Genomic DNA, 72,089 nt, shown 5'->3' with positions numbered 1-72,089 from the left:
ATCTCCGCCATCGCTGCCATCACCCCAAGCTGCTGATATGCTTGAGGTAGGTCCAGTGCGCTAAAGATATTTCTACGTCGGAGCTTACTCAACACTTCCTCTGTTGTGGGAACGGGGTACGCTGTCGCCTTTGTGGCCTTGTTGACTATAGCCTCCGCATAGGCGCTGATCGACATTTTTTTTTGCGTACCCAAACAAGAGCGGTGCCAATTCAGCATTCGTGTTTGCTCTAGCATCCCTTGCTCTTCGTGGTGGTCAATCAGGTTTATATGTTGAGGGAATTGCCATGGGCACAATACGGGCTACCGTGACAGTGGGTGTCGCTTCATCTGTCAAGTTTAGTTCTACTGGTACACCAGCATGGCCAGGAATGTCTATCGCATATACTCTCTGATTCTCTTGTAGGAGCTCGGCACTGCGTGGGTGCTCAGCTGACTGATGAGTGACACCGATGTGAATGCCTAGCTTGTCGAACCAGTTGCGCCTCAACAAAGTGCAGCCTGAACTATTTATATCATCAGTGGGAGCTGGCAGATCTTCCTCCATGCGGTGGACATTTAGCGTTGGTGTTCCCATAAGCTCGAGTGATTGCACAGATTAAGTGCGGAGGAAAATATCATTTTGCTGCAGCTGTGACACTTTAGTAGGCGACAAGGTACAAAATGTCTCATCACTGACAATTTTAGAGGCTACACCTGAGTCCACCGCGAGTCCACCTCGGGGCACGCTATCGCTGCTAGCATGGCCTTCAAATTGTCGTTCTTCGTGCATCACCTGCGGTCATGGTGAGCTACCCTACCCTTCAACCACGTCAACAGCGAAGCATGCCCAGTCCGCCTCGTCGCAGAGCCGACGAGGCCCGTTTTTTACCCGTCCACAGGGAAAGCGAAGAGAACGACTTTCCTTGCCGTCTATTATAGACTCACCCCAATACGTGGTCTAGCAACCACACGCCACAATCAGCGCCGCGGATGTATCTGCTCCACTACAAAAGCCCTCCTCTCTCCCTAACCAATTGGGGCACGCTATCATTGCGAGCATGGCATTCAAATTGTCCTTCGTTGTGCACCTTGGTTACGTATCCCTTGCCTTTTGTACTTGTTATAGTGATCCTTTTTGGTGAGCTGTGTCGGGCCCCACTAAATTGCTTTACTACTGTGGCAAAACTGCGCAAGAATCCCTTTTTCACTACTGTGCAGCGATCCTTCTTATCGGTCTACTTTTAATTTTGTCGGGTAATGTTGAATTGAATCCGGGACCACCTGAAACTTTAAAAAGCCTTGCAGAAAAGGCATCCTGCCTAGAAATTTCATAATCTACGACTCGGAACGAAACTGCATCGATGGTATCAGTGAAAGGACTACACCAAATATTCCTTTCTACTTACTTCGACCGTTCATGGGGCTCTCCCGCTTTAACGATGGCAATTATGTCGTCGCCAAAGTCACGTCTAAATGTCGCCGCTCGAGGAGGACGCAGGTCGTGCATGTAGCTCGCATAAAACGCGGTCACTGTCGTACCCCTTAACTCGCTAGGTGTGCTTCGTCTGCCTCAGGGGAAAATGTTATGACGGAAAGTAAAAACACAAAACTAGGCGAGAAGACAACGAAAACGAGCTGACAGGCCGCGAGGGGTGGGAGAGAAAGAAGACGGTGCTGCGGGCTTCTCGCTGTCTGCTTACCGCTCCCCGCATACGAATTCTCTGCGCTCCGGCCGCCTCATCTTTAATAAAGCCTATCTCATCCCCTACGACCGTGTCAATATTGGTCGGACTTTGCATTAGAATAATCAGGGAATAATACATATTTCAAGCAAATTAAGGACATGGCCACGCAAACTTTGTTCATTGTTCTCTGAAATCACCGGGGGCGGATAATACGATTTTGCTGAATACTTGTTTTGAAAAAGCCTTGGACGAATTTAAAATATACATAAGGCCAACGTTAAAGTTCTATGCGACAGGCGAACCTTATGCTAGAAGCGAAACCGCAATACGCGCACAAATAAAAATATTCTATAGCATTCAGGTGATTCTGATATTTTGTGCGCAACAAAATTTGCGGATTGGTCGAGAGGGGGAGCGCTACGAAGCGAAACGTCCAAATAAAGTCTGTGCGACCCGCAAATTAATCTCAAACCGGCCCCCAAAATAATGAATTCCACATAATTGAGTACACCAGTCGCAATAATTCACATTAGCTCACCAAATCATCTCACTATTCGACCACAGATACCCGCTCAGGCGGATTAGTGTCTTTATTACATGCCGCCTTTTATTTTAAGGTTGGGTTAACTGAATATCATAGAAAGAACTGTCGCACCTACGTTAATACCAAAGTAGAGAAGGTGCCAAAGTCTTTTTTCAGTTTCCCACTCTCTTAGAGGAGTAAACAAGGGACACAACGTCCCGGTACAAGACGTCCCGGTAGCGTAGAGGACCATGAGTGTTTGTTTCTCATTGCTCTTTGTGTATAACTACAGAAGATATGGATTTATCGTTATTGACATATTTGAGGGCCTTAAGAAAGGGGCACGGAGGAATTAAACTGACAAACATAGGGAATAGTTTGCACAGTATTAAACACCATGTGCTTAGGAACGGCGGAGGGTAAGCCATGATACGTTGCCTCGGAATATACGTATAACTTAACCTATTCCAAATGCAAAAAAGGGGAAAGGGGGAGTATCCAATGCACACTTATAGTAAATACGCACAACTTTACAATAAATTCGTGGTAATAATAAGAAGAGAACCTGATGGGTTGTAGAAATGCAGAATGTGCATAATATTTGGTGGTACTGTCAGGCGAGTGGCAAAAATATATTCAGACACGAGTTAAAGCACCATAATCAAGAACTAGAAATTAAAGTTTTGAAGCGACGAAACCAGTTCGGGGTTAGTTTTCAGTTCCAAAATGACGTAAAAAATACGGGTTTGGTTCGATTCTGGTCCTGGGCGAAAATTCGGGTTGGGTTCCGATTTTCGGTTCCGTTCAGATTTTGTTGGACACCGTGGTTCAAGCGCGTGCTACCACGGTCCACTTTGGGAGAGGCGTAAAATCCTGGGGACTCAACGATCCGGGCCAGGCAGTTATGCAGAAATTTAAGTCAATTTCGGAAATCCGTGTGAGGCGAAACAGCAGAACCTCCGACGGTGGGAGAGATGCCGCTAGTTCTGCTGTTTCTCTAGCCTTGCACCACGAGATCAAGAGAGTTTGCTGCTGGGCTAGTCGGTGCATACTAATTTTAAAGAAAACCAGCTGAAAATTCAACCAAAAGACCAAGTGTAAGCACAAAAGTGACAGGGACACGACTGGCCTCTCGCTTCTCCTTTAACACTTAGTCCTGTGTTTGAATGTTAAGCTGGTTTCCCCAAAACTACTAGTTTGAATCTGGACATTTGTTATTAGCTGTGGTGAACATTCAACCGAAATTGTACTCTTAAAAGGGTGTTGGTGCTGCAGGTTATGTACCTGAGTTTGCTTCAGTATGCTCGACATTTATTTAGCCCTCAGTATTGTAAACACGCATGAGCGACGGCTGCAGTTCTGTTGCAATGAAACTACTAGATACACCACTGATTTTTTTGCCTGCCTCGAGTAGTTACATACAGCTACAGACCAAGAGGCATACAAAACTCTAGCTTGAGGTCACCGAAGTAAAACATAATGTTTGGTATCTGCTGCGGTTTTTCACCTAAGTTCCATTACAGCACACGCAACCCTGCGCCGTCGTCAGATGCAATAAACACGAGTGACCGAAAGTGTTATCTTGTCTTTGATACAACGAAGATATACTGTGCTCCTCTTCTCTTGCACTCGAAAAACAAATATAATAACGAAAAAAGAGACCCGTCGTAGGCAAATACCACATGCGTAGGCAAAATAACAATTTTAGAATTATTGAAATCGAAAACGTTTAAAACGTTTCTCAGGGGGGACACGATAGCTTCCCATGATACTAATAATATTTCATCTCCTCTCACTCACTGAGGATTTCACCCGATCGAGCATAGTGATTAGCGAGGTGTAATAACAAACGCAAACAAATATTACATTTTAACAACGATTTCTAAATAAGGCCTGTTTATGTCCACGTGGCTCAAGCTAAAATTATTTTTGGCACGGTTACTAAAACCACCAAATGTGACAACAGGGAATGCATTGTTCTGTTAGCGAAAAATTGGGGCAAAAGTAGATAAGGCGAAAACAATCTTAACAAGGCCAAAAATTTGAATTTCCTACAACAAGACGGTGGCGCATAAAAGCATTTGGGCAGTTTTGATTATCTCGTGTGTAGGGTGTGTGGTGGTATGCACTCAGTGATCAGCAGTTTTCTTTTCATATCTCTTCGGCGTGGCCTCGGAACTTGCGTACCGAAATTTGGGCTTTGGAAAAGGGAGACTGGGAGTTGCTGGGGTTTCAATTGCAGAATCTCGTATGGGCTCGAATAACTGAATTTCTTCCCGTCACTCCGTCAGCTCAATAGGGTGCTGGTAAAACTAACATTCCCGAGAGGCCCAGTAGCTCCGAATGTATTGTAGGTATCTTGGAATAAGTCATACGGAATTTTGGAACTAGAAACGCAAGGCGAGTTTTACTTACTTGTCATAGGGACCTTGAAGGTGTACATAATCATAAATTACCGTCGTCTGTAAACAGATGTGCCTGAATGGCATGATATACTTACAAATAGCTCGTGCGACCGATCCGATGTTTTACCGGCACGATGTTGAAACCAATTATTGAACTTTTACCACTCAAACGACGACCAAGCCTCGCGGCCTTTTTCGCTGCAAATATTGGGTATACTACTATCACTCGCATAATAATTCAGATAACACGTCGCAGGCTTTTTCCGTCATTCTAGGAGTATCATAAAAGTACCGTGAGAAAGGAAGCCCATCGCTTGTATGCAATGATAAAAGTGTCGGCCTTCCAAGCTGTTCTGGCTCACTAACCAAAACGAACGCCTAATGCAAAAAAACCCTTGCAAAAAACATATGTGCTAAAAACAAAAAAAACAGCACCATTATAACTGCGCCCTAGGCAATCTCGTTTTGTGTCATGGAGTCGTTTGACTTCGCTACCCACCACGTTCTCAGCGTGAATTGGTGGGAAGCGACTGGGGTCTAGTAAGCGTTGCCAAGCCTCAACCTGGGTAAGGTATCCCGTATCCCTCCGCTGGGAAACTCAAGGCGAGAACAGTATACCCTGCTGAAAATTCCATCAACCAATCATCAGGATTCATTGCTGGAAAGGTTGATTGCGTTTGATGGTCGCCTCGGAAAGCTTGATGTAGAAAGAAACTGTAATGGAAGCTGCTGGAAGGGAATGCTGGACGGTGCTGGCAGGCATGCCGGCATGCCTGCAGCACCTTTTAGCGTCTTCCAGCTCCTTCCTCCATGCTGGCAGGCTTGCGGCGTGATGGCGGCGGATGTTGGCGTGACCGCAAGCTTGACTGCTGAATTGATGATGAAAATACATTTTCTGAATGAATGACGGCAGAAAGCCAAAATTTATACCAGAGCGAAGCGCTTGTAATAACAGAAACATAGCGGTGGCATTGACCGTTGCGAGAAAATTACAAAAGCTGCCTTTTTGAAAACGTGTTGCGAAAACTTAATAGGCACACTGCGCAATGACGGCCGATGCTGGCGTGACGGCAAGCTTGACTGCTGTATTGATGATGGAAAATCATTTTCCGAACGAATGCTGGCAGCTAGCCAAAATTCATTCGATAGCGATGTACTGATATAATATCTGAAACATAGCGGTGGCATTGGGAAAACTTGGCATATTAGAGAAAAGCTATTTTGATTTTTAAGCCAGAACTTGAAGGGCTGGTATGAGACTGAATGCCCTTTATTCGTCGTTTTTGGTGTAAGGGGGGCAGTGCCGACCCGTTCGTTGAAAACATGGGCATCTTTTTTTCGCTGCGACAGGGTCAAACCGTACGTGTTCATTTTCGCTGTGCGGAGCCCGTGGACAGAACCATCCATGGCATGACTTAAATTGTACGCGGCAGAATACGGGTCTAGCTCTTCGCGGATCCAGCTTAGTTTAATCAGCTGCCTTGAGACAGATCCAACCACGGTATTATTACACAACATAATTTTCATTCCGGGCGCGCATGCCATTTCACTCATAGCTACGTTGGCTTTCTTCGGGGAAAACGGGGATGTGCGATATCTCTTTTAGGTTGAGATTGCTGGCTACACGGCTCAAGGTTAGCCTCGTGTTGGAGACCGGTGCATGCCCAAGAAGCGGCATGACTGCCGGAATGGGTTATATACGAGAAGCAGTAAACGTTACTCACCATATTTGTGCATTCATTGGCGATTCAGTTTGAGAAACCAAATAAATGCCGCTTGTTCGGGCGTCCTCTCCGTTTGAGGCGGTGGTGCAGTGGTAACGCGCTCGCTTTTGGTTTCAAAGGTTGGTGGTTTGATCCTCAGTCGGGTTTTTTTTTTTTGGCCGAAAGCACGATATGATTTTCTTTGAACGGAAAATGTGCCTGTACTTGGTAGTTTTTAACCATAAGTGATTTCGCCCCAAGTGATGTCGGAAGGTTATTCCAGAATTTGCTCATATACACGATAGCCCCAAAAACTCAACTTTTTGTTGGGTATGGCAACCTGGTCTTTCTATTTACCTTGCTTTATGTGTCTATGTTCAAGCCAGAATTTGTTTCGACGCATTTTGTTCACTTCGCGGCTTGAATAAATAAGTCACGAAAAAACAAAGCCGAAACCGAAACCGAAACCAGGCCTCAGTACTCTACTGCTCCATCCAGCAACATTGCCACGCCAACACGCAATCGTCTTTCTTTCCTCCTGGCCGCCGAGTCGCTGGAGTTGTACCAGCTTGTCGAGTGCTTTGTTGTGGTTGTTTTGAAGACATTGGATGATTGGTTCGACAAAGATATGCCGCCTGTGATTTAAGGTAAGTGACTTGTCTACTTTTCGCACTTTACTTGTGTGTTTAACAGGGCAGGGCTGTTCCGTTTCGTGTTAGACGCTTGCGTCGCCGCTTAGCCTAAATGTTTTTTGGCAGCCAGCGATTTTGAGGGTTACGTAGATGAACCTTTGGACCGGGGAAGTAGCAACAGTAGGGCTGTTCGATTTACAGTCCCGTACTCACCGCAGATTCCCAGAAAGCTGTCAGTCATTCGATTTTTTTTGTGTGTCCTTATGGCTTCGGGGAATCCTCGGACTCCCGCGGAATATCCGGGGTGAATTCGAGTCTGTAAATAGAAGAGCCCTAGTGTTTGGGCCGTTTCTAGGCTTTTTGTTGAGCGAAGTAGGATCATACTGCTACGTTGGCTAAGTGGTTTGTTGCTCACAACAACCGATCGCCATTACGCGCAACGACCGCTCCAGGTTGAATTCGCAACAGTTATGTTTTTTTGTGTGTGGGTTGTTTTGAAGGAATTGCCATATTGTACTTTTTTCGCATCAGTTGTCGCACCTGGACTGGAGTGGTACGCTTTAGGTAACTTGTAGCCGAAGCACATAGCAGTTTACACTACAGTGCAGGGATTGTCATTTTTCAAAGCGGTCACTCAGTAAAGTGCACTGGTACAAAGAAGGCTCTCTGCGTTCAGATTGGGGGTACGATGGCTGAAATTGGCGTCACTCGCAAGCCCCGCATGTGCAATGAATGTTTGAGTGTTCCAATCGTTAGATAATCGCATATATGTTGTGCATGTGTATCAGTAGCACCAAAAACGTACATTCAACCCGAATTTGCTGCCGCGTCGAAACTACATGCGTATCGTGCGTCAGGTGCAGAGGCATAAGCAATGCTGGCCGCGCATTGGGAGCGTTTAAGCACTGCGACATTCACTACCATCTCCAAATAATTCGGGCCACGCGTGTTGCCCAGTTAAATTTTGTATTGTGCTCTCATTCTGTGGATGAGTGCACCCCGCACAAGAGCAAATGCTTAAAAAAAAGTGGGTCTCATCTGGACTGGTTAAAGGTACACTGAAGTGAATTTGTCAAGCTCCCGTTTTTGCTTGCACTGCGTAGACTAGCTCAAATTAGCCCACTTTTCATCGTTTATCCGGTTGACAAATCGGTAATTATTTTACAAGGCGCGAAAGAAGAAAAACTACCCTGCGCGGTTTGCGGCGGCCGCACCAACTAAGGCTGTGACGTTAGGAGGAAGGGCGCCGTGATTGGACGATGCCCAAGGTTAGCAATCAAACAAGTTTCGGTTTCGGTTCTGTAAAACATAACCAATGGCGTTGTTGGATAGGCATTCTCAATATCTCAGTAATCATCGTACCACGCTTCTGCCATGTTGTCGGCTGTAAAATGCACAAGATAAGCCTCCCAGGACGGCTTGTAGTCGTAGCATTCCCTATCCGAGACCTACACAGTGCATGAACGCCCTCCGCGTACCCGCAGACGCCCAAATGTCATGCGCTTTTCCCCCATATTTGGAGCTTTCCTCCCTCATGCTTGTATCGTAAAAAGCGTGTTCGCACCAGGCCAAGGGTCTGTTCATTCTGGCCTGTGCCCACTGCCTGCAAGCAGTCGGTGCTTATGGCAACAGCACGCCAACGAGAACTCGCTAGCGCGCCAGTGCCAGCCTGCGCGCGTTTTGTGAACTAGTTCGTGTAGCCATGAACGTTGCGGCCCAAAAAAAGGTGAACTCAATATAGAAAACATCGGCGGAAAACAAAAAAGTTAAGTTACATAAAAAAGCACGTAACCACGGGGATTCGAACTCGTGACTTGCAAAAGACTTGCGGTGACATACATAGCACCCCAGACCACTGAGCCACGAAGCGGGACGCGAAAGAACTGCTAATATAGGGTATATATTGTACAACCGGTTTACACTTTTATTTAGTTTTTTCATTTCAAGCAGCTTAGGTGACCATTTGTTGTACTGCGCTCGTGCAGTAAGCGTCGCCCGAGTTTACACAGTAGCTCACGTCTTGCAATTGCATTTCGTAGACGGAAAAGCGTTCGCAGATGCGTAGTCGTGCTCCTGACCGCTGTGCATGTTCGCCCAGCGCAAAAAAGTGCTTCCCGCGCCCTAGTTTTACGCTGTACGGTAAAAATATCAGTTGATTTTATTTCCTTAGTACCCATAATAACTTCGGTGACTTTTCTCCCGCCTTCAAGAGGCCTTATATTTTCCTACTGGCGTACCAGTCAGCGAAGCGTCGCATGTGCGCTTGTGTGAAGCGGCCTTGACTTGGAGCTAGATACAGTGTACAAACAAACGAAGTAAATAAAGGCACATTCTTCCATTCACAAACGTGTCCTGGCTTCGTTGCAACTAAGCGAACGAATTGCGACCAAGCAATTTTTTTTAACCTCCTTGATTGCGACGACCCGCCGGCGGCCGGCGGACGAAACGCTGGGCCGACTGAGTCTGTCTGAAGGCCGGGGAGCCGTGCACTAGCGCAGCCAATTGCCAGCTCATCCCCTCCTGACGTCACACGAAAACGCCACAGAAAATGGGCGAGCGTAAAGAGAGGAGCACAGCATTTTCGAATTAGTTTTTCTACTAAATAAAATCATGTAAACGCGCCTAGGGTGGTCGAAACATGGCCTGGGGACTCCGGACTACAATTTGCGCTAGTAATCCCGCAATGTTTACATATCACTTCAGTGTCCCTTTAAGGCCGAAGGTCTCTTTCTAGTAGCTTGTGTACATCATTGCACAGCAAAGAATACACTCCTTGTAAAAACGCGTGACGATGTAAATAAATATAGTTCTAGAAAATATACCGCTAGAGAAAAGATGGGAGAACAGCTTTTTCTAGATGGTTATATCACTCTGAAAGTTTTTTTTTAATTGATCAGAAGAGGATAACCTCTTTCTCATCGCAATAATTTTTTAAGTACTGGCTATTGTCATTATAGGCTGTAATGCATTATTGTCACGTTTCAAATTTTGCGGCAATACCAATGTGTGTCATTTTTTAAAACCGTTTGAATGGGTTTGATGTCAATGTGAGAAAAACCTTAAGTCTGGTTCACTATGCTTCCCTAAGACATCGCGACCATTATTAAGGCCTAATTAGATGCATGTTTTGAAGAAAAAAATTGTTGCCATGATATTGACGGTACCAGTTGAAAACATGCACCGACACATCATGTGGGCTTCAAGCACTGCGTGGTAAGGAGAATTGAACCTGGTTTAAGGTGCAATCACCTAGAAGAGACTTCAGAAACCAAAAAATTGCTTCACTTGTATTTTTGTTCAGGAGTTCATCACATAGCCTTTCGAGCCTTCTTCAGCATAATTGTTAGGCTGCGTCTAGCGTTCCGTCCAGGCGGAACGGCAACTGTCAATAAGGTTCCGTCCAAAGGAAACACAACTCACGTTGAGAGCAGCCTCTCTTGATTTTTACCTAACCGGCCAAACCCCTACTGCTCACTGACTAGCCAGATTCACTGTTAATTATCAATCACTGGTAATAATTAGAGGAGATCGGGCGTAACTGGCGATGGCTTCGTCGGCCTTGGCTCCAACGAGCGGGAGTGGTTCGGCCGCTTGAGTAAAAAACCCAAGACCGACTGCTCTCATCGCGTGAATTGTAAAGCGGGCGTGAAGTTTTGCTATTACAAAACGCTAACCACGGCCACAAACAGAAACTAAACGGTGCAAGAATCGAACCAGGGACTACAACGTCCGTAGTCAGCCGCGGAACCACTACACCAAATCCCACAACTTGAAATGGCGGCTAATCGGCTGGTTTTGATTTGGCGTACAGTCTGGACACAACTTTAGCAGTTTTTAGAGTTCCGTCTGGACGGAACGCTAGACACTCCCTAATTGTTAAGGCAACCTTATAATCATTTAAGTCTGCGCTTTGTCACAGAATCGTGGAGGCAATTTGCCATAGTAGCAATGAGAGAGCTCATCTCGGCACCTTTTTACGCATACATGAACTGGGCATAATGAACGGTATCTACTTGCAAAGAGAGAATTGAGTTAGAAACTTGATCGTTGACATTGTCACTATGCTGTGATAGTCACTTCGGCCATCCTTACATCCAGGTAATGTGGTTTTAACGTTCTCATATTCTCACTTGGAGTGTGAAGAACACCTTGCTCGACACCTTAATATCGCATTTAGAACTTTGGAGGATTAGGGCTAATGCAACTTGCTAGCTGTTTGCCACTCACTTCCGTCTTGCAGGCTGCTGACTGTTACACCTTGCTGTGTAGATCAGCTGGCATGCCCTACTTTGATGATCTGGATGGATCTCTCATCAGATGTCACTGGCTGCTTATAAGGTTGGTTATAATAGGTGAGCACCTAGTTATATACAATTATAGTGCAATGCTCTGACGTGCACTGGGAAATTCAGTTAAGGCCAATCCGCACGGCAGAACAAAACGATTATTTGGACCGGGGTCCGCGCATCACGTGATAGATCGTCACCAGTTCACGCGGACCACCGTTGGACCACGCAGGACCGCAGCCTTCGCGGTCCAAATATTCGCCGAGGTTTTTCGGTCCGCAGTCTCGACGGCGGACCGCGATATCAATCAGCGTGGTCTGACAGCGGCCGCGTCGTGTGGGCGGAGCCGGGTCCAGTTGCGCCAATAGACAACGTCGCGGAAGTGCGGCTGTTTCGAAGCGCTCGAAGGGCCCTGTCAATCACCCCCAGTGGGATAGGCAGCGGGCTAGGCTTACAATCGCGGCACATACTTAATGCGCGCTTTCACTAGATACCCCTATGTCTCTTACTAGTGCGATGCTAGCCATCATTATCACATTGTTTCACGCATGTGGACCTCAATATAGGGGAAGAATTTGGTTCCAGCGAGCGGTGACGAGCCGTATGCAACCCGGGTCGCTCCGCCGTCGCCGCTCGTCGTGTCGCCTTCATGCAAACGACGCCTGCGGCTGCGTGAGCGCGCCCGCCCCGCATGCATGTGGCTGGCTGTTATTGTAGGGATGAAATGGTTCGTGCAGGCTTGTGCGTTACATGTTATCGCGGCCAAATGGCGCCTGTGTTAAGTTCAGACGGTCGGCTATTCGGGGTTCGCTCAGCCGGCCCGCCATGTGGATGCGCCTTGCTCTGGGTCGGACCACAGCGGATGTTGACGTCGCGTCACGGGACCGATTGGACCGTGGTCTTGGTCCGTCTTGTGGATCGGCCTTTACCAGAACTTGCCAAATTTACCGAGAGTGAGGTGCTTTGGTCTTCCAATAGCACTGTATATATATGCGTGTCGGCTTCTTCATTTCAGCAATTCATTGCTCTCTGAGTTTGGAATCAGTGAATTTGGATGTATTGTATTTAACGTATTTATGTAATGTTGGACTTGAACCTTTGGTGCCATTGTTCATTGGACTGCTGAAACAAAATCACGGTGGGAGTTCTTAGTAAAAAAGAGAGAACTAGTATGCTCAAGATGTGACATTTAGAAGTGACACGGCCGCGTGATGTCTCTCTTTTGGTGCAGCCCGCCGAATGCTCCTCTCCACCTATGAGAACGACAGTTCTCTTTCCCTCCGCCGCGTCACCTGTGGCGCGCGCTATCAGTGATACGGCGGCTACAATTCGGAAAGTGGCCACACAATCAGCCATCCGCGCTAGCAGTTCTGGGTTCGGCAGTATTACTGCGCTTTGTCATGCTTCACATGAGACACTTTGCTGAACAGGCTGCCGTCACATATTTACGTGGAGTAGATGCATGGTCGTTAATATGAGATTGCACTATTCAGCTTATTTTACTAGAATTTGGATTCTGAATCCTGTTCGTCAGCTCTGGGCTTTTTCTGAATGAACTTCGGGCTGCTGATCACGGCAGGGGAAAATATCAAGGTGGCGCGGGACAGCTTCATTTTTTCCACGTTCGGCTCTATGTGCGATCAGCTTAAGAATCGAACTGGGTTCACAATTCGCAACTTTTGTTGGATCTTAAAGGGGGCCTTGAGAACAAAACATTCTCTAACTTTCTGCATTCTATTAAACATCCCTCTCTCTATATATATAAGATTTGTTCTGAGGTTCTTAATGACGTGGTTTGGTCAAATAACAAGAACGATGGGTCGTTTTCCCGCACTGGATGTAGCACATGCTGTAGTGTGCTGTCAACCCACATGCCTAGAAACATGGCGTTGTTTGTCTGGTGGCTGTCTGTGGCAACACGGATAATGAGGAACCCCGCCTTTCCCACAGTGTTGAGCACACTAAAATTCAGGTTACGGAGCCGGTCAGGCTTGATGTTCCCGGTACAAAAATACCCTAAGGGGATAACATCAGCCGGGGAAAGGAGAAGGACAAACCGCGGGAGAAACCAAAGGACCCTGCAGGCTATTTCAGTGGCTTTGCCAGTTCGAGGTTCACAGCCGATTCAATGCCGAAAATTTTGTTGACTTGACAGCCATAAATTACTTTTTGCTGCATTGACATTTCGTCAGTAATCAGGCTGCAATATGGCTCTTTTATTGACCGCAAGCTTTGTCCCTCCACTTGAATCCGTTCCTTTATTAGGTTTGTTACTCGAGCCTCCTGCAGAAGGTTCGAGGAGATTCTTAGTGGGCTTTGGCACGGCAGCTCCAGCAGTTTTCTGCCCCTCACATGCTCGTAACCTTTGCAAGAAGTCGCCTTCCACAGCATTTTCCCGCAACGTGGGTTCCTGCCTAGTCAGCGTGCCTTATCACCATTGATAACCTGTTCCATGACAAATGTGGCACACCTGTCTCCTTTTCCGAAAGGGTCTTTAGTGTTTGCACAGCTCGGTTGTCCTCATAGTGTTGAACTTTCTCTGAATTTATCACAGGTTTGCTGAAGTTTTTGCAAGCGTTTGTTTAGCCAGCACTTTCACCTCAACATGGTGTGCGTTTTTTTGGTCACTTCAATGCATCCAACCTGGTTAAATGTCATCTGGCATTCTTCACCTTTCAATTTACTGTGTTCATAACCTTCAACACACTCGTCTGAAGCTACATTTTCTTGCGTCTGGTATTCACTGGCTGCGCTTTGAGCGTAGAATTCTTCTAGACGAGGGTGTTTTGCTTTTTTCCGTACCTGCTGCCAATGCACGTTCTCTTGAAATTCTTGCTTGCATGCATGTGCGCTTGCTTTTTACGAAACTCCTTTCCCGGGAAAGGCATTGCCACCATGCAATGCCTTTTAGAGTAGTGCAGGTCATGAGCACCCTTCCATGACCTGAAGGGAGTCCTAGCAGGATGGTTTCCACTTAATTTGGTGAAAATGTACTTTTTCAGCAGATTTTCGATTTTTATGGCGAAGAGGAATGGCAGAAGCAAAGAACCACATCGAAGTGACCATCTCAGAATGCCTACGGAGGCATGTGAAATGTGCGTATATATTTGTTTTTAGTTGATCTGGATTGTATCAGCTTTAGTGTGTAACTCAGTTTTTTTTCTTTTCAGCTGCCCACCTGTTCGAAGATAGTCACCATATTTGATATTTAATGATAATATATTCAACGTTTAAACCAAGTTCGTTTTGTGTAGTATTTTTAAGCTTCCTAGCACACAACTCTAAGCTCTCATAAAATGCATGATAAGTTTCCAGAGCATTGTAGCAGAATAGCAGAAAAATTTTCACGACATGAATGAACAGAGCAAAGATCAAGTCACGCAAGCTTACTTATTTGCTGCAAATGTTGTTTTATAAATTTATTTACAAGAAGTGAAACCACTTTTTAATTAGCATTGCATAGCACCTTTCCTTTTCATGTCGTCATCATTTTTGTGTAATTTCGCATATCTGCCGTGATACCGTCAACCAACCTGCCAGCATCGACGCTACCGTTGCCGTCAGCTACCGTCAGCTACCAGCATGCCGTCAGCTACGCACGTTTACCAGCATAGCGACATCCATCACCCTGCCAGCATGCAGTCACATGCCGTCATGCCATCAATAATTTCATTAGCATAATCCACCATGTTGATGTTTCATGGATTCCATCAACTCCACATTTTCAATAGGGTACTTTTACACCAGGCGTTAAAATGCCAGCGCTAAAAGACTATTCGTGACCACTGTAAGTTATGCAGTTATATTAATAGTTACAAACGAGGCAACACATTCGCTGCGTCTGGTTCTTATTTATTCACGCAAAACCTAGTCTACCTCGTATAAGGATATAAAGGAACGCTGGTACGTCGGATTAGGGAATTTGCCTCAGATAAGTCTGAAATGTCCTCTGCGCTGCATAGCGTGAACATGCAGCGATCACGCGAGAAGTTCATTTTCAGCGAAGCAGGTGGATTGTGGCGTACTTGTCGAAGAGGGAGGAGCAGTAAGCAACATTGAGGCGATAAAAATAAATAAAAATAAAGGGGTTGGCTTTTTTAAAGTTCACAGAGCCACGTGCGATGGATATTGCTCTATCCTGATATCAGGTATTCCTGACTTCAAGAGTACACCGGGATGGGCAGCACTCCCACTGTTCCGGGGTGGGAAAACAACAGGAGTTTGTCCGATGAGAGCAAAACGATACGACATATTGCGTCGTTATGAGAGTATTAAAAATTTTGTAGCGCAAGCTACACTACGCTACCTGGAGCAGTATTAGCTGGGTGACCAGTTTTACCCTTGAGCGCTAGGGGTCAAACCATACCCCCTTTCGAAAGCGCCAGTCCAGAAACAGAGGCCCGATAACGGGGAGAGATAGGCGGCAGGGCAGAAATTGGCGGTAACCGTGCGTGGGACGTCGTGAAGGAAGGCAAGGAGGGCGCTCCCGCCACGATAAGCGCACGCCATAAAGGAAGGCTGCGAGACCACGTGCGGTGCAGATTCGTATGGTATACAGGACGACGCACTACATCTGTGGTCCTTCGTACAGCGGCGAGGGTTAAACAAAGCCGTGATGCGAAAACGAAGAAAAACACTAATGTTGCGTACAGCTCCGCTACCTTCAACACGTATGCAGGTCTCTTCTGCGACACTCAATTGGCACTCTTCTTAAGTGTCAGAAATTATAATTTAAAAATTAACGCCCCCATTTTGAGAAGGCCTTCGACAATGTTCCTAACAACAGTTTGCAATCTAAACTTTCGCATTGAAACCTTGAGGAATGTGTATTTGTGTGGCTTTTAAACCATTTGACTAACGTGCAGTAGTTTGTCTAGGCTAACAGCTATATCGCCTTATGGCCTGCCACCTCTGGTGTTCGTCAAAGGACAGTCCTCGGACTTTTACTTTTAAATGCAGAGCATTTCAGTAACTCACGATGTCACCCGCGTTGGCGTCCGTAGTCCGCCCGGTCACTGCGCATGCGCGTCGAGTCGAGGCGATAGCGATCACTCTCGCGAGGGGATTGGATTGGATTCGAACACTCTCTCGCGAGGGGCATTGGATTGGATTCGATTGGATTGGCATGGATTGGATTGGCTTGGCTTGGCTTGGCTCGACTTGGATTGGATTGGATTTGGATTGGATTGGATTAAAGTGGATTGTGTTGGATTGTGTTGCGTCATAGCCGCGGCACGTTGCGTCATAGCCGCGGCAGACGCGCTGGGGCTGGCGCATGTGCAGTACTCTCTCTTCCGCGGTTTCCTCTCCTCCGGGCGCGCTGCGTATATAACCGGTGTGCCGTTCTGCGGCGAAGCAACATCCGCTCTTGGCTCAAACACCTAGAGTCCAGGCCGCTTGACAAGTACGCCGACGTCGTCGACTGGTACCGGCTTACGCAGTCCCCTCAACGTATACAAGCGGCGGAGCGCGCGTTCGGAATTCAGTCAAGGGCGTCTTTGCTTGGCTTTCGCTTGACGTGACGCTTTGACTCGAGTAGATGCGACGCATTTACTCGAGTTCCCCCTGTGGGAAGATGCGGGCGGCTTTTTCCTATTTACATCAACCACCTACCGCATAATATTTCTTCAAGCATTTGTTTGGTCGCGGATGACTGCGTCATCTACCCCCTCCATTTCCGATCCCACCGATAACTTAGCACAACAAGACCTAAGAAAGCTAGATGAATGGTGCAACAAATTGGTCAAGGTTCTAAATGGTCACAAAACGCCCCTCATGTCATTCCACAGGCGTCACTCCTATTCCACGTACAAATCTTTCCTAAGTGACCCCACTATTTCTCCTTTCCTATCCACTAAATGTCTAGGTGTTCACATCTTTCATGACCTTATATGGTCATCCATCTTAAATCATATTACCAGTGACGCAAACAGCGTGCTGATCTTTCTACCACGTACTATCATAAGCCTGGCTCTATCCACAGACAAATTACTGGCCGATCAAACCCTTGTTCGCCCTAAGCTGGAATTCGCTTGTCAAGTCTGGGACTCATCGCAAGCTAACTTTTTTACCATCGTCGAATCTGTTCAGACCCGTGCGGCCAGACTCACCTTTTCAGATTATTCATACTACACAAGCGTAACCCATTCTAAATCTGAAACTAAATTGCTCAGTGTTGAAACACGACGTACAGCAACAATAGTTTGCACCTTCCACACATTCGCAACTCGTTTTCATGCGACAACCTCTCCATAAAAACTGCTCACCACCCATCGAATCGCATCAACCACGCAAAAGCATTATACCCACAACACGCAAGCACGACCGCCTATTTTGACTCATTTCCCGTTTTGTCAGCCATCGAATGGTACGGCCTTCCGGAAAGCGTCGTAATTCAAAGAAAGCCGGCGATGTCCAAAGCTGACGTTGACAAACATTTGCACTGATTATTTCTTGGGTCATGTATGTAGTTATGTTGTCGAGTTCGTTGGTTTACATTGTATGTCCTTCAGGAACATTGCGTGCTTGAGGGACTCTGCATTCGCGATATGCTGGTTCGTTTTTTCTTGTTAGTTGTTCGGTTATTATGTGATTTTTGTGCTTTACAACCCATCAGGCAACACCCCCCTCCCTACTGGGGTCTTTGAGGTATATGTATATAAATAAATTAGTGTGGTCTTTTATCATTTTTGAAGTTATGAGGGCATGGGGGAATATGTGATGAACTTTATGATGTTGAACTATGTTTGCGTCTGCAGTTTGTGCTATAGTCTGGCCTCTCAAGTGTTGAGAAAGGGGTGACGAGGGGAGTGATGGTAGCGGATTTGAGAGAGAGAGAGAGAGAGAGAGAGAGAGAAAACGTTTATTTGAGCTTTCTAAATTGGGAGTGGTTCCCTAGTCCGGGAATCCATCAAGTGAGCAGAGAGCCTTCGCTCTAGAGGCCAGGAGCTGCTGGACGTCCAGACGGTCGCTGGTCAACAGGTTCTCCCACAGCTCAGGGGTGGGATTTGAGTATAGTGGTGCAGTATATTGGTGTACCGACTAGGAATAGGAAGGTTGGACAGGGGGGCTGCTAAGTTGCCTACAGGCGATGGGAATGCCAGGCATGACCACGGGTCCACAGGATTATGGTGTGGGGCAGGATTATGGGAGAAAGAGGTGAAATGTACGCTGTGAGAACTTTCTGGAAAGCTTGCTTGAGGACAGTAAGTGTGGTTATTTTGCCAGTATATGCTGTGGTGGCGGCGAGACTATATGGCTGTCTCATAGGCGGTAGTGGTTTTGGTATCGGCGATGGAGGCGGATGTCAGTAAGTATCGTTGGAAATTAAGGCTCCCCATTGCATGGGCTAGCTGCTTTCGGTGACGAATGCGTAGTTGTGTTGTACCTAAATTGTCTGTAGGGTGTGTATGGCGCAATATAGGGGAAACCTTGATGCGGGTGTGAATATGCGGGGACTTGCGCTCTCGTACGTCACACGAAGTAAAAAAAATACGCCCAACTCCTCTCGCGGGAACCCTGGTGTGATGCGACGCTGAGGAGGGTTCAAGCGCAAGCGGACAGCAACCGTCGACCGAAAGACCGCCGGAGAGCGGCACACCGGTTATATGCGCAGAGCGCCCGAAGGAGAGGAGGCCGCGGAGAGAGAGAGTACTGCACATGCGCAGCACCGCGCGCAGCGCCGCCCACCGGGGGAGTGATAGCGCGCTGGGCCGCACACCCGCAAATGTTGAGAGAGAGTGTTCGCTCTCACCTGGGCACGCGCCGGCGCCAGTGCGTCTGCCGCGGCTATGACGCAACACAATCCAACACAATCCACTTTAATCCAATCCAAGCCTAGCCAAGCGAAGCCAATCCAATAGAATCCAATCCAATGCCCATCGCGAGAGAGTGTTCGCTATCGGGTAGGAGAGGGGGTGAGCGGAGGAGAGTGCCGACGCCGACGACGACGGACGCACGCAGGAAGGACATGGCCGCCGACAAGAGATGCTCTCAGCGTCGCATCTAAAATGTATTCACCGAGGGTTGTCAATAGAGTGCGGCCGGGGGGGGGGGGGCAGCACCATCTATACGGGCTGACTTGCGGTGCTTCTAGGAGGTGAGATTAGCAATTGTTTAGGCCGAGACAAGTGGGCGCGTGGTAGCGGGTAATGCAGAGGGATAAAAAATTTATGGATGGCAGTAATAGATAAAAATATGACCACCTGCTTACTTAGATGCGAAGCCTAAGGAAACAGCAGATCGGGTTGTTAAATGTGCTCTGACTTGGCTCTTCTCAAGTGTGCCCGTTTAGAAGAAAGGCGATGAAAAGAGAAGCTTTATACATGCGAGCTGTGTCATAATCAAAGTCCACAATCCGCCCTTCACAGCCTAAAATAAAAGCTCCCAAAGTCCAAAGCAAAGTCCACTTCAACAAAGCAAAAGTACAAAGCAAACGCCCAAGCTGCGAACCCAAACGAAACGCTGAGCGCCCTTATGCGGTCACAGCACGAGTAGATGGACGCGCTATCATAAGACCATGAATACGCTATAATAAGAGCACGTGCTGTAATAAGACCATAAGATGCGCTAGCGCAAAGAAGGTGAGTTGAATTTCGAGCACAGGAAGTGTCTTTTGCCTGACATGCGAACTCTTCACACGTGCTCGTATGCTCTCTGCCTCCTGGTTACATTACGTCTACACTTCGGTGCATGGAGATTTCAGCAATTCCAGGCACGGATTCTTGCCCAGCCTGAACACTTCTGCTATTAGAAAAGAGTTCATACACCAGGAAGGATCAGAATTTTACGGAGACAAAACTGCATACGCCTGGTGTTAGGAAAGCCATACTTTTTATCTCCAGCTATGAATTTTGCATGTATAATGGCAGGTCACTCGTCTTCATGTCAAAAGACATGTGTCTGGTCTGTAATATTCGCGTCTTAATGGTTGCGCCGATGCCATCTCGTGGTGCTTTCAGCTGCAGCGAGCGCCCGCATTTTTGTTCACACTGCAGCATTATTGTCCGCCCGTGTTTCCCCTTAAGAAAATTTCATGAGAGACCAAATTTCACAGGTGTTACGGAGGTAGATGCGACATAATCCACATAAGTTGAATCCACATAGTAGAGAATCATGTCCTCTAATTACTGTCGCCACGGCCCATTTTGTACCCCTGTTCCCTTCTGTATACCACTGGTACTGACAGGCTTGGTCAATAGCCCCTTTTGATGCTAGATATCCTCTATCCGCGCAAACAAACCAGACTACTTTTAAAAACAGCAAGCTAGAAATAGTCCTGTTGTCATCCAAAGCAGCGATTGGGTCCCGTCATTAGCGTTCTTATGATTATTCTCCTTAAAAGCCAACGCCTTCATCAGAGCGGTATGATAAATCGATGGAAGCTGTCACGTATCCCAGTCTTCTTACTTAGATAACTCGCGCCGTAAGATGGACGAACAAAACCGAAATAAAAGAAGTAAACACCGTGTATTAGAAAAGAAACTGGTCGAAGCAATTCCACCAGAAAAAAAAGGCTGTGCAGCACGACACGTACATACTCTGTAGCACTACAGAAGTTGTTAGTATGTGTATCGACATGTTTGCGCCTTCAAAGCACGCAAGCGTACCTGAGGCTCCGTTATTTTTCTTTCTAGGACATTGGCGCTTGCTTTTTTCACGCATATCTGAACACAGAGAAGTACGAGTAGTACCCACCAAACTGACCGAGTAACCTTGCTCGCCGACGGTGCATGCCCACGCTCGTCGACAGGAATACCGGCTACAATGGTACAGGTATTGTCTTTCCCCATTATTTCTTACCTATGGTCTTTAGCTGCTGATGCTTACAGTTGAGGCCCATACCTATCTAGTGGCTGCCCCAGGAGCCAAAGCTCAACAAAGGGACACCATAGCACTCTGTCTGGAGATTTGAAATGGCTGCGTAAATTATTACGCTGTTATACTGACAGCCGTACATTGGATTTTCTTAACTACGAAATCTGTGTCCGTCGCCAAGCATGATGGCGGTAAAGTGTAACACATTGGCTACTCTTTGTAACAAAGACATTGCACCAAAACTTTTATATTCTCGTTTTTAAAACAAGGTTCCAACCCCTTCCTGCAGGTTCAACTGGCCGAGATTTTGCGCGTCCGGCTTGCCTGGCTAGTGAGTGTCCCAATATTCCCGCCACTGCAGGAAGATCATCTAACCAACCAATTCGGACACCTACGCAATTGACATGCGATGACAGAAGAATCAGCGGGGCTGGTGGTCTTTACGAGTTTGAACTTGGGTTTGTTTGCTTCCGCCTCCCTTTTTTTGACGGAAAAAGAGGCGGAGGTTAAAGAACGTTTATCTTCAGCAAAACGGGTCACAAGACAAACTGCGGCGCGACGCGACCTCTCCACAAGTGCTTGTAGGATCCTTGGCTACTCGCCACTTTGCAAACTTCTTGGCAGAGCATTTTCCCTCTCTCCACTTTTGTGCGTTGAGTTTCAGCGACGTCCGACACGGCTTCCCATCTCAACATCAGTGCCGCGGGGCGCACTCGTGACACCTGTCGTCTGTTCCTTTCTTCTTCAGTTCGCTCCGCCGATGTTCGAAAGACGCCCGCCATGGCTGCAACTTAAGGTAAAGTACACCGCATTTAAAATATTACCACTATAACTTCACTAGAGGGTTATGTCACTTTTACCAAAGTTTGTGGTGCATCTTGGTGAGAGTAATTTTCATAGTAATTGCAGGGAAATGTTCACACATGTTACACATTTTACACAACTGCTAAGGTTAGGGCTGGTTGTATTTTTTTGTTATATTTGCAACGAAAAACTTCTCTATAGGCAGGGTTGTGGTTCAGTGCCATTTTATGGCACTTTTCGATACACAAATTTGGTGCAGCCCTCACTAGTGTTGTAGGACTGGAGAAATTGTGGAGCTGCCTTCTGCTGTCTTTTTTTTTTCAGAGATCGGCCTGCTGCACCTCATTTGGATTTCCGAAATCGCCACTGAGAGTCCTCCTTCCCTCGCAGGTCCGGGTCGTTTGTCCGCTGCCACTCACATCTCTCCTCAAGTGGATCTCATTATCACGTGCTGGAACCCGCACCAACCATCCTCGCCAACTCGACATACGTAGCGCGAACTCGGCGTCTGTGATTCCCACTTTAAGCGCAACATAGGCAGCACGGGGCTGTTCGGCCTTACTCAAACCGATGTACTTTGGCCAGTAATTTTCTCTGCGGTCTTTTTAGATGCGAAGCAGCTTATGGTCGAGCCTGTTCCCTCCGACGTTGTGCGCGTCCACATCCCCACTGCGTATGCCTGGCCAGGCACCACTGATGATGATTGTGACAGGATGCCCATAGGGATTGGCCAACGACAGAATCCATCACGATATAGCTTCACGTTCAAACACCATCGTCATCTATTCCTAGGGGAACCTTGAGTAGTATGCGAGGCATTACTCCTCTCCTCTCCTACGCTTCTCTCCTCTCCGGCATTCCTTCTCTCCTCCCCGAAGCTTATTTCCTCTCCGGGATTGCGCAACGAATGGCAACACCTGCGGCTCCACGCGTGATATGGCGAAGAAGCTTAGAGTTATGATGAAACATTAGGCGTTATGATAAATCACAAACTGTCCTGGGACGACCATGTAACCTATCTTGGTAGCAAACTGTCGCAGGTAATAGGCATTGTTTACAGAAACCGCGAGATGCTGCCGCCGAACGTGATGATCCTAATCTACCAGTCTTTATTTTATTCTCACCTAAACTACTGTCACTTAGTTTGGGGCACTAAGACACAAGAAAACTTACACAAAGTGGATGTCCTACAAAAGAGCTTCTTACGCGTAATGGAAAACGTTCCTCGGTGGCACACAACAACCGAACTTTTTGCCAAGCACAAAATTGTGCCTGTAACTAAATTATATGACTATCGTCTTTGTCATTCGTTCAAGCGTGAAATTAAATATAGTGCATTTCTACTTCGTAAGATTGCTTTGCTAGAGCCGCGAAAACATATAAGCAGAACAAGAAATACAGATACATATAACGTTCAAACATACCGAACAACTTATGGCACGCAAACCCTGGAAAACAAGCTTCCGCGACTGCTCAATAGCTTCGCAGCTAAAAACGCACCCCTTGAAAGATTCACAAATAGAGAGTTATTATCATTTTTCTTTCATAATTTATGTTATCTCTTTGTGTACTTCCTTTGTGTACTTCCTCTGAATATGTGTACTTAGAAAAAGTGTAGTTCAAAGTCTACTTTGAAAAAGTGTACTTCGTTTGAATGTCTTCTGTTCTTTTTTTGCAAATACAAACCATTGCAGCTTTTTATTCCTAACTTTTTGTTCCACTGTGAATCTTGTTTTTTCATGTTTTTTTTTAATTTTACTTTTCCGTAGTAGGTTGTAACAAGGCTTAGAAATGTTATCCCAGTGTTCCTGTGTATTGGTGTTATGTACATTTGGTTGTATTTCCTTTTTCTCATCTTGATCCTTGCTGTTCGCCAAGTTAGGGGTCAGCAGCTTCAGTCAAGCTGTTTTTTGGAGCGCTTACTGGAGCTTTTTTTGAGCTTTTGCAGCTGTTACTGCGCGCCCCAGTCATCCTCTAATGATGATAAAATAAACGCAGTGTATTGTATAGTTAAAGACGCGACGGTAGCCGCTGCATACTCTAGTGGGGGCGCCACTGTAGCTCCCCGGTATAAATCATGCGCACGCATGCTCCGCTTCTCTCATTCTCCCTCAACGCCGCGATCTAACTGAAAACTAAAGGGAACTTGAGTCTACCCCATGGCAGCTTCGCATACTACTCAGGGTTCCCCTACGGGAAGATGGAGAATTTTTTTTGTCATGCGTGTTCGCCCCGTGTCCAAAGTGGTGTTTTTGGCCGTGTACGGGTGTACTCCCTTGGCTTCCGAATGGCGCTCTGTCTCTGTCGGCCCGTCAACCAGCTTACATAGGGCCATATTCCAGCCGTAGGGCTCTGGTCATTCGACAGCTACCTGTGTGCGGCCAAAGTACGGCAACCACAGGTAAGCCTAGATGTGGGCATCGGACTCCTGCCAGTAGGCAGCGGTCAAAAGCCGCGGAAGTTCGGCGAGGCAAACTAAATTGGAGTCCGGCCACCGTACGGTGACTGTCCTGAAACTGGTGAACAACCCCTGCAGTACAACCAGATGACTCAACCGCACTAAGCCGCACAAACCCAACACTCTGGGTCCACTGCTCCCATATCAAAACCCTCACGACACCACCAGACACCGGCTTCGGCGCACCCATGCCTATTTTTATCAGCCTCAGTTCAACACAAAATTCATTTCTTACAAGTTGTCGTTTCTATATTTTCTGGACCGGTTTTGCTGTCGGTTGACGGAAATATTCATTTCTTTGCTGCAGCTAAAATGGGTTTTTTTTTGCCCAGGTTCCGATGTGTTGTGTGCGACCAAGCTGTAATAAACGTAGGAGGGGGGGAGAGAGCGGAGGGCACTAACATTGATGGGTTGAATTTTACAAAGATGAATGGCCAATTTTTAGCAATTTCTCTTTTAACAATCTTCCTGAATACTTCCAAGGTGTGACAAAGTCAATTATTTTTCCAACAGTTACTTGCCCTGGTAGTTGTGTATAAAACCGGAACGCCGTCGTTCATGAAGTGTTTTGGCACTCCATAGAACACTCAGAAACATTGCGTATAATTTCTTTCCCACAAAATGTAGGTCAAGTGTGTGACCGTGGTTCTTAGAAATAAATTTTCTACTCGATCAACTGTTCTTATAAGCTTTCGGAGGGCTGATTCTAGGAGAGATTGATGAGGACATCTATTCTCAATTTATTTTTGATGTTATTTTCATGAGTTACGTTCACAGCACTTGAAAGCCACAAGAACCTAATCTTCCTCTAATGTCACACTTCATTGAAAAACTGTAGACGTGTTGCGAATGACCCCCTGCTTCTGGTGTCTACTGTTCTATCCAACTTTGTCTTCACGCAAGGAACTGTGTAAAAGTGATCTTTCATAATTTGGTGGAAAATAAAAAAAACATATCAATGGTGGTATGTATACAGCAAACCTTGAATATTGTAATGAATAAAACAATAAATATTTCATTCGTCGATATTAAATGCGTAAGGCTCTTAACCCCTCTCATGCGAAATTGCGGCTCGGCACTATGTATACACACCTTCCTCCAGCTTTAAAGTATAACACGGCATCTCTCGCACGCTCCTTTAAAACAGGGACAGCCGTGCTTTAGACTCTAACCATCCCAGTGGCCACGTTTTCGCACGTTCAGGCGCGTCAATGGCTGAGCGTTACTCGTGTTTGGTTATGGCAGTTGACACTTAGTTAGAACAATTGTTCCCTGCTCTTCCCATGTGCTAAGCGGATGCTCACAAAGAGTCGCTTTTCATTAGCTCGTTTTTCTTTATTTATTTATTTAGTTATTTTTTTGTTTACTTGATACCTGCTTCGCTTTTTCAGGCGTTTTAACAGGGGGATACATTATAGTCAGCATGAAATTCGGGACCAAATAACAATAAAATAAATACAGAAATTCCAGTACGAAACATCATTAGAAACAATGTATACAATCACAAGGTGAGAGATCATTCCAGCCTCGTATTGATTTAAGAAAAAATGAATAGCGCATGTGGCCACTTTAAAGGAAGGATAGTTTAAGATTGTGGTCACTTCTTTGGAATATGTAGCATGGCGCTTGGATATACTTTTTCTTATAGATATCAGCTTAAGAAGGGTAGATATAAAAAAAATTCAACCGGTTGTTTCGTCTGTGATCTTTCAGGTTATCCCATTTTAGCTTATTTTTACTTTCTCTCATACAAAGTTGGCGATCCCAATTATCTAAAACAAATCGCATTGCTCAATTCTGTGCGTTTTTCAAGCGTATCGCTTAGATCCTTCGTCCCGAATTTGCGAACTCAGAAAACAAACGGGTACGTTAAGATTAAGTAGAGATGATTTAAATACAGTAGATTTTTTTTAAAGTTAGATAGTTGTTCGCTGAAATTTCGTCCCTAAAAACCAAAAACGACAGCAGGCTTAACTTTACGTTGTCAACGTGGATAGTCCGCCTGAAATCACACGTTATTAAAATACTAGATATATACATTCTTTGGTCGGGCTTAAAACAGCGTTATGTACGCTTTACGCAATCAACTCGTTTGAACAATTGCGTGCAATGGTGACGTGATCACCCTTCTTAAAATTAAACAACATTTCTTAATGGGCACATGTCACAAACTCGAGCGTACGACGTCTAAAAGTACCGTATATATTTTTCATTTTATTGTACAGCGCCTATTTCTTCTTACACTCGGTTCTATTCGCCCGAGACAACGCTGGAAATTTCTCGAACGAAGAGGCGGTAACACGATCTTACGCCGGCTCGCCGGCAAGAAAACAACAAAAATAAAACCTCCGCCGCTCCGGTTTCGTCGAAACTTCCAGTACTTTCGAGGAGGTGCGCGTGGCCTTGCCAGTGCTAAAGAGCGTCGATAATTCTAGAATGGAGAAGAGGGAAGTTATTTCGCTGACGGCGGCGGGCGCGTTGTGTGTGTGCTCTCCTTCTCCGCGCCGGCACGGTTATAAAAGGAGGAGCCGCGCCTAAGCAAGCCAGCTACGTTTGGACGTCGTGATTGACAACGGCATCTGCCAGTTTGTTCATCACACCATCGGCGACCCGCGCCCTGGAGGACTCCAACGTGCTCCCGGGCCTCGAATGACCGTGATCGTCTCGGACGGCCTGGCCTACAGCGAAGCCACGCTTCCCAGGTAGCAGACTCGCCTCCGACAGCGGTGCATCGTCCGGCCCGGTCGGTGAATATGCTGGGACTCTGTCTCTCATATGCATCGAACTGTTCGTTTCTTTTAGTTAACTGCTCCGATTCGTAATCTTCATTGGTTAACGCTCCTGTTTGTATCATTTTGTCGAATTTTGAACTGTTTCTTGTATTAGAATTCCATCTAAGTTGCCTGTAATTATCGATCCGTTACCTCGTGCTTGTGTTTGTAACTTGCCTGTCTGAATATAAGTCTTTGTGTGTTTTCGTTCAAGGCTCTTGCTCATTCTTGCCGCTCTAGTCGGCGAAAGCCGCACATCAGACGGCCACCCCCTTTGTCACCTGTGCCCTGTAGATTCGGTGGGGTTTGTTGGCTCTCTTGAGTCGACTCCCCATATCTTCTGACAGTGCACCCTAATTTAAGGAACCGGGTGACAATTTCTGGCGTCCGCGACAGCACGTCTGATGTGAGCGGTGAGGAGGAGAAAGAGCCTGGAACTTTTTTGGCATAGGTTGCTACTGCCTTCATAAGTTGGTGCTCTTGTAAACTTTCTCTGTGTAGATATACCTAGCTAGAGGCTAGAGTATTGTGGCTAGATTGCGATACATTTGCAATCATGGATTTAGAGAAAATCGTAGCGTTGGGTTGCCAACTGGGCCTGTCAGGGGCCGAACTACGAAAGTGGGTTGCGCAGAAAGAAAAAGAAGAAAACGAGAAGGCTGAGAGAGCAAGGCAGGCAGCGCGAGAAGAGGCAGAAAAAGCGCGAGAAGAGGCTGAGAAAGCAAGACAGGCAGCACGAGAAGAGGCTGAGAGGGCTGAAAGAGAAAGAGAGAAAGAATTTCAGAGACAACTTCAGTTGGAGCGAGAGAAAGCGGAGCTAGAAGAGAAAGCCCGCCAGGCAGAGGCAGAAAGGGAGCGAGCGAAAGCGGAGCGAGAAGAGAAAGCACGCAATGATGAGATAGAGAAATTAAAAACAGAAATCGAGGCACTGCGTTTGGAGAGAGACTCTACGTCAGCCGATCGGAGCATAAGAGAAGAAAATAACGGCGTACGCCTGAACCCGAGCAAGCTCCTTGTGGCATTTGACGAAAAAAAGGATGATCTCGACGCTTACATTCGTCGGTTCGAAGGAATAGCCAGAAGCCAAAACTGGCCGGAAGACCAATGGTCTACTGCTCTAAGCACACGTTTAAGCGGCGAAGCACTGAGCGTGTTTGGGAGATTGACCCCAGAGGACGCCGCTGACTACAGCAAGGTCAAGGCCGCGCTGTTGAAAAGGTTTCGCTTCACAGTAGATGGCTTCCGAGAGAAGTTCAGAAGTGAAACGCCCGCAGATGGCGAAACCGCCACACAATTTGCGGCTCGCCTGAGCCACTACTTCGACCGCTGGACAGAGCTAGCCGAAATAGGAAAGGAGTATGCATCACTGCGGGAGCTGCTGATAAAAGAGCAATTTCTGAATGGGTGTCACCCAAGTCTTTCTCTGTATCTGAAAGAAAGAAGAGTGAAGTCTCTTTCCGAAATGCTGGAACTGGCCGACCAGTACCTTGAGGCGCAGAGAAGCACCAATCTAGGAAGGGCAAAAAGGGACAAAAGAGAAGACTCTGGACGCGTTGAGCCGGAGAAGAAAACGGCCGGTCAGAAGCCCCCGCCCAAGTGTTACCTGTGTAACAAGTTGGGACACCACGCAAATAACTGCCGGAGCAATTTCGCGGGAAGCAACGCTCCAAAATGCTTCAAGTGCGGGCGCCACGGACACAGGGCAGACGTTTGCAGGAGCAACAACAAAGTGCCGCCTCAGGTTTCGTGCGTCTACGCACCACCTAAGCAGCCAAAGCCCGACGAGATCAGCGAAGGCTTTGTAGAACTCAAGAATGGCAAGCAGATCCCGGTCGTGAACGCGGTCATTATGACGGGATCGCAGTTCCGAGGGGAGCGTATGCCCGTTGCTCAGGGAAAGTTGGCCGATCAAGATGTTTCGGTTTTGCGTGATACAGGATGCAGCCTAGTGATCGTGCGAAAAGACCTGGTACGAGATGAAGATCTCACAGGGGAGACTAGCCCCGTGTATTTAGCGGACGGCACCATTCGGAATTTGCCCGAGGCTCAGATCGAGGTACAGACTCCATACTACAGCGGAAGGGTTAACGCCCTCTGCATGAAGACGCCGCTGTACAACCTCATTCTCGGCAACATCAACGGAGTGAGAGCCCCCGACGACCCCATCACTTCACCGACCCAGGAAGAAATACCCCCAGACACGATCACACAGCAAGCTATGGACGAGCCACAGCCCGATGTCTCGGCCGAAGGGGAAGTCGCGGCCGTGGTAACACGAGCACAGTCACAAAAGAAGGCGCGACGCTTTCAGCCGTTAAAGACCGCTGCGCCGACGTCCGAACCACTTGAAGAGTGCAGTTATGCTGAAGAACAAGAAAAGGACCACTCTTTGAAATCCTGCTTCGCACAAATCGGCAAGGAGACGAGAAACTCGAAGAATAAGCATAAGATCGAGTTCAAGCTGGAAGATAACCTCCTTTACCGGCGATTCACCGAGAAGAGCGGTCGGGAAGTACGGCAACTAGTCGTCCCCATAGGCCGCCGACCAACCGTCCTGAAAACGGCCCACGACGGCATCATGGCCGGCCACTTGGGTGTGGAGAAAACGAAGGACCGGATACTGGAAGACTTTTACTGGCCGGGTATCACAGCAGACGTGAAAAGGTTCGTCGCTTCGTGTGACATTTGCCAACGAACGATCCCCAAGGGAAGAGTGCCACGAGTACCCCTGGGAAGGACGCCGGTTATAGAAACACCGTTCCACCGAGTGGCGATTGACATCGTCGGTCCGATCCACCCACCGTCGAAGGCCGGAAACCGATTCATCCTCACGCTGATGGACTGTGCAACCCGGTACCCGGATGCTATTGCACTGCCAAGCATCGAGACGGAACGCGTCGCCGAAGCGCTAGTCGAGATGTTTTCTCGAGTGGGAGTCCCCAAAGAGGTGTTGAGTGACCGGGGGACCAACTTCACATCCGAACTCATGAAGGAAGTGGCGCGGCTGCTCTCAGTACGCCAACTCCACACTAGCCCATACCACCCGATGGCCAACGGGATGGTTGAAAAGTTCAATGGAACCTTAAAACTCATGTTGAAGCGAATGTGTGCGGAGAAACCCCGGGACTGGGATCGCTACCTAGCTCCACTACTCTTCGCGTACAGAGAAGTGCCGCAAGCAAGCCTCGGATTCTCTCCCTTCGAGCTACTGTACGGCCGCCACATCCGAGGTCCCCTGTCCATCCTTAAGGAGATGTGGAGTAATGAAAGTCTGGATGAGGAGACCAAAACGACGTATCAACATGTTCTCGACCTTCGTAACAGGCTGGAAGAAACCTGTCGCGTAGCGCACGAAGAACTCGAGAAGGCAGGGGCCCGTTATGCGAAGTTGTACAACCGAAAGACGAGGAATCGACGATTCCAGACCGGAGACAAAGTCTTAATCCTGCTCCCGACGGATAACAACAAGCTCCTTCTCCACTGGAAAGGACCATTCGAGGTGAAAGAAAGAAAAGGGGAAGCAGACTACGTCATCGAAACACGCAGTGGGCCCAAAATCTTTCACGCCAACCTGCTGAAGAAGTACGAAGAAAGGAAACCCAACCCCGAAAAGACAATGTGCAACGCGATATGCCGCGTGTCTGAAACTAGTGAAGAGAGCAGCATACCGGTTCCGGAATTTGTCAAGACGGAAGGCATCGCTGACGTCAAATTTTCCCCGCACCTTACAACAACGCAAAAGGCCCAAATTGAGGCAGAACTGAAGCAACATTCTAAGATTTTCTCGAACGTTCCAGGAAAAACTAATTTGGTGGAATGCCACCTGGAGCTCACCACCGACACTCCAGTTCACGTAAAGCAATACCCACTGCCGTTTGCTACGGTGGAGAACATGGAGAAGGAAGTTCAGGACATGAAGACCCTGGAAATCATAGAAGAATCGGTGTCTCCGTATAACTCCCCGGTGTTGCTGGTGAAAAAGCCCGACCACACCAATCGGTTCGTCGTAGACTACCGAAAACTCAACAACATACTAGTCGCCGATTCAGAACCAATGCCCCGAGCCGATGCCGTATTTGCGGCCGCAGGCGGCAAAAAGTACTTTTCCAAATTGGACTTTGTAAAGGGGTACTGGCAAATTCCTCTTTCGGAGGAGTCCAAACCCAAGACTGCCTTTTCCACAACGTCAGGACTTTACCAGTTCCGTTACATGCCGTTCGGAATCAAAACCGCTCCCGCCGTCTTCGCCAAGCTGATGCGGAGAATCGTCAACGGTGTCCCCGGGGTTAATCATTACTACGACGACGTGTTAATTGCCAGCAGCACGTGGGAAGAGCACGTTGCATCACTCCGAGAGCTTTTCAGCCGAATTGAAGCGGCTGGACTGACCGTACGCCCGAGCAAGTGTGAGTTCGGGGCAACAGAGATTGACTTCCTCGGACATCGAATTGGGCAAGGAGAACTAGCACCGCTGGAAAAGAACCTGGAAAAGATCCAGACAGCGCCGCCTCCGAAAACAAAACGGCAAGTTCGGGCATTCCTCGGCCTAACAGGCTATTATCGCGAATTTATTCCGAACTATGCCGAGATCAGCGCACCGCTAACCGAACTCACCAAAAAAGGGGAAAACAACATCGTCAAGTGGAGCACCGCTCAAGAAGAAGCCTTCCAAGAGCTCAAACGGCGTATCTCTAGCCCACCTATACTTAGACTCCCAGACTTCACTCAGACATTCGTGCTCCGCACTGACGCCTCCCAAACCAGCCTCGGCGCCGTGCTCATGCAACGCTACGAGGGCACGCTTCACCCTATAGCGTACGCCAGCAGGAAACTTGTGCCCCGAGAGGCCTCTTATAGCACTATTGAAAGAGAATGTCTTGCCCTTGTTTGGGGAGTCCAAAAGTTCAACGCGTACTTGTACGGTCGGCCGTTTATCGTACAAACCGACCACCAGCCACTCCGTTACATTCAGCAAGCAAAACAGCTGAATAGTAGAGTCCTCCGCTGGAGTCTGCTTTTACAGGAATACCAGTTCACAGTCGAACATATTAAAGGGAGCGATAATGTGGGAGCAGACTACCTAAGCAGAGTGTAAACCCAGGTATACCTGTAATTGTGTACCGCGAGTAGAATGTTTAGGTTGTATATTCACAAGGTGGTGCCTGACGTTTACATTCGCGACTTCTATATTGTACCAAACGTGAAGTTTGTAATTATGCGTATTATCTATTGTACAGTATATTTGCCGTGTATTGTTGGCGTTACTAGTGGTGGCATTCGTGAACGTTGTAGTTGTCGACTGCTAGAGCTTTATTGTGCTCAAACTTATGAGTTGTCCCTAGGATGTGTATTTGTTGAAAAATCCGCGCCAAACCGCTGTTCTGTACGCGAATTCTGTACCTGTCATTACTATTATGAAGAACATTGGGCTGTACTTTATTTTGTGTTCGTAGGCACAGCCTCTTTTTGTTCCCTAAGTGTGAACGACGCGAACGCACGACTTTGTGAGTTTTGGGAATATTATTGCATAATATTCTGAAACTGGGGGGCTGTGTCACAAACTCGAGCGTACGACGTCTAAAAGTACCGTATATATTTTTCATTTTATTGTACAGCGCCTATTTCTTCTTACACTCGGTTCTATTCGCCCGAGACAACGCTGGAAGTTTCTCGAACGAAGAGGCGGTAACACGATCTTACGCCGGCTCGCCGGCAAGAAAACAACAAAAATAAAACCTCCGCCGCTCCGGTTTCGTCGAAACTTCCAGTACTTTCGAGGAGGTGCGCGTGGCTATGCCAGTGCTAAAGAGCGTCGATAATTCTAGAATGGAGAAGAGGGAAGTTATTTCGTTGACGGCGGCGGGCGCGTTGTGTGTGTGCTCTCCTTCTCCGCGCCGGCACGGTTATAAAAGGAGGAGCCGCGCCTAAGCAAGCCAGCTACGTTTGGACGTCGTGATTGACAACGGCATCTGCCAGTTTGTTCATCACACCATCGGCGACCCGCGCCCTGGAGGACTCCAACGTGCTCCCGGGCCTCGAATGACCGTGATCGTCTCGGACGGCCTGGCCTACAGCGAAGCCACGCTTCCCAGGTAGCCGACTCGCCTCCGACAGCGGTGCATCGTCCGGCCCGGTCGGTGAATATGCTGGGACTCTGTCTCTCATATGCATCGAACTGTTCGTTTCTTTTAGTTAACTGCTCCGATTCGTAATCTTCATTGGTTAACGCTCCTGTTTGTATCATTTTGTCGAATTTTGAACTGTTTCTTGTATTAGAATTCCATCTAAGTTGCCTGTAATTATCGATCCGTTACCTCGTGCTTGTGTTTGTAACTTGCCTGTCTGAATATAAGTCTTTGTGTGTTTTTCGTTCAAGGCTCTTGCTCATTCTTGCCGCTCTAGTCGGCGAAAGCCGCACATCAGACGGCCACCCCCTTTGTCACCTGTGCCCTGTAGATTCGGTGGGGTTTGTTGGCTCTCTTGAGTCGACTCCCCATATCTTCTGACAGTGCACCCTAATTTAAGGAACCGGGTGACAGCACACCAAGAAGCTATTACTTTTATATGTGCTTCGGTTACTCCAAATCTCGTTAGTTTTTTCGGATGCATTTTTCCGGATGCAAAACACCACTATCTTCCTGTGACAAATCACTATGACTACACCATAATGCCTGAAATATGTTTCAACATAGCTGGTATATATAAATTAATTAGTGGTCTTTGTAATTATTCCTCCTCTGGTTATGACAACATCACCAGAAAACTTCTAAAATACACGTCCACCTACAGTGCCATCCCACTAAGAATAATTTTTCAACAATCATTAGATACGTCCAGTCTGCCCACATCATGGAAAATCGGAAAGGTGGTTCCAGTTTACAAATCGGGGAAGAAATCTAATCCAGCTAACTACTGTGCTATTTCTCTTACAAGTACTTGTGCAAGCTTTTAGAACACGGCATTTACTCCAACTAGGTAAAATTCCTAGAATCACACTCATTTTTCACATCGGCACAACATGGATTTCGCAAATCATACTTACGTTAAACTAAACTTGCACTGCTAACTCATAAGCTGCATCAAATCCTACATCGCTCATCACACGCCGACTGTATTTTTCTGTATTTTTCAAAAGCATTCGATAAGGTATCACACACACTACTGCTCAATAAACAAGGAAAACTAAACATACATGGGAATGTCCTTAGATGGATTCAGTATTTTATAACTAATCGTATCCAATTTGCTTCAGATAACGGCCTTAACTGCCAACGAAGTAATGTTGATTCTGGTGTACCCCAAGGATGCGTCCTTGGTCCGCTTTTATTTCTTGTCTATATTAACGACCTTCATAATGCCTTGAGTTCTAATTTACACCTTTTCGCAGATGACTGTGTTATATTTCGGGAAATAACCAGTGAAAATGATAGTTGCATACTTCAATCTGATCTCTCTGCTATTAATAACTCGTGTAATACCTGGCTAATGGAACTGAATATAAATAAATGTAAAGCCGTGCATGTTTCTAGGATTAACGTAACTCGATGTTCCTACTACCTCAATAATGTATGCTTGTAATCCGTTGACTCTTACAAATACTTAGGTGTCCATATTACTTTTAACCTAGCGTGGGATGATCACGTCGAATATGTTGCTAATAACGCTAACAGAATGCTGGACGACTTGCGTGGGAACTTCCATTATGCACCCTCATCATTAAAACTACTATTGTATAAAATATTTGTGGGCTCTAAATTAAAATATGCTTCATCAGTATGGGACCCCAGTTCCGATAAACTATACCTACCATCTTGAAATGGTCCAGAATAACTCTGCACGCTTCATGATTTCCAATTATAACCGTACAGCCAGCATAATTACATTGAAGTCCAGTCTTGACCGGCCGTTACTACAGACTTGTCGTAAAATTTCTTGCCTCAGCTTATTTCACAAACTACACGATCATAATGAGCTACGCCGTAAATTAATTCCCTCTCCGTCATACCTTTCCCATCGCATTGATCACGCTCACAAAGTAAGTCTCAATTCATGTCTTACGAGAACGTTCACGCAATCATTTATACCTGTTACATCATGAGACTTGAACCACCTTTCTGCAGAAGTTGTATCGATTACTGATAACCATTTTTTTCACGATGCCCTTCCTAATATTGTATAAGAAGTTGAATTTATCTTTACATAACAAACTGATTGCTTTATTTGCGTTTCTATTACAGCTGACTGATTTTGTTATTTTCCGGAATTTTTTATTCACTTGAACTGAATGTATCTTTATATAACAAACTGATTGCTTCATTTCCGTTTGTAATTTAACTGACTGCTATTTTTATTGTGTTTGTATTGTAGATTGTAAACACTCCCCTCTGTAATGCTTTCCGGCCCTGAGGGTAAATAAATAAATAAAGAAATAATTATCAATAGTCCTCTAAACTACACAGTCATCCGCGAACCGCCTGAACTGAGATGAACCGCCTGTTGTCTTACAGAGAGTTAATGAGCTATGCGTGCAATAACAAATTCATTCAGTCTTTAGCATAGTAATTTACTATCAAGGTCATGAGGAACAACGTTGAATGCTTTTTAAGGTCCAGGAAAATCCGGTCAAAAACTTTACGCTTATATATTGCTTGAGGCAAACCATGCATGAACTCAGCAAGCTTCTACAAGCCTACCTGTTGTTCAGTATTGTTCACCACGAAGATGCGCACTATGCCCAAAAGGAGGGCATATGCATAGGGTCCCGCGTAGTCCCGTACATGTCCGAAATCTTCCTGGCAGCATGCGCAAGGGGAATCGAGTCTAGTCTCGAAGAAGACAGCGTCCTTTCTATTTTTTGCTGCGCAGAAGACTTCCTCGTCTTGTGCAACAGAACCACTGGCGCTCCTCCAAACCGTTGCCTGAACACTGTCCCCAAATTCTTCATGGAATGCTACGCGGATTTCTCCTTCACACACGAGCTTCTTGAAAACGCGTCAGTGAGGTTTCTGGACATCATCATTCACTTCCGCAGCATCACGGTTGTTGGAGGTACGAGCCCCGTTCGACAAAGCCTTTTCTTGCCCACGCGTCTGGCCACTCCAAGACTGTCAAGACAGCAGTGGCCACTACGGCCTTGCTACCGGGACTGAAAAAGTCCTCTCCACCCCAAATGGCTACCATCTACGGGGTCGTTGCCTACAGAACGTGGCTTGCCCAAAAAGCTTGCTCAAACCTTTCTGTGAAGCGCACCTGCAGAAGATAAGCGTAAAGAGAAGACAGGGCCTCCACAACCCACTGAAGGGAACAGAAGATGGATTGCAGTTCTGCCATACGTACATGGGTTTTTCCATGCCATGAAAAAAGTGGGTATAAAACATGGCGTCAAAGTCGTATTCTCCGCCTCCAACAAGGCCTACGGCATGTGCCACCAGGTGAACGGATGCGCGTCGTTGCCAGTTTGCGTGAAAAACACAGGATAAGAAATGCAGATTGCAGCGAAAGTGTGATCTACAAAATTCACCTGATGTGCTGGTCCGTCTACATCGGACAAACCGGCCGTTGCGTGAAGGATAGGGCCTGAGAACATGCTGCTTCCGCCTCCCGAGAAAAATCCCTGTGTGCGTTCCTCTAGCGCTGTCTGGTTGCTAGCGTCGAGCGGCACACTCCCCTCTCGTTCTTGCCGCTCCGCTTGGTCCCGGTGGTCTTCCTGTTTCTCATCTTTAACCTCCGGTTCATTTCCGTCGTCTGCTTGCGCGTTGTCGCTGTTCGGGGATGTCAATCATCACACAAGGCTTTGTTGTTATCCCAAATGTAAAATAAAACTTTTTTTTTAAACAGCAGTCATAAAATTAGATGAAGAAACATGGTGCAGTGCATATAGTGGTGGCTACAAACGCACGAGTTTAGCCTTTTCTGTGTTTATTCATACAAAATATTGCTACAAAATTTTTCATATATCGTCAGAACAACTGCTGGAAACTTGCCCTTTAGCGCGACCTTGCCTTTCTTTGGCTTGACGTGGGTTGAGTACCCGTGTGGCGGCCGCTCGCTCGACTCCTTGTAGGCCAGTTATTTTCGGCGAACCACGGCCATCTCGGGTGAGAAATTTCGGCCGGGTCGATGTAGTTGTCTTCTAGAGTGCTTTCCATTGCTCGATGGGGCGAATAGCCTCACGCTAGTGCGTCTATGAGGCCTGCGGACGAGTCGTGGCAGCGCTATGACTGGCGAGGCTTAACTTTCCCGTCGGTATGCCACAGTCTTGTGGCAATATATGTTCTTCCGGTCGCCCTTATGGTCTACTATTACGTCAAGTGAGTACTACCTCATTAGATGTTCACCTGGCACCCCTCATTACTGCTTGACAAAGGAAGTTCGTTCAGTTAAGGAGTAATAACCCCGGGGGCGATGAAAAACCCGTCGGTGTAGTTAGGCTCCCTAACGGCTTTTTCCTCACACAAAGAAAAACCGGAAATACATCGGCCAGTCTCTTTCCAAATGCCATTTGGGAGAAGTGCATGGTCATCGGTGCCCAGGTTCCTGCCGTTCTTCTGCTTAACTCCGCTATCCGAAGGAATGACGGATTACTTGGAACCTTACGTCTCCAAATCTCCTCCTGAATACCACTTCGACACCTTCTGCGGTCGGTTGCCTGCCGTAATTATGGTGTAGACCGCTCACCGAATGAAATATTTACGCTCTGGAGCCGTGTGTCGTGCGGTCTCCTTTACAACACTGCTTGCCCAAAGAATGCGAATATTCGGCACCCGGACAATTCCCGTTCCGCCAAGGAGAAGCGAGCGCACGGGGCCCGCCCTCCGGTCGGTCTCTTTCCACACACCCACTGCCACTAGAATACGAAATCTTTGGGGTCGGTCACTTGCCATGTTTCGAATGATCACCACTTCCCGTATAAAAACGGATGCCCTCAGGGCATACATTGTCCGGTCTTTTTAAATTGAATAAATGGTTGCCGTGTACGTACAGTTGGCTGTCTGGAGACCGGTGCCTGGAAAAATACCGAAGTGCTGGTGGCCGAATGTTCTGGGCCAGTACCTGGATGCTGGCTGGACGTGCCAGAAAGCGGCCACAGACAGGCCGACCTTCGGCCACACTTTCTGTGCTGCCTGGAATACGCAGGTGAATTGGCGAGTAGAATGACACGCCAGAGATCCCGTCATGAATGCTAGACGGAGTTCGCAGGTCAAGCAGGCCGACGCCGAGCACTCCTCAAGAGGCGCACGCTCACGAGCGCTCAGTGGTTTTCCTAGGAGACATTTTCAGGTAATGCTATCCGGCGGAACGGAAAGCTTGAACAGCTCTGCCGCCAGAAAAACTGTGACGCAAATGAATGCTGCGCAGAACTCCCTAGAAATAAAAGCACCGTTAAATGATGAATGCAGGTAAAGAGGAGCGTGTATTGTGCTTCACACATCAAGGTGTCGTATACAATGTGCTTGTCCGGTCCGCACAGAAGGTTGAAGATGAAGAAATACTGTGGCTCGATATTTTGCATTTCGCGCTCTTTCGCCCAAAGTCCTCACGCTCTAATAAAATTCGGCTTTGCCGGGTGTGCTGGAGCTAAAATAAATGCAACTACATATTCAGGGAGTGTACTTTTCGCTGGCTGAGCCACTGCGCGAAGAGCTTTACAGTAGGCGCGATGCATACGCTCTCGGCACATGACCTAAATATCTAAGCAACAAAGGTAATCTAGTAACGTTGAATCCACGTTCACATTGTGCCGCCAAATAAACCCCTGACGTAATTTGCTTCATCCCAGTTTGCTCCGCGTTTAACGGCTGCCATTGCAACACACAAGCGGCATAGTTTATTTACTTCTTCCTTGCACATTAAGAAAAAACTATTGACATGCAAAGCCCACCAACCTTACTAAAAATCGTAGAAGACTTTAAAATGTCATGAATGAAATCGGAAGCTAAAATTCGGGTACAATTGCGCCTTCACAATGTGGCGTTACTCGAGAACATGTAGATTTTCTATAATAATCTCACCTGCAAAAAAAGGGTTTTTTGTTATTAAATTTGACATGCCCTGAAGCGCTTTAGCATTTTATAAGGGAATGACTATGTAGAATATGCCAACATCGTCAACGTAAACAGAGACTTGAGCTTTTTGTGAAACTTGTTTTATTCCTTTAGGATCACACTCCAAATACTAGGGGACCAAACACTACCATTTGGTACACCCGTCGAGAATATTTTTTCTTCGTTTACAAACTTTACCTGTACTTACATGTACCGGTCTGTGAGAAAGCCTTAAACAAAGCGAAGGAGGTTTCTTCACACCCCCTGTGCACTAAGCATCTCTGCTATCGGTTGGCTTTGGCCACACAATTATGAGCAGTTGAAACGTCGAAAAGCAGAGCTATATTTGAGAGTCCATGGGCTCGGTTATGTTTGACATGGCTGATGGAGTCCACAATGCTATACTGGACGCTTAAGCACCGCCGGAAGCTATGTCATGTTGAACGGCAGCGGTTTTTTATGACCAGACCACTAGGCTAGCCTTGCAAAAAACAACTTTCACAATCAACTTCACCACACGGGAGGTGAGGGACACACCCCGGTATGAAGACACCGCCATTCAGTCCTTTCTATGCTTATAACCACCCCTTTCCAGGCCAGTTTCCAGAAGAAGGAATTCAACCCGTCGCCCAAATGCGGTTGATGTATTGGAGGAGTACGTTCGGTGTTCTTCCGTTAACTCGCACAGCATTTCAATGTTCATTCCGTCCGAACATGGTGCACATCGTCTGCGTAAAGTACTTAGCGCGGTCTCGAACTCAAGGAACGTGAATGGGACATCCAATGATCAGGAGGCCTGAGAGAGTAATGGGGAACAGAATCACGCATACATTGTAAACCGTATGCGCCCGCGAATTACTCAGACCTTTAGAGATATTCTCATCCTTTCGTAGTGGCAGGGCCACCAACATCCTCTCGTAAGTGTCTTTCCAGCAAACAAGGTCCCGAGGCTCCAAATTTGATGCACCGGTGTGAATAAAATGTTTGTTTCTGGCAGTCCGGATACCATCATTAGCCAATGGCCGTGATGACTCAATGGAGTGGTAATATCATGCATAAATATCAATACTCAGTAGGACTGAAGCTATCAGCCGAGGAAGCATCTATTGTTATTTTTCCTGAGAACTGACGATGGTCTACCCGTTTTTTGTTTAACGTAGGAAAACCTTTCTATCCGTAAAACCGCACATGAGCAGTTTCGTGGGGTCACCCTTTACCGCACCCTGTACTGGCGACGGGCGTTGGACACGACTACTTGGGCTCTGGTTCCCGGTGGGAAATTTTTGGGACGATGTCCCGAGCTAAATGGGAGAATCCCCTGGGGTCAATGATTAAACGGCACACAGCCGTGATTTTTAGCTCTATTCTTCACCAGCTGCCTCTGACCTTCCCATGAGAACATAATAGGGGCGCCTCCAAACATTGCCCACGAAAGGGTTGAGGGAAAGGGCTGCCCAGGTAAGGAAGGTCTCACGCGAGAGCCAGTCTGCAACACTCCGGTTTATAGCGTTGCAGAGGTTAGTGACGCAGATAATGCGACTAAGCAAAATCAGCGCTGGAAGAGCAATAATTAGACGGCTTCGCAGAAGGGTGCATCTCAGGCGCCAATGCTTTTAACTCTCTGAAAATTTTGTGCCATCAGCGGCAGGTGAAATTCAGACTTTATTGGCGCCATGGTCTTGTCAGAGCTTTCAGTGCTTTTTACATGTTCCTGGCATGACGGTCAAGCGCAACACACCAGTAGAACTAGCCACATTTTTGGTGATTGAATACCTGGAGAAATCTTACCCAAACGACCTTCAAATTTTCACGGAGGTCTCAGTCAATCCGAATAAAGGGGCTAGTGCAGCGCATATGTCATTCCTGATCCGCAGGTTTCCTGGGCTGCATGACTGGATAATGTAGTGTCCTCCACCAAAATCAATATCATTCCCATCATGGCTGCTTTGAAGAAACCGAAGTAATACAAGCCACAGGAAGTTGTAATTCTGGCTGATTCGAAACAGCATTAAAACGTTCGCAGCGTGGGATTGGAATCCCAGAAAAAGGTCGGGAAGCCTTCCTTACGGCTTGGAAGATAATCTAGGCACAAGGATTTCAATGTTCGATTTCAATGGATTCAGGCAGATCTTGGCGTCAACAGCAATGGGGCCGCTGATCAGATGGCAAAGAATTAGATATCGTTTCCTCGTGCTGTTTCCTCCCCGAGTTTCCCCCTATCGCTGGAACGACTTTAGGGGAGCAGTAGTCGGACACGTTAAGTTCTCGGGAGATCTGTATCACGAGCCTTGCGACACAAAGCGACCTATGAAATCAGTGGCAACCTTGCATCCGAACGTGCTCAGTCAATACCACAGCGTAGCATTTGAAGGTGAGCCTCGTGCGATCGCCTCAGTGTTCGTCATGTGGCGGGATAGAGGATAGTGCGCATATATAACGTAGCGCCCAGAGCATGCTATAGAACAGACCGGAATGGCCTGAGCGACTCGAAATGTGCCAGCTCCACACAACACTCTGGACCACATCGTCTTCTCAAGGTGAAATTGGTCGCAGCAGAGCGAGGGGTCTCACCTTCTTCTAGTTTTCATCCGGAGACCGAACTGGCGGCTCGCGGGTAAAGGGCGCTTTTATCAACTTATTAGTTTGCACTCGGCTGGGCATATGGCGGCATATGTAGCCAGGGTGACACCGCCCGATCCCCCATAACAACCACCTCCACATTAAATAGGCAAGTAGTATGGGTACACATACATTAAACAGCGCAATAATATCATTTTCAATAAAATTCTAACTGAACGTAAAACTGTCTGGAAAAGCAGTAGGACAAATAAAAAGTGGCCGTTGTTTTTTTCTGCAAGGTATATAATGGGTAAAGAACGTAAAATACAGTGGTATGCACACAAATTTTGTTATACTACCTTTATTGTTTGGATTTGAAAACGTTTAATAAATATAAGAGTGGGTTGCTTTTTGGCGCGGGTAGCCTCAAGCTGGCGCCGCATATTAAGGGCTACCGACGAAGCTTTCCTGGTGCTCGCACTGTTAGCTGGCCGGCGTGCGCTCGCTTTGCTCAGGGGATGGGGAAGGAAGGGGGTTTGGCACGTAGCGGCATTCCCAGACCAAGTGGTAGGTAATGTTCGGGAGGGAGCAAGAGGGACAGTTGTAGGGGTAAGTGGAGAGAGAGATGTATTGGAGTATCGAGGTATTGTAGAATGTGTTGGTCTGTAGTCGGCGCCACACTCCTGGCGTCTTCGTCGACGGAGGAGGATCTTTCCGAATTTGCCATCTATCCCCCGATCCCTCCCCGATACACACACACCTTACATCGATATCGCCAAACTGCGGCTTTAATACCCCCGTCTTCTCGCATCTCCCAGCACACTACGTTTATTGAACCATTTTGATTTCAACAAATTTAAGAAAACGTTATGACATAACGAAGAAAAGAGTTCTGTTGTGAAGCATTCTTCGTGAACTTACCTTTTTGCGCCACCAGGCAGGCTAGAACACATTGCAGCTCGTAACGCTGAGCTTTCTACAACTGCTGGCCATGGATCTTGCGCGGTACCCTGACACGCACACATAAACTAACAAGTACCCCTTCACATACGCACGCGTGCACGCCCACATAACAAGCGAACATAAGTTGATTGCTTCCCGGAAAGGATATCGGGATCTTTAATTGTCGATGTTTTTGAAGCAAAGGAAACTGATTATAAATACAATTCTTTGCATATAAAAATCTCCATCACAGAATCACCTTGGCGAGAATATTTTGTACTAGAAATGCCCGCAATATCTTCGTTGTTACCTTGGTGTCCCCTGACTATGTAACAATGTATTGCCCAGCCAACGCCACCGGCTAGCTTGTATTTTCACGGATTTGCCATGTTGAACGCGGAAATGTGTAGAGGGGATATCACTATGCTCATCCTAACTATTTAAGTGACCGTAGCGATGCAAGCAGGTATACAATCTGTGCTTGTAACAAGCGACCTTTGGCAGCTACCGCACAATCCCAGGCAACCAACGTGACTCATTGTGTACTTAGAGGGGCAGTTACATCACCCGCTGCATTGCCCAGTGTCGCATGCCCGTTCTGTAGTTCATTCACTTGACCAAGAGGGGCATTTCATAATTGTTCATTACGCTGGCCGTCACTTTCTTTTGTCTCCATTAGTATTGATTCATTGCCCTATCGTGCTTCCAGCATGCTTATTAAAACAATAGCGTTTCTCCTCTTCGTACGCCATTGGAAAATGAAGGTCACGCTAAAGGTGGGCGTGATAGACTACTTCACTTTACGGAGAAAACCCCCTGACATTCCAATGTGTGCGTTAAGATTAGGAACGGGGCTCTAAAGGCGCACTAAAGCTGTGCGGAGTCGCCCCGAACTAATATAGCCTACGTAGAGGCACATTTTCTACTCTCAGGATGAGGACACCACGTACTGAGAGCATACGTGGACGAATATGCAAAATGATGAAAAACGGATAACACCAAATCTCGAATCACTCCAAATATATAGACGAAATTATTTTGCGCACTAGTTATATTTGATGCAACAGGCGAGATATATTTGCGGGTGCTCCCATCCTGCATTCAAAGCTGCGTCGTACACAACACCTGCGAAAGCACAACCTACATGTTGAAAACACTTCACAAAGCAAAGTGGACTAGATCAATTTTCTTTTCTAGTAAGTTATTACCGTTACTTCGGTACGGAGGTCTTATAATGTCATGGTTCTTGTATTTCCAAAATGACAGGATGAACTCGAGGACTAAACCTTTGTCTGGTAAAGAAGCAAGACAGGAGAAGAAATGCTTAGCTTGTTCACAACCATTCGTGAGTAACCACACTTGCGCTGTTTTAGGCAGAAATTAGTATGCCATGGAAGCGTGCGCTTCCCTTCACCTATGGCATTAGGGAAGCGAAAAGCATGCTTGCTGAAAGAAATGCTAGCCATTATAGGTAAGTAGACGTTGGCATTGCAAAGAAGATGGTGTGCTACCTTCGTCGCTGATTTTCGCAGTTTAGGTGTTGGATTTGTTCGGAAGGCATGGGTGGTGAAGTGAAGATCTAGAAATTAGCAACGCGCTACAATGGTTAGAGAATCATGTCGGGGCCATTTGTCGGGACAACGTGCGGTTTAAAACTCTGCAAGATTTCTTCTAGTAATAGCGCGGAGCTTCTTCATTCGAGAAATTCTTAATTTTTTTAGTACTCCGGCGTTTCCTGGAACGTACGTTTATAATTTGGCACTGTATAAAAAGTATCAACGGGGACGTACTGAACACGCTCATTAGAAGGTAGATACCTCGGAGTGGGCAGCTCACAACAAAAACTGCTGCACCCAAAATGAGTATTTGCTTACCCAATGTAAACAATGACTCGATTACATTTGGGGCAAGATAATCAGAGCTAGCACGACCCCAAGCGTAGGAAGTTCCGTTCTTCCTTGGCTGAAAAAAGGGAGAGCACTCAACCTTCGGCTCGGGGCACCTGTTCGTGGCACAACTAGCACTTGAAGTTTAGTTTCGTTTTCGGGTCTTATCTGCTTGGACCCTCCGTGAATTACCGTCGAACATTCTCAAAAACGATGAACCACATTGATGGTTCGCAATCGGCGCACCCAATTACAATGAAAGCTCATGCTGAAATTTGTATGGGCGAACCATCCAGCTGTTTAAACCTACAGATAGACAAGTTTTAAAGTATTTGTGAACAAGACTCCTATGACGGAGAAGATTTTGTGACAGAAATATGTTTTGTTTAGAAGTCAAGAGACCTTACCCACTTCGGACGTTATATATAATTCCGTTCATGGCACATTGCAAGCCGTAAAGAACGAGATCAATATGGGTGGTGGGCGTATGAAAAATATGGTCAGATATCGGTAAATACTGTTCAGGCTAGTTGTGTTTATTTGCAAACATGTGGCGCCTGTAAGTAGAACATAAAGGTACAGAGGAGTGAACGAGATTCACAGACGACCACTATGCTTCTGTTTATTCGATCCCCGGGTACACTGCGGTAAACCTGTCTTGATTGTTTAATCCAGATTGAGTAAAACAAATTACCCGTACCTGCTCGCTTCTCCTTCCAAGTAATTTTCACCACTTTCTGGACCTATTTCTCAGCAGTCGAAAAAGTCTTGCGCCTTCCCTTTGGAAGACCAGATATGACCGCTCTTACAACGGCTGTTCTCTGCGACGACCCGACGAATGACTCGGCGCACTGTGACCACCGCCACAGAAGGCTCCATCGACTGGACCCTTAATGCAGGTTCCGGAAGCCTCCATGGACTCAGAAAAGCGACTCGTCGCTGTTCCATCTAGGGTGCCTTGTTGCGCCCCTCTTCCCCCCCCCCCCCCCCCCCGCTTAGGATGAGGACAACAGCGTGGTCTGCTGGCGCGAGCGCCATTTGCTTGCATCCGCTGGACGCGGAGCGCGCGTTTGCTGCGTGACGCGCCTTGATAGAGCTGGTCTCGCTAACAATGTGAGCTTGATTCGGCTTTACTTTTGATATGCATTCCTTTTCTAAGTTAGATAAACAAGAGAATAAAGTTTTGGTGAAGGAGTCGCTATTTCGAGATCATTAGCGAATTGAGAGAAATATATTTATCTTTTTACGACAGGTGATCACGGCAGGCAACCTCTCACCATCGTAGTCACGCCGGCGCCGTGAACTTGCGGTCGTTGCGTTTACGTATTAACATAGCAGAAAGTAGGCTAAGTACACCAAGGAAGTAAACAGCTGCATTTTGTAAATACGAATGCCCGGCACGCTTAGGGCCAATGAAACTATTATGCGGAACGTACACAGGATTGACTGGCGGCAAACTGCGTCATGCATGCAATGTGCAATATAAACATGATTGATTGATTGATGAGGTTTACCGCGCCTACCCTAAAGACGCGATGTTGTGCGTCGTTGTGGAGAGTTCCGGATTAATTTTGACCACCTAGCGATCTTTAAATTTCGCCGAAATCACGAACACACGGGCGTTTTCTATGTTAGTCCCCATCAGAAAAACGGCCGCCGTGGCCGAGAATCGAACCAGCATATTTGGGCTGCAATATAAACATAATGGCTTACACGGAAGTATATACAATCGTATAATACATTCAATCCCGAATACATGATGTACCAAATGATGAGGAAAAACATGCTGCACTGCGGTGGCAGAATACATCATGTACAAATTATACAAACACAGTTCACTGCCATTATAACGCAAGTAATGATGGTTGCGCTCAAAGGTTCTCGAACTTGCTTCATGGGGTTTTGAATTACGTTCTTAGCTACTGTGTGATTTTCTTGAAGCATGGCGCCTCTTCTTTCCATGTCTGCCACCTGCACTTTGAGATCAACACAATTGCTCTGTGTCTCACTAGCTGTGAGAGTTTCATTTTTCGAGTTTGAAATTCCGACATACAAAGCTTCGATTCCTGGGCTGTTTAGTTGGAGGTTGTCCAATATTGTAACTTGTGATACCGTGGGAGTTGAGTCGGGGAGCATTTCCGCTGTCTCTGACGATGTGTGAAATTGTTTTGCGGGGTTGTTCACCTCTTCGTTTTTTGATGTGGGCTCAGGCTGCGTTTTGTTTCTAGGTAGTTTTCGCAGCTTTGGGGCAACTGGAAGCAGAAAGATATGCAAAGCAATGATTAAATTAAGCAAGAGGTTCAGGGAAAGCGCGGTAATCACGAGAACGGGAAATCAAGATAAAGAACAAAGCGGAAACACTGCAGGACAAGAGTCTCAGCATTTACTCTTGTATTAGTTTACCAGTGTGAGCGATTGTGCCTTTTTCACTAGAAATGAATTAAGTGGATGCGTGAGGTTAAGGTTATTTCGTGGGATGATCGACATTAGAATTGAATGGGTGGAAGTGACTCCAAATAAGAGCAGGAGAAGCAGCATCGGTACATATATATATATATATATATATATATATATATATATATATATATATATATATATATATATATATATATATATATATATATATATGTATATATGCTTACATGGACGCATGCATAACGTATTAAAGTAAACATAAGGGCAGCATTCCAGACCGGCAGCCCAAATACCACTGGAACGTTTCTCAGTGGCCACCACTGATTTGTTAGGTAATGTAAACTCTTATACAAACAAACACACTGAATCATATGGTGAAGGCTTACCTCTAAATGGGAAAAGCGCTGGTACAGCATTTCGCTTCAGCTTCTTCCATCCATCTGCCCGGTTTTGTTAAAAACCAGATTTTTCAAATTCAGCCTGCTCGAAAAATTGTCAATATCGGTGCCTTATTCTCCGGGGAAATAATAGTAAATGACGAGAAATCGAGCAACATGACACGTATCGGCTCACATCTGCACACATTCACAAAATCGAGGTGTAATTCATACATTGCTTTTTACCTCCATGCGCTACTTTTATGACATGACAAGCGAATAAATTTCTTTACTATCACAATAATTTTCGTCCATGGCACTGGGTCTCCATAGTATATGGCGCTCTCGTACAGCAACGTTGCACAATGATGTTGATGCGATATGTGCAAGGGAGTATTTCAACGAGAGCATTGGGCGATTTGTTGAAGTTATTAATTTCCACCAGGACCTACCTTATTGGCTGCCGCAAATAGACCAACTATTCAATATGAGGACATTTTAAATGGACAAAGTCAGGCCTGTAGTGGCTGGCAACTCCACCTCATATATGTGTACATATTTCCAATGTTGAGATGTAATCTGTTGTGAATTGTCAAAGACAGGCAATAAATAAAAAAAACAAGATGTGTAAACGACCTTAAGTTGAGACAACACGGAAAAACACCAGCATAACGCGTCGCATGCAGTTAAATGCTTCGGAATATATCATTTACAGTGCCAATGGGCACTGTAAATGAGTATTGGTAAGCGTAAAAATGGGCATTGGTAAGCGTAATGCGCCGGGATGACGCTTCGGGACTGAGAAAGATAGCGCACATGCTTTCAACGAGCGCCATACTTCATGGTACAAAGTGAAATGACTGTGGTTCCACAGCGTTACACGCTTCTTATAGGTTCCCCGTTTTAAGAGGTGATGTCCATTTCCATCAATCAAATACCAAAAGGCCGGAAAAGCATCATAAAACGTTCAACATAAACACATAAAACCATACGTCAGGTGTATAGAAACAGCCACAGGGAGAAGCTGGCAATAGCACCAAATGAATAGCCGGGTGCACACACCGCATGTTCAGGAGTAGTTCTTCGGGTGCCACTTGTCCCGCTTCATCTTCACCGTCACAGAAGCCGCCTTTATGGATCTCTAGGAAACGAAAACATCCTCCAGCCATTTCAGCACTTTTAGAACACGGAGGAACGCAGCACTCAGGCATCCTACAAAGAGACTGTGAACAGCGCCCCTTCCCGCGCGTCAGCGCGCGAGTCATCGAGAAGGAATGCAAGAAAATGGCGGCGGCACCTCCCGAGAACAGGTCATGGCGACGACGAACCCTTCCAAGAGTGGCGGCATCCTCAGCGGAGCGGGCGCGCATCGAGGTACCCAAGTTCGACCGACTGCGGCTTACCGTAGCTTTTAGTCGTCGCTACCAACACCTCATCGGTGTTTCGAGTGAGTCCCCTGATTGTGAATCGTGTGATATGTGGGAAACTATGGAACCTGTGCTGTGCAACTGTCTCTGTTACACGCATCACCGTGAAAGTTAGCCACGTCGTTGGACCGGTAGGAATATCGGGCATTGTCTGAGGACGTCATTCTGGGAGCCTGGCCAGACCCGCAGTGTTAAAACGAAGTATTCAAGGAGTGCTAGCAATCTTAAAAGACAGCGGTTTGGCATGTTATTTCAGCGCATTCCTCTTTTGTATACACTTATACTATCACCTATATGTCAATCATCATACCTGTCAACCTCTGTGTGCTCTTTTCCCTCCACCCCTCTACCCACAGAGTTGTAGTTCAGAGACTATATGATGGGCTGGCCTCTCTGTTTTTCTGAAATTCAATAAATTACTGTCTCTCTCCTGCTCCTATAGCTCAGGATAGATTGAATGGTAGTTTCGTCTTTGTGTTTTGATTTTGCCGCCTTCGCTCCGCTAACGAGCCATCAGTAGCGACAGTAAACAAAAGATCATATGTTTACAAAAAAAGTTGTTGAATAGAGTCAGCCAAAGGATTTAAAATGCTGGCAACGTTTGGCGCTGAAATTAGGAAAAACTATTCAGCAATGTCTACAATGGGCCCGATCTTTTCAAAGGGTGAATATAAAATTCATAAAAAAATATACCTGTACCTTGGCATTGCAGCTGCTAAATTTTTTTTTCAAGAAGAAGAAGTTTATTAAAATGCAGTAGGCAAGTGTTACAACAGTACAAAATTTTACAGACAAGGGTCCCAAAGTCGAAGACTGTACCGGGACCCTCGATACGTTAACAACAGGGGTAATCACTGATTAAATTTCAGGCAGCAAACAATAAACAGCGACAAGCAATTATGATCCAAAACAACAGTAGTAGAAAAAATTTCAATTGGAAATGTATGGCAATTGCATCATAAAAAGAACTACAACATTTTGAGGAAACCATAGAAGCAGAAAAAGCACGAGGTAGGTGTACAAGGCCGTCATATCAATTATACAATGGGAAAGACTAACAAGAAAAAGAATAAGCGATAGAAACACAATTAATAAGACAACAGATGGTTTTTCAAGGATGATTTAAATGAAGACACGCATTTAGTGGATTTAACAGCAGCTGGTAGACTATTCCAAATTGATATGGCTGTGAAAGTTGAAGTCATTTTGCTGTAATTAGTTAAAACACGTGGTAGCAGAAAATTTTTATTTGAGGCAAATCTTGTGGTGTTCTGGTTTACTAAGAATTTTGGGTCGACAAAATTGAAATGTAGTTGGGAACATAGAGACTTAAAAAATATTATGCTTAAATTATACTGAAACAACTTGTTGATTGGTAACACATTATAATGGCGCAATAAATCCTGGGAATTGGACTGAGGATGGCTCCTGGTGATAATGCGAATTGATTGATTTTGGATATGTTGTGCTGATGATGTATGACAATGATAGGTGTTGCCCCATGCTACGATCCCGTAATTTAAATGACTATGAATGAAAGAAAAGTAAAGTGATAAAAGCGCATCATGTGAGAAAAACGGACAAGCTTTAATTAGGGCCCTAATACCGTATGCAGTTTTTTTCTTGATATGGTTGATATGAGAATTAAATTTTAGGTTAGAGTTCAGTAAAACGCCAAGAAACGGCACAGAGTTACAAGCAGCGATAAGATTGGTATCAAGCGTTAAAGCAGGAACGGAGGGTATTTGCCTTTGACTAGTTTTAAAGATCATATACTTCGTTTTTTCAGGATTAATATATAAGCAATTATTACGGCACCAATTAACCACGTTCGCGAGATCAGTGTCTAACTTAGATGTAAGGCCATCGATGGATTTGTCAGAAGATGTTATTGTTGTATCATCCGCATATAAAACGCAATGGCATGAATTCAGGCAATTAGGAAGATCATTGATGTACAGTATGAACAGCAGTGGTCCAAGTTTCGACCCCTGAGGCACGCCTTGATTGATAGTTTTTGATTCTGAAAATACACCGTTAGTGCACACAACGTATTCCCTGTTTAAAAGATAGTTTTTTAGAAGTGTTAAGGTAGGATCAGTTACTCCAAAGCTTTCAAGCTTTGTAAATAAGATGCTATGATTTATGGTATCAAAAGCTTTGGTGAAGTCCAGAAATACTGAGCCAACTAGGTAACCAGTGTCAATTGAATGTTTAATGTGATCAGTTAAAGAAAGTAAGGCTAGACTAGTAGAACTTCCCGAACGAAAACCAAATTGACATTGTTTTAAAAGGCTAAACTTATCTAAATAATTAGTCAAACGCTTAACAAACAACTTCTCAATAATCTTGCTGAAGGAAGAAAGAATTGAAATAGGTCGATAGTTTGAAGTTGCCGTTTTATCACCTTTTTTATACACCGGAATGACCTTTGCGCGTTTTAACAGGGGGGGGGAAATGGCGGTTTTGAAAATTAGATTAATTATATGGCTCATGGGTACGCAGATCAAGTCCGCCACTATTTTTAGATGACGTGCGCAGATATTGTCTAATCCGGGACTCGTATTTTTTAAGTTGCGGATTGTTCGATATACTTCTTCAGACGTTACTGGAAAAAGAAAAAATGAACGCGGGGGACGAGGCAAGTCTATTTGATACGTTCCTTGTTTATGGACGTGAGATAATGAAAAGTAGGCACTAAAAGCGTTGGCTATGTGGCCGGGCTGACTGTATGTTTCGTTGTTACATCGAATTTTAGGTATGGTCTTAGGAGCAAAGGACGGCTTCAAAAATTCGTTCAAGAGCTTCCATTGATATTTGGGATTATTTTTGTTATTCACGAATGCATTGCTATAGTAGCGTTGCTTGGCCACTTTCAATAGTTTGTTCAATACGTTACAGTATTTTTTATATCGTTCCGCTAGAGTTGTGTTGAAAGGTTTTTTCTTAGTTTTTTTATACAAATTTTCTTTCTTTCTTAAACTAGTTAACAGTGCACTCGTCATCCAAGGGTTACTAGGAAAGTTATGTTGTTTTTTGCACTTCACTTTCCTCGAGCTGACAAAAACTGCTTCAAGGAAAAGGCTACAGAATTCAGTTACTGCTTCGACGGGATCAGATGATCAATTAACCTTAGACCAGTCAGTGGAAATTATGGCGTCAACAAACTTATTCTTATTAAAGACCGTTGTAAAATACGAGGACTTCATTGGAGAGGCCTCACCAAGGAAAGCAACAAAAATGGGAAAATGATCGGTAATGTCAAATTCAACTACACCAGAGACTGAGGGTGGCGTAACATTTGATAGAGCATGATCTAATAAGCTGTTTGTCCCATGAATGCTGCATCTTGTGGGAGAAGTAATTAATGACTCAAGGCCATATCCAGTAAAGCAATCGGTATAAGCTGCATACATATTGGAAGTTTCATCTAATACATTTATGTTTATATCGCCCACAAGTAAGATATCTTTTTTTTTCAAAGGATAATTTGTTAAGAATTTGATCCAGAGCTAATAGAAATTCAGTGACTGAAGATGATGGTGACTGATAAATGCAGCCGAGAATGAATTTTTTGCCACTATCTGGAATGAATGAATGGTCGGTCTCTATCCTAACTGATTCGCAGTTACTGACGTCAATGGCAAGGTCTTGCCTGCGACTGTACGCAATTCCAGAAGAAACAAAAATGGCAGCACCACCATGACTACCCTTTTCACTGTGACAGTATTCAGGAACATAACATGGGAAACCATACAAATCAGAGTCATCGTCGCAGAGCCACGTTTCAGAAGTACAAATAAACGAAAAAGAGTGATTTAGTGATGAAATAAAGTTAGTGATACCATCAATGTTTTTCCGGAGGCTTCTTGTGTTAAAATGAATGACTGATCGGTGATCGTCGGTGAGCAGAGTTTTGCAGACACCCGCGGGCACCAAAGACATCTCGATGTGATAAGCACATGACATTCTTCAACACTTTACCTGAAAATCCGCAGGTCAGCCTCGGACGAGATGCGGTATACTTTACTATCGCATGTTTTCCTAGCTTTGATAAGGCAATTGTCAGTCCAGAGGAACTGCCAAGAGTGTTCTTTCTTCAGTTTGAGGGCCATAGCAAACAGTATCTTGTTTTCGTGCGTCAGATGGTCATTCACGTATACCGGCTCGTGTTCCTCGCCAGAAAAGCCAATCTGATTGGTCCTCAAACGGGCTTTTCGTGCTTTCCGGACGAAATCATTTTTCTTGTCCCGGCAACAAAAACGGGCAATAATGTTCAGATCGCCAGATTTCGTGGGGACCCGGTGAATGGCATCCAAGTCAGCTGAAGAAATAGGACAGTCGATAGAGTCCCCAATGGCTGTCAAAATGGCTGCACAGTTTTCGCCTTTGGTGACTGGAACGCCCTTGATTTCGACATTATTGAGTCGAGAGTACTGTTCCAGGTTAGCGACGCGCTTTTCCAGCGCTGCATTTTTAGCCACGAGTTCCTTGTTAGACACCACGAGCGCCTTGTTGGACGCCACCAACTCATCCCGTTCCTTCACCATGTCGTCGTACTGTTTGCTCATGAATTTTACACTCTCCTGCAAGTCAGCGACTTCATCAACATCTACATCTTTGTCTATTGTTTTCGCCTCAAATTTTGAAGCGAGGTCTGTAACCAACGTCTCAAGCTCTTCAATTTTTTTAGCAAGTTCCGCGTTAGTGGGCATTTTGCAATTCAAGGTACACACAAAAATTCTGATGGGCAGCAGTTGCGGCGTGGGAAAGGCCAAGAAGTAGACTATACAGTACCGAACAACTAACCTGCAAATATGCAGCACGAAGATTAGGTGATGTTCACCCGCCGCAACTGCGCTGCCAACTGTCGATCTTGGGCCTTGATGCGCCTTTATGTCTCCTTCGGTGAGGTCACGTGCCGTCCGCGCAGCCGCAAGGGATGCTGAGGAAAGGGTCACGTGGCGGGCCAGGCAGGGATGCTGACGACAAATCCACGGCGCTAGATCAAGGCACGGCGATGACAGCCTGCAAATATGCAGCACGAAGATTAGGTGATGTTCACCCGCCGCAACTGCGCTGCCAACTGTCGATCTTGGGCCTTGATGCGCCTTTATGTCTCCTTCGGTGAGGTCACGTGCCGTCCGCGCAGCCGCAAGGGATGCTGAGGAAAGGGTCACGTGGCGGGCCAGGCAGGGATGCTGGCGACAAATCCACGGCGCTAGATCAAGGCACGGCGATGACAGCCTGCAAATATGCAGCACGAAGATTAGGTGATGTTCACCTGCCGCAACTGCGCTGCCAATTTGAATACCAATCTAAGTTCCCAATAAATGTAAATCCGCTTTCGTAAAATGGATTAGGAAAAGAGATGCTATTAGGAAACGATTTTAACAATGTCAAAAAGATGATGTCAAATTTCTTGTTATCTGTATTGCATTTATTGGCAGCCGTGGGCCGGAGGCAGTACTACATAAAGCAGAAGCTTATGGCGGCGCCGTTCTGAGGGCGAGCTCTATGTACTTTCATCTGTGCTAATAAACTTGCGCTCACCCTGAGCCATTTGTCGTGCCGGCGGTGATTAAATGCATTAACTGCGCACTTTACCTTCTAGTAGATTATAAATAGATGTAAAGCGCACACGCTGTAAACACTACACAAGTGTTCATCCTGGTAGAAGCTGAGGTACAGATAATACTTCACTGGTACGGTTATCGTCTACAAGACAAAGCTTAGAAAAGTGAATAATTGATGTTCCAACAGTGCTAGACAGATTAAAACCACATATTTATTACTTCTTCACATTTCAGTGAATCGCTGTATTTGTAACATTGTATTGGGCTGGTAAATGAAACTATGCGTCAAATTATCTGTACTTAGGAGCCCAGGATGTAATTAAGGGTATGCACCTTTATTGCAAGGAATTGGGTGGACGCAATAAAACAGAAAGTGGGCCGTTGTATTACTAAAATATATTTGCTGCCTGTTAAAGCATCTCAATTTTCCATGCTTGTTTTTGCCACAGTGGTTGTCGTACGGGATACTGGTACAGATAGTTGTTCCTGTTTTCACGGGAGTGAGGGGTTGGATAATGCGGTTAATAAGTTGAACAGTCATGTAGCGTAACAGGATGAAAATTTTGTATAATCTAAGTACACAAAATTTTGAAAAAGTATAGTTTCATTTTCGGTATCTATATATCAATACATTACCCGTTGGGTCTAAGAAATTGGTGTAGGGGGGAAAAGCGTAAAGCGCAGGATCGTAAAGAAGGCAGGTCCAAACTTCTAAGTATTTTTTTGGGGACTTCGAACTCACCTCATAACTGCGGAGGTACCCGCAGACGACTAAGGAGGAAAAGGCATTGCTGCAAGAAACAAAAAAATTGCGCCCACCTCCCCGCGAGGGGAACCCTGTGTAGATGCGACGCATCGTGGGGTTCAGTTGGTGTTTCCGTTGGATTGATTCTGAAATCGCGTGAAACGTGTCGGGAACGCGTATGAGTATTATGTTTTATCATTACTATTATGTTTTATTGGCCAATCTGGGTCAATCTCTCTAAGTGGTATAGTTGCGGCTTCGCTGTCGCAACGACCTTTACTCCATCACTGTTGCTGTAAGTGGGAGCTTCTTTTCTTTTATTCCAATTGTTAATCAATGCCCCATCATGCGTTGTATCTGTAGCTTCTTGACGTAGTTGGAATGAGTCAAGGATATAAGGCGCGTACGTAGCATTGGATTACGATTCGGTTTTGTGGCGCAGTGGGAAGAGCACCATGTACCTCGCGTTCCGCCCGCAGGGTCGTGGGATCGAAACCGGGCGCCGCTAACTTACTTTTTTTTATAGTATAGGGGGAGGGGTGTGGACGGACAACGCTGTATGGTGGAACAAGGCGAGTGAATGAGATGCAGTCATATTTAAAAATTCCTGCGTGTGTTTTGCAACGACCTAACGAATCCTACAAGAACTATCTATCTATCTACACCACGTAACCTATCCTAACCTCTCCTCCTAAGTGTGTCTAGAGACACCATCCCAAATCTCACGTTTGTAGGACATCTCGCCCAATTTGACTGGTCATGGCTACCGCATGATGTTCGGAGCGACCAGCACATCGTAAACCTGACACTGGCTCACAGCATCACACGCCACGCCCTAGGACGAGCGATGGTGACAGATTGGTTCGCATTCGGGAAAGGTAAGACTGACTTACCACCTGACGAAGAAAATGTTGATATCCGGACAGCACAGATAGAGGAACTGGTAAAACAACACACCAAAGACACAAATTTGACTACTAAAACACAGGTGCATGACACCACGTCGACCACAATTAGGCAGCCCGAAGACGACTAATCATACAGAGAAAAACCCAAAAAAGTGACTGGAAACTAAATCTAAAAATAGCTCGAATTACAAAAGAGGCAGCCGAATATGCTCTATTACAGAAAAAAGCAGAATTTTACACTAACACTGAAAAAGCGGAATTGTAGAACGTTTTGTGGTGAACAAAGCGGCTTGTTAAGCACCAAAAGAACGTAGAAAATACCACATCTGCGGGGCTAAAAACCATCCAAAACCGCGACGCAACCGCGAATCAAACACCTGGTGCATAGCGACCAAAACGAACCGGGCCAATTATGGCAAACTATGCAAAAGAAACTTTGCGGCACAGAATAGCCGCAACAGAATCACCCTCAGTACCAAGAATAACCCAACAAACTCATGGAAGGCGCCTTTACAACCCAAGAGCTACCGGGGGCACTTGCACGTCTCACCCACGCCAGGGAGAGAGAGAATTACCACAAAACTATTATGAAACCGGAACAAAGACGTACAGGAACTCATCTTCGCACTTTTAAACAGCAGTACCCTACCACCACAGTGGAGTTACGCCGACATAACACTAATTCATAAACCTCCCAAACGAGTCGGGATTGGAAACATTCCACCAATCTCGCTTACATCGTGCCTTCGAAAACTCTTTGAACATCTGGTGAAGCGTAGCCTGACGGTACATCTTGAAGATAATTACCCATACCCTGGCACAGTATTCGGATTGCGCTCCCGCCTCTCTACCAAGGACGTATTGCTATAGCTGAAAGAACCAATTATACACAACCACAGCAAAACCATCCCCAGTACCATCCTGGCTCTAGACGTTCAAGGCGCCTTCGCCGACGTCAATCATAAAGGGATCCTTCAGGGACTCCGAGACCCCAACTACGGGGAAGCGACGTACAACTTTCTACAGGTGTTCCTGTCAGGTCGTACCGGTAAAACTAGACTGCACCTTATACAAGCGCAGTACTTCTCAAGACCGTCGAAACGCACGCCTTAAGGCTACCACTTTTACGTCGATGACATTACAATATGGATGAACACGGGATCAGCCAGACAACAGCAACACAGACTTCAACAGGCCATAGCCTGCGTCACAGAGTACTTCAAAAAGCGGGGCCTTGCGTGCGCCTCTACCAAGTTGCTGTACTTGTCCTTCCGACACGTATTCAAGATACCCCGCACAACCAAACGCCATACCCAGCCGTCAGCATCACATCCAGCCCGCTACCTGTGAAAAGTACTGCACTGTGAAAGGTACTTCACAGCTATCACTCAACCGATTGGCTTTAGTTTCAGTCCGCGTATAGACCAAACGTTTTGATATTACGGAGGCTATACAAGAAAAACCTAGAGGAACTCAGACGGCGCTAGAAGCGTGATGATGAGGGTGATGTTTAATGATTCGAAATGTGCGCTATGACTTAGAGAGAAGTTGGCGTAGGGGACAACTAGATATTTCATCAAAACAAGCTACTCTTCTGCCCTTCTGCCGTGTAGCTCATTTTCCTATCACTCTTTCTACTTACCAGAAAAGCAGAGCGTCACCTGAACTTTCCCAGAAAAGTCAGCCAAGGCGAGTGCGCATGGGCATGCGCCTCCTGAGGAGCCCCCGGCGGCACCCACGGTTGAGCGTAGGCTTGCCCCACGTGTGGAGGTCGGAAATAAGACGAGAAAATACCGATCGCCCGTGAGCGTGTGCCTCGTGAGGAGTGCCCAGCGTAGGCCAGCTCGATCTCCGACAACACTCCACTCAACGTCCCGCAGTTCAGCTGCATTCGCGCCTGAATTGGGAAGCCCAGACGCCGAGTTCGCGCTAAGAACGGCATTATCGCGTATATGGTGCCGCAGGTTCTAGGTCGTGCTAACGCGGTCAACTTTATGAGAGATGTGAAAGCCGGCAGACAAAACGATCCCGGCCTGCCAGCCATGCAGAACTTTCCGGACGCGTTCGGAAATCCATGTGAACCACAACAGCCGGGTCTCTGACGGCGCGAAAGAGGCCACCACAGCTGTGCTGTTTGTCGAGCCTTGCACCACTAGGGCAAGCAGCGACAATTTGTATCATAAGCTATGGTAAACCCCTAACCAACGTGTACTATTAACATTCCGTAGGTAATCTAGATTATGTACCGTTTTTTGCTTCCAGTGGGCACGACATATATTTAGCGCTCAGCAATGTAGGCACCTATTAGGATTGGATTGGATTAGAAAAACATTTATTGTGCCTGCGGTTGAAGTCGAAGTTAAGAAATCAGACTTGGCCAGGTTTGGGGACGGTTGAAGTGCTTCTGCAGTAAAGCAGAGATACGCCCCTGATTTTCTGTTTGTGGGAATAGTTGGAATGATCGACAGAACGACGGCATACGAAAATTTTGCCTGAGGTTGTGGAAGTAAAACAATCTCATTTCATTTCGCATGCGGCTTTACACTTGGGTTCCATGGCCCCACACCCACCACTCCTTTGTCGGGTATTGGAATTGACATTACAATATAAAGTTTTATCATGTCTTTTATAAGACATAGATACGGTGCGTTACTCTTAACTTTCATTCAAAACATTGTAAATTGCCGTGAACTTATTCACAGAATCTGGATGTACGCTGCACGGTTCGCACAAATGTACAAATAATTCCAATTATTGAAATCTGGAGACCGTATAACTTTATAAAACAAAAAAGTGTATATAAACCTGGCAAAACAAAAAAAAATTCGTTATAAATGTTTATATAATTTTTTAAATGGATAATACGCTGCGTAGTTTTTTTAATGCAAAATGTGGTCAAAAAACAGCTTCTGTTTAAATACTATAAAAAACCTAAACAAAGTCTAAATGGTACTCAAAGCGTGGTATAGTGAATTGCTGTCGCGTTGCGGACGCTGGTACACCGAAGCCTTTTCGCAGTTTTGTTTACCTTGCATCTAGCGTGTGCTGTGATGTTCCCTGAGTGATCGCCAGCTCGCTGTTCCTCGATCCACGGTCGATCCAGCTCTCTATTCGTCGCGCACCAACTTTTTTCCCCTAGATGCTATGCAGGCTTCTCTTCGGAGAAGGCGCAGTCGTAGTTTCCTTGCGATTATTTGTGTTACAGAGAAGCCCAGTGAGACTCTGAGAGCGGGCGTTCTTTACGTCTTTCCGTAAACCCAATACCGGGACAGGAAAAGCAACTTTCCGCTACGCCCGATAGCTTTCTCTCGGCTGCAGTTACCTTGCAAACGCGACACAGAATTTCGCAACTCCGATTGCCAGCTGGGTTTCAATCACCTCTCATAAATACCATTAATATGTAAATAATTACAAATTACACGGCGCGAACGGGAGGGGTATAGTTCAAACTAATTGATTTAACCCTAGTTTTGTCGGCACGATCCAGAATCATATCAAGTGACCTTTCACTGGTCAAAGGAATGGCTAACCGCGAGAAGTTTTCCGCAGCAAATATCATAGCATCATTGGAATTTATCATAGCGCGTGTCCTATCAATGTATCAACGTATCATCGTGTATCAATTACTATCATAGCACCACTCGTGTAATTAATTCAGAATACATCTAGCCGGCTTTTCCGTCATTCCAGCAGCACTACGAAGGTACCGTCGAAGGGGCATCCCAAGGCTTGTGTAGTAGGATAAAAGTGTTTGCCTTACAAATTTTACTAACTCACTTACTATAAAGTACGATAATTGCGAAAAAATACTTCTGCACTTTGCTTGCTGAACTCATTGGACTGCGCCCCTGTCATTCTCATTTTCTGCCTTTCAGTCGTTTGACTTCGCTCCCCACCGCTTTCTCAGAGTGGACTCAGGGCGAGGGCTGTGGTGTAGTCACCGCTGCCGAATCTACCCCCCAGTTACATATTCAGTATAACTGCACTTCGAAACTCAGGGTGTAAGCAGTAGTTTTATACCAGCGGTTACAACTCTAGCGGTTACAGCCTACCCGTGATCACTGTGAGTGATGAATTGCTGTAGGCGGTTTTGTATAAGGGAAACGATTCTTAGCATCGGGCTGCTATTAAACCACGCAAAACGTAGCCTATCGGGATTTACAATATCAGAGAACGCTGGTACTTTCGCTTTCCTCACACAAGACTGAGGTGTCGTCTGCATGCAGCGACTTCGTCAGAAGTTACATTTCAGCGAAGCGAGTATATGCCTAGCCAATTTCGTGGCCTAGGCCGAGGCCTGGTCTCAGCCTGCCCTAGTGGCAACTGCTCGAACAGGGAAGTGGTAAACTCCATTGAGACGACGAAAATGACTAAAATAAAGCGAATGCCTCTTGTAAGTTCAGAGAGCCGCAAGTGGCTGCTGCTGCTATAACGCCAGATGTCAGGCATTTCTGAGTTCGAGCTGAAAGCGGCACCGCCCGCCCTCTCACTTCTCTGGGTTGGGGGAAGAAAGGAAGTGCGGGAGGACGGAGGCTAGCCATGCGAGATGGTACGTCGTATTGGGAGTGTAGCAGGTTGGGAAGTAAGGAGGAATGTGCGCTGAAGTATAGGATATTATAAAGGGTGTTTGCGTTTGTTGCCAATTCACCCATCCCGAACAAAATGCCCGGCAGTAACTGGGGTCACCAGGATTAGGATGTGGGGCAGGTTATTGGGGGAAGGAGGCGAAATGCGTGCGGTCAGGAAGTTCTTGAAAGCTTGCTGGGAGTCTGTAAGTATGGCAACATTGCAGGTACGGGTTGTGGCTGCGGATATAGCTATATGGCTTTATTTTAGGCGCTAGTAGTGTTGGTATTCGGAATGAAAGAGATTTCCGGAAGTGGCCTGTACCATTGAATGGTCTAGATCTTCTAGGAGACGAAGGCGTGCTTGTTTTGCAGCGACGTTGTAACTTGGGTGCATATGGCATGGTATACGTATGACCTTGGTTTGGTTGTGGCTATAGGGGGACATGTGCTCTGGTACGTCCAAATGAAGTAAGAACGGAACCAACGAGGTGGTTTAGTGGACCACCAAGATTCCATCTTTACTTTGCTGCAGGCGTAATGAGCTATGACAGCACAGATTGAAGCCTAGCTCCAACATGGGCGTTGTTAAGAAATATCATACACCGCTAACGATTAAAATTTCAGGAAGACGAAATTGCACATGCCTCGCGTTGCGAAAGCCATGAATTTTGATCTGCAGCTATGCTATTTTGTGTGTCTAATGGAATGTTTGTCACCTTCATGTCAAAAGAAATATGTCTGGGGTGTAATCTTGGCGTCGTAATGGTGGCGGCAATGCAGCTAACGGTGCTTTCAGCTGCAGCGAGCGCCCTCGTTTTTGCTCGCACAGCGACATTTTTGCCATGGCATGTATCTTCTCCTCAGAAAAATTTTCATGAGGGACTGCATTGCAAAGCTGTTAGTAAGGTAGGTATTTCGCTGTCCATAAGAATGCAGACATTTCCGGCAGCTAGGACACGCCCTCTGGGAAATATTGCATTTTCTAATTACGGTCACCCCTACCCATTTTCGGGTGCGCTGTTTCAATCTATATATTATTGAGACTGACAGGATTGGTCAATGGACTTTTTGATCCTTGATATTGTCGGAAGGCCAAGAAGAAGCAGTTGTCTTCAAGGAAACAAGTTTCTTGTAGCCAACTTGTCCTACCCTAACTACTCAATGAATACACTGGCGCGGAACCAGCAGTCAACAATGTCACATGGGCAGACGGGCGTCGGCGAGTCGAATGCCGCAGCGTCTTCTATGGGGGCATTTATCTCTCGGCGCGACGGTTTCTCGAACAGTCGAACTGCATCAAGGACACTGATCATCAAAGATCATTCTAGGCTGGTGACGTTAGTTCGAAACACTCTCCCTATAAAAGGAGATAAGAGGTGCGGCATAAAGGATGAAACATGCGTTTCACTTGGCCCATGGATAACACAGATAACATAGCTGGGAGCAGCCGGTAGCTAAAAAAAAGCATGAACCAACAAACCCAAAGCATGGTTTACGGCATTACCTCCCCTTCAAGGGGAATCGACTCCATGCTAAAATAAAAGGAAGTACGGGAAAACAAAAAGCAAAAGTCCGTAATGTTGCGTGGTAAGCTTGCAGGTCAACCACGTGGACGACTTCGCGCCGCGTGCGTCGTTGTAATATTCCAGAATCGCCATCGGGGATCACCTCCTAGGTAACTGGACCAACACGATTTAGAATCCGATAGGGTCCAGAATACCGTCGGAGAAGCTACTCACTGAGTGTACATCGTCAGATGTGAGTCAAAACACGATCGCTTGGGCGGTACTCAGCACCTTGGTGTTGGAGGTTGTAGCCTCCGCCATCCACCAGCTGCTGGTCCGTTGCGCGATCTAGAGCGAACTGGCGGGCGTTCTCTGCAGGCTGAAGGTGTCCTTGGATGTCGTAGTTGAGGTCATTGTCTTCTACGTGCGGACGCATTGCGTCAAGCATCGTAGCCGGAATGTCTTCCGTAGACAAGGTCGAACAGCGTCATCCGCATAAATTTATGTAGAGCCATATTATACGCAAACGTGACATACGGGAGTACTTCGTCCCAAGTCATATGCTCAACGTCGACGTACATAGAATATCCGTGATCGTCTTGTTCAGACATTCTTCAGCCCGTTCGTTCGACTGTACTACGCCGTATTTCTTCGGTGATCCGTGTTTCTGTAGCCTAAGATTCGCTGGATAAGCTCTGCAGTGAAAGCTGTTCCGTGGTCCGTGCTGAAGTACGTTCCGCAGTCCCTAAGATCGCTAAAATAACTAGTTTTCCTGGAAGACAACTGCGTTGTGCTTCGCTTCGTGACATCTGGTGCGTGTCCGCGAAGTGTCTGGTCTGGTCCGCGAAGGTGCGTATCGAGTAAAACCGGTACGCAAACATTTGCTCCTCAGCGATAATGCAGCGAAAGTCACCTCGAAGTTCTCGCAAAGAGGGTAGGTCGCCAGATACCTGCAGGGACAATGCACAGTAGATTTCGGGAGATGAAAACAAGCTCGAAAGTCTTCCTCTGTTAAAGAAAAATTCTCCCGGGGGGAGGCATGCCTGATAGGGCGACCACGAACAATGAACCGCTCCGAAGCAGCCACCTTCCACGAGCCTCACGAGTTCAACATTTCCCTGCATTATCAATCTCCATTTCCTCTCAGTTTTTGTTTCAATCAAACACATCCAGCACATTCGTGGGCGCAGCGTAGCGACCAAAGTCCCACCGAAACTTGGCGCCGACTTCTTCGGTGGCGTAGCGCCGCGGCCCCGAATTGATGCTCCAATAGCAAAGCTAAGCAGCAAACTGTGAATGAACGAAGTCCCTAGGCTACTTTCAGCCGAAACTGCCACAGGCGCGGAGTATTCAGTCCGAACGAAGATTTCGCTCCAGCCCGAAGGATAGCAGCGGCCAATACGACAATATTTTTCCCAAGGCCGCGATCTTCATAGAAAATGATAACCTAGTCTATAATGGAATGACACAACTTCAACGTTTAAAACACGTCATCAGGGCTCAAACGCGCTAATGACACGCTAAAGTGGGGCGATTTCTTGTCCTTCGCCCCCGTCCGAACGTAGGCAAAGTCGGTCGCGTTTGACAGAGCTGGGAAACGGGCACGTTAGCTTTGCACCAGTGAACTCCTTCGCTTACTCGGATTCGACTTTCGCTGAGTTGCGCTGGCGCCACCTTCAAATCACATAGCACACAAAATTCAGGGGAAAACCAGAGCACCATAAAAATCGAAGCCCTCACGCTACGCTTTTAGAGGGCGGAGCTTTCAAAGGAGGCTAAAGCCAGGCCGAAGGTGTAAACGACATAGCGGAGTGATCTACTTTACGCAACGGAGTGCACCTGGCAAGTAGATTACGCAACGGAGTGCATATGGCAACTAGATTATAGAAGGGGCTGCACTCGGATGTTTGCATACGCCGTGCATTTTTACTGTGAGCGGCAATTTCCCCAATAGCGCTCGAGGATTATCGGATACTCGACTATGACTAGATTTATACGTCGAGCAGCTAGAAACTCGGGAACAAGCTTGTTCAAGCCTTCTGGCCTAAGACTCCTGGTGTCCTTTACTTGGGACGGTGCCCAAATTTTCTGATCGATAAATACCCAAACAACTATTTTCCTGGACGTCCATCTCTTGCGGTAGATGTCAATATTCTTTGTTCTTCTCTACAGCTGAACGCTGGGAAGAGGAAGACGTTGCAGTGAAGATCGGGCTGATGTAGGAAGGACCTGAAGGACCCAATTTGAGGTTTCCTGGCATGATGTGAATCTTAAAGTAACTGAATTAAAACATTTTTGTATCTTCCCTCGGTGCTTGTCAATGTTTAGGAAAACAAGCAAGAAATGTATTTCTGCTGTAAAATGATTTTAATCACCTAAGCACTTTTTTTAATTGCCGTGCCCAAAAATGGTAAATACTCGCACCAAAAGATCATTTGTTTGTACGTAAGATCACAGGGACCAAAAAAGTTTGGGAACAAAGAAGAAAACAGTTTTAGTCCGAAATAAAAAATTCTGCGGAAAAAAGGTAAAAATCCTGTACGAAGCCGTGGTAAACCTGTAAAGTGCCGTCTGTAATAAAACCTGGCGTCCATGTTTTTGCGCAGAACGTGGTCTTTGAATTTCGTAGGTTTTACCAAAGAGAAAAGTTGTCACCAAACGCCGAGTAGTAACCTTCCATTGTTCATCACTCTATACTCTGCCAATTTAAACTCGGTGCAAGCCTTGTTTTTGCCGAACCCCTAGTTCTAGTTCCAATATTAGCTTCGCAAGAACACAATTCTTGTGCTTGGGTCCTTAATTATGTAATGAAATCATCACTGTGGGTTCTGCCTTGTATTCGCACGAGTGATCCTCTATTAATGTAAGATCGAAGCTTTCCATAAACAGGGTTTCCCCGCGAAAACCAAAAACGCAGCTTCGAATAATTTGTAAATCACTCCCAAAGCATACAGTTACTTTACAGAGTTCGCTGTCTGTTGGTAGGTATGAGACTCGTTAGAGATTTGCCATTAACACTCCTAGTTGGGGGAGGATATCATAGCACCTCTCCTTGGATACTGCACTCCTATTTGTGCTCATGGTTTGGTCTCTTGGCCACAATTAAAACAGTGAAAGCATTCACAAATACAAAAATATTCCGCTTACTACTCTATGTAATTTTTGTTACTGCATAGAGCTGCTTCCTTGTTCTCCACCATCGCTTCTCTTTGGCTCAGCGCGCAAATATGTGAGGAGACGGACCTCGGATATTAAAATTCTTCGTACGTCCGGAATAATGTAAAGACAATAAGCAGAAGTTGATGTCGAGATCTATTAATTCAATTGCGCAGTACTCTTTTTTGTATATTTAAAAACCAAACAACTGTCTGCTGCAACAAAAAAATTGGTTACTGAAGCCTCCTGTTCCTTGCCAAAGCGCTCTTATGCGGAATTTCCGATTTTCCCGTCCTTAATATGGCCGTCCAATCTCCGCTTCGGTCAGTCGACAAGAAAGAGGTTACGAATCCTCTTTGTGACGGTGAGCCTCGCCATGTGACCCAAAAGAAAATTCAAACGGTCTCGCCAATGTTTTGCACTGAAGCTCCTTGAAGTTACCTACGCAGCGTACGCTCCGGGAGCCGATACGTGCGCTGCCCGCGGTCAGAGGCGAAAGTAAAGTAAGAGGGAAACAATTGACCGCTTATATGCTATTTTGTTGCAAGAGTCGACAAAAGACGATAGTCGTTGTCGCCCTGCCGAGTAAATGCCTCCAGTCTCTCCGCCGATCACATCTTTTGCTTTTACCCTCCCGTCTCGCTCCTCACAAGAAAAAGACGCTAGACGTTTACTCAAGTAAACCAAATTTACTGCGTTTCACTGCTCCAGCGCTGCCGTACAGTGGAGGCACGCTTAAATCGAGGCACCCAACTGCAACGCTGATAGGTCCTCGTTGCGCTACTCCAGGAGCGTCCAAAAAAAACATGGAAACTATGTAGTGGAGCCTTTCGCTACTGTTGCCGTTTTATTTCTAATTTACGCCTAGAGCTACAGTACAGAGGGCAAATGCAGACGACGGCTTTCTGTAGTTGATGTAGTATTTTATTTGCTGGATTAAAATTCAACAGCCATGAATTCATTATTACATGAACAGTGCAAATACCCCTTATGCATTGATTTTCTGCCTTATATTTGCGTAATGTCTTGTTAGTGTTCAACAATGTTGACAAATATGAACTTTCCTACCGGAGTTGGGGGTTTGAATTTGCTTATCCGTACATAACCCTATTGCGCAGATTCTGTTTCACTTTGGCCGATCGGTTGAATTTTCGCCTTCAAGTGGCCCAAGAAAGAGTATCGTCTTTCGTAGCGGCCGCCACGCCATCGAGCACAACGTGCTGCTGCATAAGTTCTTGTGAATAATACTGTCGTGCGTGCATGCCAGATGGTGCATGTCAGCCAAATGAATGGTGTAAGTAGGCCAAAATGTCTGCCTTTTATCCATGGAGAGCCAGCGACAGAAGAAAGAACGACAGAGTACGCGCGGACACGGGTTAGAGAGGGAGAGAAGGGGGCATTTTTCTGAAACGGTGGTTGAGGTTTGTCTCCGGGCGGGTTCCCCCGTCCAGGGCCGCGGTCTCTTGCACTCCTCTCAAGAACTAAGTCACTTGGAACCTCGGTGTCCGAACTGTCATGGTGGCCCCTAGCCGAGCAATGAGCCACCGGAGGGCAGCTGCGGCGGTGCTGCGTTCCTATCGCCGCCGACATCTTTGCTAGGGGACGTGAAATAGGAGCGCTGGCGTACAAGCCCCTCATACAGCTTTGCTTGTAAGTATTGAGAAATGAAGTTCGCCGCGAGAAGAGGACCATGTAGACCGAAAAACAGTATAGAAATTTAATGTCGCCGAGAAAGTACCGGCAGTACAGGAACGCTAAAAAATTACAAGCGGTTCCAATCAGCGGAGCTAGGAGACCAGTGAAGAGGAGACACTGAGTTTTTGAACACAGGTATGGACTCATTTATTGTTCCATAACTCGGCAAGTAAATCAAATTCTGAGTAATCTAAAGTCGCTTTAGCAGCAAAAGAAATTGTATTTTTGTTTTGGAAGTTTTGAGAAAACGAGAGTTACAGCAGTGCTGTAGCAACAATTACTCCATTGTCGGCCATGTGTGGATACAAAAAAAATTGTGTACCATTTTTACAGCACTGTGAAATAATAATAAAAAGTAATTAAAATTCGAGGTGATGGTCAAGTTAGCTTAGTTTGCAATTATCATATATTCCATATACATTTGTTATTAAAATCCTATAATTGATGTTTTCCTTCATAAAACAATAGTTAAAGTGGCTTTCTGCAACCGTAGAGCGCATGCTCATGCCTGTTAAATTGACACAGGTGGAGTATTCCGTTACGTCTACAACTCCACTGTGAACCAGCGAGCGAAATACATTTGAATAAAGCATAAAGTAGTGATAGAGTAGTGAGAGCAGCCAATTGTCATGCAGTCGATGCTAGGTAAGCATTAATAAAAGGTTTGAGCGGTTGCGTGACAAGTAAAAAACTTGGCTCCAAAGGCGTTGTTGCTTAAGCATAGGGAAAATGCCGGGAATTGCAGCTGTCGTGTTCAGTGTGGGGAGAGCCGCGCGGAGGCGCTCACCGTGACGAGCAGGTGGACAGCAGCCAGCTCACGAACAAGAAGTGGTTTATTTGCAGAGCGTGCGCTTCATATACGCGCTGGCGGTTGCTTATCCGCAAGATAACGAAATATACAGACGACGCCTGCCGGTGCTATCACATTCCTTCCCCAACAGTTTACGTTCTCTTGCGAAATCCTCAGACTGGTAACGATCGGGTTATCCGACAGCGCAAACTTCTACGTCGAGAGGGAGGGTCCTCTGATGGCGTGGGCTGGAGGAGGGCCGGGCGCGGGGAATCCTCGGGAGTGGGGCCCGTGTGGTGGACGGTTCGCTCCTCTCTTGGATTCCTCTGCAGGTAGCCTCCGCCCTCTATTGCCGGGTGGTCCCCTTGCATGGGCCAGTCAGAGACAGGGGCCTCCCGCCCCCCCCCCCCCCCCCCCCGTCGCGGCGGAACCAGCCATGGGAACTTGCTGGGGGACGACGGATGGCCGAGGCGCTGTATTGGCTGGGTAGGGTGACTGGCGTGCACCCGTAGGAGGGCTGGCGGGCGTATCTGCGGACTGGGAACAACTGGCAACACGCAGGTGATCAACGAGAACAAAATGCCCTTTCCCCTGTGTCCACCAAATAAGTCCCTGAGCTTATACCCGACACTACTAGGCCCTCAGTCCACGACACGTCTCACCCCTGACCGTCTTCACGTAAAGCTTGTCACCTTCTGTGAAGAACCGGAACGCCACGCGACGTCGGCCGCTTTGAGACTTGGCCGTGTGTTGTACCTTCTCCTTGTCTTCCTGAAAGAACGGCTTTACCCAGGACACCTTAGTTCGTTGTGCCCTTTTCAGAAACAGCTCGGCCGGTGAACGGCTTGTCACTGTGCATGGAGTTGCGCGATACGCAAGTAGAAAGTGGTACATGCTTTCTCATAGCGTCCTGTGGGTACCGAAAGTGCCGTCATGAAGTAGCTGCTTCCGCAATGTTCTTTTGACGGTGTGCACGCACCTTTCCGCTGCTGCTCCATTTGATTGCGGATGATACGCTGGGCTGTACTTAATATCTGTAGTTAATCTCTCGCGCCGCAGACTGGGGACCATTATCCGATACCCGTTGTTCAGGCAACCCCTACGCCACAAACAGAGAGCGAATATGTTGAATGGTGTTGAAGGCAGTGGTTGATTTCATGTGAACGACGTCGATCCACTTCAAGTAGGCGTCGACACAAAGCAAGAATGAAGCGCCTTTGCGCTAAAAATAATAAAGTGCACCCTCTGCCAGCAGCCCGCAGGAAACGGCTGTGGTTTTAAGGGGGCCCGCGGTGTGAAACTGCATCACTAGGCAGATATTGCAATTATTCCCCACGCTTTCAATGTCTGCGTCAAGCCCAGGCCACCATACTAGGCCACGTGCCAACATTTTCATTCGGGCTGTACCAGGGTGTTCCCCATGAAGGAAAGCCAGGACATATCCTTGCAATTTCCGCCGAATAACGACCCTCCTTCCCCCCGTTTGGCAGCCTTTCTCTCATGAGAGTTCCATTCGGCGGGTGTGGTAGGGCCGTAGCTCTGAATCCACCTGCTGTGGTTACCAAATGAGGGTAAATTTCACAACTTTGCTCAGCGCTTTCTCTTGCCTGGTAGCCTTGGCGCCATCGCTGGCTAAAAGCGGCGTTGTTGCAAAAACTTGTGCCCTTCCACTCGGTGAATAAAGATGACCTGCAAAGCTGGGGCGGTATTCTCGACTTTTGTCCCTTTTGCGTCCCTTTCGAAAGTGTCCCTTTTGGCGAGCCCTGATTGGCTAAAAGCAAACAACCGGAAGTGACGTAATGCAAGCACGGCAAACATACTGCCAACTTTCACTGCTTGACCGGATGTACGTCACGATGAAAGGGACGCAAAAGGGACGTTTTTAAAAGGGACAGTTACGAGAATACCCGACCCTGGGCGCAGTCCACGAAGGGCACGAAGCAAAATACGTTTATCGTAATTTGCGATGGAGCTAATTTCCTAGCCAATCACCTGAATGAACGTCTGACAGATCCAAGCTTTGTTCTTGCAGATAAACAAGGAACTACCTGTGTCCCTGCCGCATCGTAAGCATCTTACCGTTTTTGTAAGGCCGGGTTCTTAACTGTTGCCGCAACTGTCTAAATAACTTTAAAGTATGACGTCATTGCACGTCTCCGGCATCCGAAGTGCGTGACATGGCATTTGTTTTAAGTTCGTAGATCACAATACGGATTTCGCGTCGGTAATCTAAACATAATCTAAAACACACGCACAACCCTGTCTACCACTCAATACCCCGGACAGGTCCTGTTGGTTCGTTTAATGTCCGGGTTTAAAGCTCGCACCAGCGCAACGGCGATGCCATCCATCAGTACGGGCATGAAACCTATGGCTGCGCGGTAACGCCTTCCTCTCACTCCCACAATGCTCCGCTACACACGTGCGCACGCTTAAACTGGCAACCAGTCATGTGCGCGTGCTTAGAAGTGACAAACACCGTCGAAAACATCCCTTGAAAGCCCTCTGAAGAAGTGATACTGGCTCACGGCGGCGCTCCAAGCGAGCAATTTGCTGTTCATCCGGGAGAGATTCGCCAGTACTCGATGAGCTTAAGTTCAGGCGGTGACGGAGCTTCCAGCAGCTTTACGTGTTTCTTGCACCCATTCGCGCTTGTGTTCGGGCCAACGCTTCAAATCTTGCTCTTCTTCCTCCGAACGGCATGCATCCGTCCCATAGCGATTTAAAACCTGGAACCCCTTGTGCTCTATTCTCGCATACAAACAAGTGGCTATTCGATTTCGTTCCCCCTTGTATGCGTGTTACTTTGTGTAAAACATCAACCCACACTCAAAGCACTTGATTGAAGAGGACAGCCAACTAACCGCATTGAGGCATGTCATTTCGACTTCTAAATCTCCCAACAGCACAACCGACATTTTAACGGTAGTGGCATGGAGCATATCTGTGCGTGCACGCCCCAATTCCTAACCGCAAACCGTGCACGCATAAACCGGCAACCGGTGATGGCGCATATTTTGGTATGAAAGACACAGGCGAAAATGTCTCTAGGAAAGCGTTCCAAGCTAACCAAGGAATATGAGCTCAAGCCAGCGTTCCAACTGGGGAAGTTTCTCTTGTACCGGGAGGGATTTGCGTCTACTTGGCATAGTGAATTTGAGCGGAAACAACGACGCGGGTTTCGGTCGTTTAAGGGGCAGCCCCTTGACAGCCGTTCCCTGGGGCTCGCGGAAGCAGCGTGTGTTTATATCCGCGTAGCCAAGTAAGCGAATGTGTCAGCGACGAAAGAAAGAAAACGAAGAGGAGTGTCCAGCAAAGGGTTAAGTAGAGTACGACACCTGCGCCTACGGCGTCATCTCTCACTGCCATCCCCTACCACGTGTTTCGTGTGTAGCTACCAGGGAGCTCCTTCCTCCTGACACTTTCACCTGACGCTGTTCTATTCTTCGCTAATCCAACCCACGTGATGTTTGTGCGGGAGGTTCAAACAAGATATGCCACAACATGCTCGTTGCTCCCTCGTGCGGGGGTAATCCGAACCACGTGACATTTGCGTGGGAGGTAAAAAATGATTTGCAACAATCTGGCTGGCGGCGTGCACTACGATGTAGGAGCAGAGTAGCGCACGCCGCCGAAAGCTCGCTGAATACGCGAACAATTCCTGGGACGCAGAAATGCGCCGTGACCGAGAATTCTTCAGCTACGGCGCTGCGGAGGAATTTCGTATTAGGGAGTGTAGTGCATTTCTTGCGCCCATCGTGCTAGTGTTTATATTTGCAATCATATGATAAGCGCCTTAGCCCCGTTAAAAGCTGACTGCGCAACTTTCCAAGGGGGCATTGGTGGAGGGAGAGGGAAAATAATCTGAAAGAGGTGTCAACGGTGGTGATGAGGAGACCCAGAGCGGCACCGCGTAATTCGATGACACCGGAATAAAAACTTGGGGGGGGGTTTGACATATACTGCTTTTCAGTAAAATAGACCCGAAATCCGCTTCTTCAGCCGTTGTGTGACTCGGCAGTGGTAATTTGGATAACGCATCGGGTAATTGCCTCTGCGTGCTTTTTCGGTACCGCAGCTCGTAGCAATACACTGCCAAGACAAGAGCCCGCCACTGAATGCGCGCTGCAGCCATGGGGGTATCGGCTTGCAGGCCCCAAGAATGAGCAGCGGCCGGTGATCCCTGAATAACGTAAAAATGTGCCCGTAGAGATAGCGGTGAAACTTCTTTAACCGGTAGAATAAGGCGAAAGCTTCTATTTCAATTTGCGAGTAAGCGCGATCTGCGGCCGATGATGTTCGAGAGGAAAATACAATGGGCCGTTTATCGGCGTTGGGTTGCATATGCGAAATCACCGCGTCCATTCCATACTGGGATGCACCAAAACCACGGAGCAAGTAAGATTTATTAGGAGGCGAAACGGCCAATCGC

The 72,089-nt window shown here is 46.5% G+C and overlaps 1 protein-coding gene across 1 annotated transcript; it reads left to right on the top strand.

Annotated features, from left to right (window-relative positions):
* Positions 1-27,470: 27,470 nt before the first annotated feature.
* On the top strand, positions 27,471-34,455 carry LOC144148215 (uncharacterized). Its single transcript, XM_077679796.1, has 2 exons — positions 27,471-31,588; positions 34,452-34,455. The coding sequence occupies exons 1-2, from the start codon at positions 27,621-27,623 to the stop codon at positions 34,453-34,455; spliced, it is 3,972 nt and encodes a 1,323-aa protein (XP_077535922.1). The 5' UTR covers positions 27,471-27,620.
* Positions 34,456-72,089: the final 37,634 nt, after the last annotated feature.

The sequence above is a fragment of the Haemaphysalis longicornis genome, unplaced genomic scaffold (assembly GCF_048455015.1).
Source record: "Haemaphysalis longicornis isolate Haplotype H1 unplaced genomic scaffold, Haemaphysalis longicornis Haplotype H1 scaffold_8, whole genome shotgun sequence".
Taxonomy (NCBI): Eukaryota; Metazoa; Arthropoda; class Arachnida; order Ixodida; family Ixodidae; genus Haemaphysalis; species Haemaphysalis longicornis.
The sequence above is the reverse complement of the archived record's forward strand: the minus strand, read 5'-3'. Positions and strand labels throughout refer to the sequence as shown.

Coding starts and splice junctions, on each gene's coding strand:
- LOC144148215 (XM_077679796.1), top strand. CDS start 27,621: ATGGATTTAGAGAAAATCGTAGCGTTGGGTTGCCAACTGGGCCTGTCA.